At 36.6% G+C, this 70,840-nt stretch overlaps 6 protein-coding genes across 9 annotated transcripts; 1 reads left to right on the top strand and 5 right to left on the bottom strand.

The window, feature by feature from the left end:
* The first annotated feature begins 11,069 nt into the window (after positions 1–11,069).
* Positions 11,070–13,012, top strand: LOC122046552 (transcription initiation factor TFIID subunit 8-like). Its single transcript, XM_042607303.1, has one exon. The coding sequence runs from the start codon at positions 11,522–11,524 to the stop codon at positions 12,674–12,676; it is 1,155 nt and encodes a 384-aa protein (XP_042463237.1). The 5' UTR covers positions 11,070–11,521; the 3' UTR covers positions 12,677–13,012.
* A 2,263-nt stretch (positions 13,013–15,275) lies between these two features.
* Positions 15,276–24,182, bottom strand: LOC122046550 (titin homolog). Of its 3 annotated transcripts, none has more exons than XM_042607299.1 (12): positions 24,025–24,182; positions 22,496–23,698; positions 22,382–22,415; positions 21,306–21,382; positions 18,459–18,518; positions 18,256–18,384; positions 18,085–18,141; positions 17,803–17,892; positions 17,196–17,631; positions 16,235–16,341; positions 15,758–15,788; positions 15,276–15,674 (listed from the first exon to the last, which is right to left on the bottom strand). In XM_042607299.1, exons 2-12 carry the CDS (start codon positions 23,600–23,602, stop codon positions 15,511–15,513), a joined length of 2,292 nt encoding a protein of 763 aa, XP_042463233.1. In that variant the 5' UTR covers positions 23,603–23,698; positions 24,025–24,182; the 3' UTR covers positions 15,276–15,510. The 3 variants fall into 3 exon arrangements, with proteins under 3 accessions (XP_042463233.1, XP_042463234.1, XP_042463235.1); XM_042607300.1 differs by having other exon boundaries at positions 17,196–17,625; XM_042607301.1 differs by having other exon boundaries at positions 18,256–18,366.
* A 16,173-nt stretch (positions 24,183–40,355) lies between these two features.
* On the bottom strand, positions 40,356–47,931 carry LOC122046549 (mitochondrial import inner membrane translocase subunit TIM50-like). Its single transcript, XM_042607298.1, has 10 exons — positions 47,567–47,931; positions 45,581–45,672; positions 44,320–44,356; positions 43,268–43,329; positions 43,070–43,183; positions 41,887–41,991; positions 41,713–41,811; positions 41,196–41,352; positions 40,973–41,075; positions 40,356–40,678 (listed from the first exon to the last, which is right to left on the bottom strand). The coding sequence occupies exons 1-10, from the start codon at positions 47,928–47,930 to the stop codon at positions 40,633–40,635; spliced, it is 1,179 nt and encodes a 392-aa protein (XP_042463232.1). The 5' UTR covers position 47,931; the 3' UTR covers positions 40,356–40,632.
* A 1,122-nt stretch (positions 47,932–49,053) lies between these two features.
* Positions 49,054–52,194, bottom strand: LOC122046547 (probable monogalactosyldiacylglycerol synthase 3, chloroplastic). Its single transcript, XM_042607297.1, has 8 exons — positions 51,548–52,194; positions 51,002–51,174; positions 50,572–50,733; positions 50,327–50,468; positions 50,028–50,252; positions 49,886–49,948; positions 49,706–49,780; positions 49,054–49,576 (listed from the first exon to the last, which is right to left on the bottom strand). Exons 1-8 carry the CDS (start codon positions 51,890–51,892, stop codon positions 49,289–49,291), a joined length of 1,473 nt encoding a protein of 490 aa, XP_042463231.1. The 5' UTR covers positions 51,893–52,194; the 3' UTR covers positions 49,054–49,288.
* Positions 52,195–53,068: 874 nt separating this feature from the next.
* On the bottom strand, positions 53,069–57,772 carry LOC122046546 (protein NUCLEAR FUSION DEFECTIVE 4-like). 2 transcript variants are annotated; one of them, XM_042607296.1, is made up of 3 exons: positions 57,344–57,772; positions 53,772–54,667; positions 53,069–53,695 (listed from the first exon to the last, which is right to left on the bottom strand). In XM_042607296.1, exons 1-3 carry the CDS (start codon positions 57,656–57,658, stop codon positions 53,224–53,226), a joined length of 1,683 nt encoding a protein of 560 aa, XP_042463230.1. In that variant the 5' UTR covers positions 57,659–57,772; the 3' UTR covers positions 53,069–53,223. The 2 variants fall into 2 exon arrangements, with proteins under 2 accessions (XP_042463230.1, XP_042463229.1); XM_042607295.1 differs by lacking the exon at positions 57,344–57,772 and adding an exon at positions 56,460–56,904.
* Positions 57,773–58,422: 650 nt separating this feature from the next.
* On the bottom strand, positions 58,423–66,789 carry LOC122046545 (uncharacterized ATP-dependent helicase C29A10.10c-like). The gene is made up of 8 exons (XM_042607294.1): positions 66,683–66,789; positions 64,071–65,539; positions 63,522–63,710; positions 62,099–62,194; positions 61,761–61,929; positions 61,448–61,577; positions 59,612–61,378; positions 58,423–59,530 (listed from the first exon to the last, which is right to left on the bottom strand). Exons 2-8 carry the CDS (start codon positions 65,413–65,415, stop codon positions 59,333–59,335), a joined length of 3,894 nt encoding a protein of 1,297 aa, XP_042463228.1. The 5' UTR covers positions 65,416–65,539; positions 66,683–66,789; the 3' UTR covers positions 58,423–59,332.
* Positions 66,790–70,840: the final 4,051 nt, after the last annotated feature.

Below are 70,840 nucleotides of genomic sequence, written 5' to 3'. Positions count from 1 at the left end.
ACATGGTAAGAAAAATGTTCACTAGACACAAGAGAAACTTCTCCAAGCATGACATGAAGAAGATGTCCAAGCCCACATCCAACAACCTAAAGGCGAACGCCACGTGCTACGGTTGCAACAAAAAGGGGCACATCAAACACGAATGCTTGAATGAAGACAAGACAAAGAAGACAAAGAAGACAAAGAAGAAGAAAGCACTTTAAGCGACATGGGATGAGTCCTCCTCGGATGAATCGAAAGTCGGCGAACCAAAGCAAGCAAGTTACCTCACGCTGATGGTAACGGGAGGCGAATTGGATCAAGAAGACAAGTCTGAATATGAGTCAAACAATGGATACACATCCGGTTTAGACAAACCAAATGGGATAAATTTTAATTATACTGTAAAGCTTTTTAAAATAATTTCATACTTGAATAAAAAATTAACAAAACTGAGGAACACGCTAAACTCCTCCTTAAGTAAAATAACACCCTTAAGGAATAACCGAACTTAACCTCTTTAACTGATCAAGTTCATGATAAAAATTCAACTCAAGTTACAAGACTTAAGAAACTATTTTGAAAAGTCAAGTCAAAGAACTAAAAGATCAGTTGAAAAAGTTAACCTTGAGAACCAAGTATCTAAACATGATATTTGGATTCCAAAGAACCGTGTACAATAAATATAGACTCGAATACAAGTTTAACTTTACCCTTAAATCATTTTTAATCCTAACTCAAAATAAAAAAAAACTAACTAAAGCTTGAGTTCCTAAAACTTATTTAACTAACAATGTAGGGAAAAATTAATATTATGTACCTAAATATAAAATTTATATTATTAAAAATAAAACCCAAAATAATTTAAATCAATCAAGAAAATTTACAAAATCAAAACATAATCCAACCAAAATTACAAACCCCACAAACAAGACTATAATCAGGCTTACTATAATTATAAACCTAAATAAAAACTTAAAAGGAAAATCTATGATTCAGGAGAAGACTCCAAATTAGTTGGCACCTCCAAAACATAAACCTTATCTATTAAGGGTAATTAGGACTAGAATAATTGAGGATAAAATTTTGTAGAATTGTTGCGCTAGAGGAGGTGAATAGTATTCATGATTTTCATGTTCATTTTAAAACTCGAGAATAATAGCAGTGGAAATAAAGACAGAAAGAAAGAACAAGACAATGCTAACACACCAAGAGTTACTTGGTTCAGAGCATGTGACGACTCCTACTCCAAGGTCGCACGTGAGAGTGCTTTCGATGGGTAATCACTAATCAAACTGAAGATTACAAGTACAATTTTAACTAAAGTACATGCAATTTGAAATGTAAATAACACCAACGACTTGGAGAATAAAATCTTTAGCACAATAGTCGTCGGAGCAGCTTTCGAGCTTCGTAAAGGCTTTATTGGAGTAGCGTGCAGAAGCAGAAGATGCTTAGAATGTTGTTATTAAAATGCTGGTCGAATCCTCCTTTTATAGCCCACTCCAAGCGCCTGGAACCTCCCCCGCGTGCTCTCATCGAAACTCAATTCGACAAAACTTATCCACCTCTGAGCGCCCGGACCATCCTCGAGCGTCTAGACAGTGACGTAGCTTTGCCAGTTAGTGTGCTCCAACTCAGCATACCGATCATCTTTTGGTCATTTGGGCTCTGGAGTAACTTCGAGCGCTTGGACCGCGAGGGAACCTGGCTAGGCGCCCGCATAGGCTACTACTTCAGCGAAGGCTTCCCGAGAGCCCGAAGCAACTCTCGGAGCCCGGACTCCCTTCTGGCGCTCGGACCACCATTTTGCCAACTTCTTCTTCCTGCAAAATAAGGTTAGTCTAGGCAATAATATGTAAAGAATGATAAGTTTTGACAGCCTTCAGACTGTCCAGTCTAGACTTTGAGTTTCACTGAAACTCTAAGTCAAACTAATGCCTATTGTTCCCTTTTCAGGGAACGCATCCTCACATACTCCTCTCAGGAGAGTTTACCTTTTACCAGATCGGTCCTCCAGATCGTTTGGACTTTTGCTCAGCGTCCGAGACATCAAGACTTCATGTTGGACATCCGCTCCATGACTCGTCCATTCCACCTAGTGTCAGCAATCCCTAGGGTTTTCATCCAGTGCCCTCGACTTTAGGATTTCGCCTAATGTCCTCGACCTGTCATGACTTTACCCGATCCGTCGGACCAGAACTTCATTGCCTAACCGCAGTTAGGACTTTCTTCTTGCCTAGCCTCAACTAGAACTTTCCTACACACTTAGTCACACTTGTTAGATTACAATATAACTTAACTTTTAACCCCTTTGCCATTATCAAAACACAGGTTCGATGGTCTGGTGCTCCTTGCACCAACAAATTTGACTTGACAAATAGTACTGGAGAAATTTGAGATTGATAGTAGATTATGAAATCTCTGTTTATGCATGTCTAGGATGATATACCTTAAATATAGTGCATTTAGTTTAGTGAAACTAACTGAAGCTATCCCTTACTAATCCTAGATGGTCAGACCAAAGTTTTGTACTAAGTTTCGTGGGCAAGACTATTTGAAAATTTTTGAAGCACACGGTTATTACTCTAATGATGTCTAAGTGGCTCACCACAGCCTAGGCATTTATCTAAAAAAATGCTTGCTTGTTAGACCCAAAGCTAAACTTGAATCTAATACAAGTTAAACTAAATCCTAAAATTCAACTTAACTCATCTCACAAAGCCATAGGATCTCCTTATCTGAAAACTTAGACTAGGTGATCTGATTAGGACAATTTAAATTCAAAATCAACCAAAATCTAACTTAACTCAAATTTAAATCAAATTCAACTTAATCCAAATTTAAGCTACATTTTTTTGATTACTTTAAAAAAAAAATATTCACCATAAATAGTGGATAAAACTCAAACTTAACTAAAAACTAAAACCTATTTATCTCTAATAACCACTCCTACTTTTGTAGGAATTCAAATGGATATTGGACAGTGGTTGCTCTAGACACATGACTGGCACTACAAGAAAATTGGGATTCTACAACACTTAAACGACAATGCTTTTTTTAAAAAGTGTTATCTATTTTTTTTTAACAACACTTTTAGTGAAAAGCGTTGTCTATTTCATTATTTTCTTATTAATAGACAACGTTTTTCTAAAAACTGTTGTCTATTAGTGATTTTTATGGGTCAAAGACAACGCTTCGTAAAAAGCGTTGTCTATTAGCCTTTTTTTTAGTGTCTACGACAACGATTTTTAAAAAGCGTTGTCTACTACCAAGTTATCATCTCAATTTTAAGTGATCTAGACCGCTTATCTCAAGATCTGACGGCTGGATCTTCATCCATCTTCATCACAATATGGACGGCCCAGATTAAAGGAGGAGAAAACTTCGTTTCCTTTTACCCATGCGATGACACAGTGCTGGTGATTCCTTTCTGTTCACGACATCTCCTCTCGCGCGGCTAGGGCACGCGACCTCCCACCGCCGACCGTCTCTTCTTCCTCACCACCGGCGGGCAGCTCTTTCTTCTCTTCACTGCCGCCGGCCGGACCTCCATAACCCACCCTTCTTCTTGATTCCAACGGCGATAGCAGCAAGCACCGACGACGACTCCGAGCATCCACCTCACCTGTACGCCATGCACCACCCAAAGCTGCGAAGAATGACGCCCTCCGCCGCTTTTAACTTCTTCAGGAGGTTACCTAGTAAAGAGGATATGCTTTTGTAAGTTCTACTGTAAAACTCATCGTTGAAATATTTGCTTTTCCCTCGTCCCTCCCCCGGTCAAACACTCGTAACACTCGTTTTTGTGGTTGTGGGTCAATCCTCGCATGTGGTTGCGATCCGATCGCGCTATTGTCACTTTGTCATCTATCTTTATTTTAATTTATATTTCCTGTTTCCATGATTCTGCCAATGTGTTCTCGGTTCCTCTCTCGTCTCTCTTTCAAGTAAGCGAACACGGAAAGAGCAGAGAAGGACGAAGAAGAGAACAGAGGAGTTGGATTTTTGGTTAATATGATGCGAGCCTCGGTGTTGACGAATCCCTCACCTTTCATGGAAGCCGCATGCTCTTCTATTGCCGCCTCTTTTGTACCGCTCCGTCCTCTCTGCCTCAAGGTTGGTTTTTTCCTGTGTTTTGTTGTTTTGCTTAGAAGATATTCTACACCTACCATAATTCCATGAATTCATGTTAAATATCTTAAGGTTCACCCATTGATCATATTTTCCAAAATGAAAGGATGTTTGTTCTTTCTCTGATTTAGTTGATTTCTGTGATAAAGCTGACAGTCTTTGTTGCCAATGTTTGTTGCAGTGGTTAAATCAGTTGCTACACCAAATCGATTAGTAGAGTTTCCCCTAACTGTTGAAAATGTTGAGTTAGTATTGGATGAAGTAAGACCATATCTTATTTCTGATGGAGGGAATGTAGTACTTCATGAGATAGATGGAAATGTCGTAAGTTAAATTACTCAGATATGTGGTCATATCACTCAAATATGTGTTTTTTTCCCAAATTATTTTGTATGTTTTGGGCAGTTCTCAACTATTCTAGAAAAAGAGATTTTGTTAAGGTGATTGTAAGCTAAGCTAGAAGCTAGGTTGTTGCTTCCTCGTCCATTTTCCTGTCATCCTTGGCTAATTCTATAAGACTATACAGGTTAGAGTTTGGAATATCATGAATGAAAAGTTAGTAATATCAAGTAGAATGATTAGAAAAGATAAAATAAAGAAACACTACTATCTGGCATCAATTAGGTGTAGCTTCAATAAACAAGGAATATGAGAGATACTAGTTCATGTTCAAGGAAGACCATTGATTTTGTAGTTAGACAAACTAAATCAATGAAAATTAGAAGGTGTCAGGTAGAGGAAGAACTATATATGATAGCATATGACTCATCTTATGATGTTATAGCTATCCGAGGTCTGGTTGAAGATTACTTGTGTCTTAATTTGAAACCTTTTGTCTAACAGCTGCCATGATATTCATCCATTTCTTTCCTAGATGTCTGACTCAATTATTTTTCTGAGTGAGAAATAAACATAAACCTGTTGTGAATTCTTAACATCTGTCAAGCTCTTTCCATCAAACCACGCAATAGTCTATCAGGGGTAAGGATAGCTGAAAAGTGAAATGCTATCGTTCATAGGAAAACCCTTTGGATGCTGATAGGTTAGCTGATTGAGTCTTTGTTATTTTAGAGCTTCATGTAGATTTCATTTTATGCTTTAGGTTTCGTTCTATGTTTTTCTTCATGTTGTCTTTCATATTGAGTAATGTTTTATGTGAATGTTAAGTGTTTGTATTAATTTGACCTCCTATGTTTCAATTTGCACACATTATGATTTCATTGACTCATGCCCATCAAGTGTTTGATTAAATGTTTCTTCCATTATATAGATTTTAGTTGATACATTTTCTTTAGTTTAATTCCATGTAATGCTTGTTAGTTTAGTGATTTATGTTCCTATGATGTTTGATTAAAATTTCTTTGTATGCAAGTAATTATATTTGTTATAGAAGTGTAAGGATGATAATTTCTATATTGATCTTAGTTGTTTATTTAATAATATGTTGTTGATTGAAATATATTTATTTTCATTTATCTTTTATTTGTCTTTGGTATTAAAAGACAATAGTTTAAACTTCTTATCTTCTACTAAGAAAACAACACTTTTTTATGCATTGTGAGACCTTACCATATGTTTAGAACAATTTGTATTGATGGATGCCTGGTGAGCATGGCTGGTGAATGTACTAAAATGTGTTTTATGCTATATGATTTGCCAAACAAAGAATGATATGCAATGAATGACAAATAATATAGTCTGTAGATGTATCTTACTGTTGCTTTTTCAATAGACGAGGACTACTTATTATCTTGTCAAACATTTGACAATGAGAAGGAATTTCAGTAATGCGAGAAGAATATATCTATGTAATTTATAGCATTAATATGCCTGTTAAAGAAATGTAGCCAGTAAAATATAAAACCAATCCAAGATATCATTCTAGGTTCTATGTATAGAATCATGTGTGGCTTTGGTTGCCTTTTTTCTTGTGCACTAATTTACCTGCCAAAGATCCATTTCTTTCTTCTGTCTTTCTCAATCCAAATTTTCTCATTGTTGTATGGTGTGAACTGTGACCTTTGTTTTCAACTTTAAGAGTGAAAATTTCTTTTGCATAATACTGATGGTATTGTTTTTTGTGGCAGATACACAGTGGTAGGTGTTTTGTCCCAATCTCAAGCCGACAATCCTTTTTGATCAGTATATCTAGTAGAAGTAAGCATGCAGATCGTTGTCTTCGAGGTCGACTAGCTATTTTGTGCTTTTTTTTGTTTTAAATTCGAATGCTACTATCTATTTTGAAACAGAACTATTTAGTCTTTGTGTATAGTTGAATTCTCCTGTAAATACTAATACTTTGTAATTGAATTCTATTATTTTGATACGAGTTTGAAATCATTAGCTGAGCTAATTAATGTTATTTTATATGTCAAATTCAAATCTAGACATGGTAAAAGAAAATTAATAGTTTTGCAAATATAAAAAAAATGATTTTGTAAATAGTTTTTTTTTTATTTTTATTTTAAAAAGACAACGCTTTTAAAGCGTTGCATAAGTGTTGTCTTTGCCAAAAACAACAACGCTTTTAAAACATTGCAAAGATGATGTTTTTTGCAAAAAATACACAACGCTTTTAAAGCGTTGTCTTCGCTACAAATGACAATGCTTTAAAAGCATTGTCGTTGAGCAAACTTTTAACAACAGTGTCTTTAACAACGCTTTTTCAGGCACAAAGACAACGCTTTAAAAGCGTTGTCTATTAGCTTTTTTCTTGTAGTGTGGGAATCCAACCAAGTTCAGCAAACTAACATTTAAAAGCATAGGAACAATTGCGTAGGGAAATAATGACAAACTTAAAGTAATTGGAATGAGTAATATAGAACTTGAATATGATTTCATTATTCGTAAAGTTTTATTTATTGAAAATTTTAAATTCAATCTACATAGTATAAGTCAATTGTGTGACACTAGTTAAAAGGTTAGGTTTTTATCAATTGAATATTTAATTAAACACACAGAAAACACTAATATAAGACTTAAAGGATTTAGAAACAATAATATGATCTATACAGTTAACCTTACTAGCTCCTCACTCAAGTATCACTTGACACAAAAAGAGGAAACACGGCTTGGCATAGAAGACTATCCCACACTCACCTCAAAAATCTCACCAAATTAAATGATTTAGTTAAAAGATAACCAAAATTACCTTAGATTCAACAATCTGTAATGCTTAGCTTGCTAACAAGGAAAATAAACTAAATCCACTCATAAACCAACCAATCAAAATCAAACCAAATCTATACTTGAACTAATACACTTAGATTTATTTGACTTACATGGGATAAAATCAATTAATGAAAACCTATACTGCCTAGTAATAATTAATGACTATTCAAAATTCACTTGGATAATATTCTTAAAAAATAAAGATGATACATTTGAAATTTTTAATGATTTCTATAAACAAATAGAAAATGAAATAGACAAAAAAAAATCAAAATAATAAGAAGTGATTGTAGGGATCTAGTGCGCTAAACACGCGAAAAGCGCAGCAGACATTTTTACTAGATCCTCTCTAGAAGATCCATGTGAAGGAAAAACTATCATATACTAAGTTTGATTAGAGAGTTATACCTTTGGTGCGTGCACTCGATCTCCCGATAGCTAGGATCTCAGTATAATCACGTGTTCGTGCCTCTACGGTATCCACACGAACAAGCCTTTATTTGTCTCACAAACTCACAAAGTGGAATGGAAAACCACCTAAGGTTGTGCTAGCAACCCAGAGAGGTGCTTCGACCAAGATAAGGAAGAAGAAGAAGAAGAAGAATCTCAATGGATACAACAAGTTTTCATCTTATGAAAATTCCATTCATAAATCATATTTATATCCATCTAATGAATACCAAAGGGTTTTGCCCTTTGGTCTTCCTCTTTTCAATCTAATGGTTCAAAATTGACCATTCAATCCAATAGTTCAAAATTGACTATTCATCTTTCTTGATAAATTCAAGTTCACCCAATGAGTCTAACTCATTGAACCTTATCAATCCAATTGACTCTATAAACATCAATCCAAATTGATTCCATGAATCTAATTCGAATTAGACTCAATCCAATAATTAGATCGAATTGAGTCTAACTCAATTGGATTCAATTATTGGACACTTTGTGTGAACGCCCTAGTAAGTAAAGCTAGGCAATGTAAAAGCCCTGATGAGTGAAACTAGACAAATGGGAAACTTGGTGAGTGAAGCCAAGTGAAAGACCTAGTGAGTGAAACTAGGCAGATGGAAATCCTGGTGAGTGAAGACAGGTGAAAGACCTAGTGAGTGAAGCTAGGCAGATGAAAATCCTAGGAAGTGAAGCCAGGCGTGTGAAAATCCAGGGGGATCCAAGGTGACCAGGCACCGGGTGTTTGGAAGTCTAAGTGCGTCGTAGAGGACCAGATACTTGACACGAGATGAGGAGAAAAGTCCTGATGGGTCAATGTTGAATGGACACTTTGCACAGGGAGAAAAGTCCAAGTGGGTCAAAGGATTGACCAGACACTTGGTGATGAAGTCCAAGCAGGTCAAGGTTGACCAAATGCTAGGCATGAGCGAGTCCCAACAGGTCACGGTTGACCGGATGTTGGATTTAGGATCCTAGACTTGAGTTAATCAAGTTAGGGTTGGTCAATCGATCAGTCAATCAATTGAACCAGAGTCCAATCGATCAGCCGATCGATTAGGGCCATGTCAATCGATCAACTGATCGATTGGAGGCTGCTCGCGCGAAGAGCATAGAGTGCTCCCCAATTGATCAGTCGATCGATTGGGATACTCCAATCGATCGATAGATTGGGGTCTATTTCCTTGCGAGATTACGAAGAGCACAGAGGTGCTCTAAATCGATCAGTCGATCAATTGAAGCCTCCCAATCAATTGGTCAATCGATTGGGATATGACTGTTGTGCAGGATGCAGGATTTTGACAACTAGGATCGTTGTGATATGACATGGCAATCGATTGGGAACCCTAGAAACGTAGATATAAAGGTGACAGTGAGTTCAAATGAGATAGTTCTTCACTTTGATTATCTCCGGCTCTTCACACTCATCACCGCCAGATCTTGAAGCGCTCTTGGGACAAGTGTTGTTGCACTTCCAAGAGTCAAGAGGCATCTTCAAGCTACACAAGATCAAGCAAGAAGAGATTTTCTTTTGTATTTATGTATTTACTTCTTGCTTCGAGTTGTATCTTGTTGTGTGAGTGTTGTACAAGACTCCACCTTCGGTTGTTCCAAGAAGTAGTTATTTTCTTAGTGGAGGGTGTGCTCGGTGTGTGGATCTATGGATTAGTCGTCTGTTCTTGAGGTGGATACCAAGTAAATCTACGTGTTAGCATTGGAGAGCTTCACTTTGATTCTATCCGCTACAAACCAACATCTACGAAGCAAGCGAATGAGCGAGACGAGCTATTCACCCCCCACCCCACCCCACCCCGCCCCGCCCCGCCCCGCTGTTAGCTCCGAAGTGACCCAACACATGAGATGCTATTTAACAAATGCAAAAAGAGCAATTGATATGTTATAATGTCCGGCAAAATTGAATGATTTATTCCAAATACTTACACTGCCTATAAGATTTTATTAACCATCGATAGAAAGAAATTTCTCGAACTTGAACTTAATCAAGAATTATCTTTGCTCAACAATGTCATAGGATAAGCTAAATGGGCAAGCATTATTGTCGATTGAGAAAGAAATAGTCTGATAATTGGAGTATACAGGTTTGATAAATATTTTTTTTCTAAAACAACTAAATGAGCAGTGTTTATATAATTATTTCAAATATTTGTTAACTTTTTATTGATGTGATATATTATTTTTTATTTATTTATGTATTTAGTATATTTGTTATCTGTAAATTGAATTTTATAGTTATTTACCATAACAAAAATATCACTTTTTATTATTCACTTCAAGCCTCATTGAACACAGGTACGACTCTACAACAATGTACACACTTAAAGTTACAAAATTCTTAAAAGGCACATCTATCCTTTAGATTTTTCAAATAGGACACTTATTTTCTAATTTACCTCTCTCGTCAGTCACTGTAGTACTACATTCAAAGAATAACATCATTGTGATATTGTTTTTTAAAAATCAATATCATTTTAGTACTGTATAAATCTTAAAACCAGCACCACTGTAGTACTGCATTTTAAAAATTAACATGTGTATTTTGGTGTTGCTATAATTGCATGACAGTTCAATTATAGCAACTACGATTTTGTAGCTGCTACATAACTATAGCAACTACAGTTTCATAACTGTTACAACGTGAATGTCAAATATTAAATTTTGAGAGACTATAACTTTTAACTCTAATTGAACCACAGGACGCATAATATATCAAATCAAATCTTGTTCAGATGTCTACAATTAACTATGGGGTGGAATCTATAATGACATGATTTCATGCAAAAAAAAATTTGTTTAAATTTGTTTATCCATATTGTAACTATAACTATAATAACTATAGTAATAATGAAATCGTAACTGTTATAATTATAATAATTACAAAGTATAGTTACAATTGATACGAACTTATATAGTAGATATAATGGCATAGCTATTTGTTACAACGCAAATCTGAATTAATTAAGATTTAAATAGGAGAATATTTATGTCATTTTAGAAGGTGATTTATATAGGGAGGTCGAACGTTTTTTTTTTTTAAATGAAAAATCATTTCGGGCAAAGTGAGAGTGTAAGTGTAAGCTGGATACTGTCAACTGCAACAAAAATTGAGGAGGCTCAAGTAAACAAACCCAAGCCTGTTCCCTGTATTGGCCGTGATATTTACGCCACCGCCTCACACTCGATCCGCTGCTCCGCGGAGCGGCATAAAGCCTCGTTACCGACGTTCTCCAGCAGCTATTTGACCGCCACGTGTCCCGTCCTGGAGCACGTCCCTTACCTCGCACCCAGATCTCACTCCCTACGCCTCTGCAAATAAACCACACGGCCCTCGTCCTCTCTCTCCCTCTCCCTCCCGATCTCTCTCTCTCTCTCTCTGCCCGCTTTCGAATTTATTTTTAGGGTTAATCGCGCGGGATTTCTTGCTGTTGCTTCTCGTTCTCTTGATCGGAGCTTCCGGAAGCTCTGCCTTCCACCGTGCTTCTTGCTTTGTCCTCGTCGATTCTTCTCGTTTTGAAACCCTAGATCTTGCCTTGTTCCGTTGGATTCCTTCTTTTTTTTTCCTGGGCTGATGCGGCCGGGGTCTTTGAAGAAAGCTATTTCGAATCGCAGTGACCGTCTTCGAGCGCGCCTGCCGCTGCGGCAATTCTCAGTGGCTCCACTCGGCGTGTGTTGGTTCAAATGCTACTGAAATCTAGGGTTTTCGACAGCGTCATCCTTCGGAATCCATTTCTGAAGCCATTGGTTCTGGACTTGATAATATGATTGATTGAACATGAGCGATGGTGGCAAGGAGAGTGAAAGGGATCATGAGAGCAGGTCAAAGAAGGATCAGCCACCAGCGGGATGTGACGAGTTTGGTCGCGCTGTCGCCAAGGTTGCCGTAGCACAGATTTGTGAGTCGGTTGGTCTCGAAGGATGTAATCTCTCAGCTATTGATGCTTTCTCTGAGGTTGTCGTCCGGTACATCTATGATTTGGGGAAAAGTGCGAGGTCTTATGCTAATTTAGCTGGGAGAGCAGACTGCAATGTATTCGACGTCATTCAGAGCTTAGAGGATTTGAGTGCACCGTTGGGTTTTTCTGGGGCATCAGATATTCATCATTGCCTTGTTGGTTCCAGTGTTGCTCGAGAGATCACCCAGTACGTCAACACAGTGGATGAAGTTCCATTTGCTAAGCCCATTCCCAAATTTCCTATTTCGCGGTTACCAAAGTCTTCACCTAGCTTTGCTCAGGCCGGGTTAGAGCCAGCGGGAAAGCACATACCAGATTGGCTTCCAAGGTTCCCTGATCCTCATACGTATGTCCATACGCCAGTTTGGAACAAAAGGGCCACTGATGCAAAAGCAGACAAGATTGAACAAGCAAGGCAGCGGAGGAAGGCCGAGAGGTCATTGTTAGGGTTACAGCAACGACTTGCTTCCAATGCTGCAGCTGGGTTTCAACCTATCAATGATGATGATACCGGGAAGGGGAAACAGGTGGTTGCTAGCACTAGCAATCCTTTTCTGGCTCCACCTTTGACATTCACTGAGAAGGAAGTATCTGAAGTTGTTATTCCATGCGAAATGGATGAAGGCAAGAAGTTGTTGGATGAAGGCAAGAAGTTGTCTGATGAAGGCAAGAAGTTGTCAGATGAAGACAAGAAGTTGACGGCCGTTGAGACTTTTGCTCCCATCATTGAGGCAGTGAAGTCCGGCTCTCTTGACTTGGATTTGAGTGAGAAGAAACCATTACTTACAAGCAGACCTACTGTGCATTTTAAGATTGGAGTTGACAAGAAGTCTATAGCATCGTCATTAATTGCTATGAATCCTAGAAAGGATGTGTGGCCTTTCAGGGATGAAGAAAAGGATGACAAAAAGAAGAGAGCAGAAATGATACTTAGAGAAGCTATGGAGAAGCCACATGACCTTGCTCAGCTTTAAAGTACATTTAGACAAGGCTTGTGGTGCAGAAATGTAAACAGAATTTCTTGGCAATTCAAATTCGGTGGAAATTTGAACATTTTTTTTTTGTTCGAGTGGGTCAAATTGGTTCAGAAATCTTAGGTATGTAGACTGTAGGTTCTTTTCATTCACTCTATCACATTTTTGTTTCTCCTTCTGGGAGTTGAGAGAAAAAGGTTTACTACGATGTGAAATGACTTCAGTCATTTTCTGTTTGGTTCAATCTAATTGATGTCTGATTTGACTATCAAAGCATATATGACCCAGTTGGTTTAAAGAAAATCAAGCTTTATAGTTTAATACTTTTAGTCTTAACTGCTAGGCTCCTTACGAACCTGTTTAATGGCTACAATAATGTTATATGTGAGGACCCATCGTTTACATAATGCGAAGACTTTATTTTTATCACTGTCTATTCTCTAATTTATAATCTATTTCTTCTTGCAGCAAGGTAGCACAATGGTCCTTGCTCTCATATCCTACTTTTAGTTCTTGTAAAATTCATCAGGATCCTAGATGAGTTAATGCATAATATGCGATTCAGATCTTATAATTGTGATGATCATGCATGCACAGGAAGCTAGTCCCTTGTTTTTTTCTTTGCGAAACTCAGTTGTTAGCAATACTGAGGTGACAAATCTGCCACTGGAATGGGGTGATGGAATTTCATTGTTGTGGCAGTGAACAATTCTTCTATGCTTAATAAATTCTAATGAAATGGTTGAAGCTTCATGTGAAGCTTTTTTTTTTTTTTTTTTTTTTGCATTCTCTTGGCTTGAAGTGCAATAAGTATGGTTGTCAATCGAGGCATGAATCAGTTTGAGTACTTTTTTGAAACATGAACTGTGGGGGTACATTCAAAATGATAAAATAGGTTCAAATTTCCCAATTACTTGAATATGCTTTACTTTAAAAAGCTTATCATCAATGTTATATGGTATTGATAGCATAATATGATCAGTGGAGAATATTGATCATGATTGTAGGTTAATATCTCAATGTGTCTTTAACTGAAGAACATTGTTTTTGTTTTTCATTTTATTTATAAATCTTGGTGCACTCTTGTTATCAACTTTGAGTCTCATGGTCACTACTCAGTAGCATCATAAAGAGGTAAGACTACAGCATTATGTAAACAAAGGAAGATGTAAATGACTTTGATGTGAGATGATTTCTTTTCTGCTTAGTTATTGTTGACTTCATCTTCATTGTCACCTTAGACTCTTGAGTATCTACATGATTGGTTTTCTTATTTTACATTGTTGTCCATTCCTGGATTACATCCTCCCAGTCTCTCCAGTTCTACATTTAATAAAAAAAAAAGTCATGTCTTTTTTTTTATATCGCTTAGCTTAATTTTATTGAGTCAGATTTAATTCTTGTGATGATAATATTATTTGTTCCACAATGATATAAAATATGATTTATATTAAACTTGTTTTGAATTGAATCATATTGTTATGATTTTTTTGTATTCGATTCATCTGAATCTTGAATTGTAGGTAGGAATCATTCATCCAGATCTTGAATTGTAGGTAGGAATCATAAATCTTGTGATCAAGTGGTCACAACAACAATATTCACAATCTTCAGTACAATCATGTTGTATGCCAGATTGGTCTCCTCGGGGTGGTACCGGTACGGTAGTTGAGGTATGGGGTGTTGTCACATGAGGTCTTGGGATCGAAATTTGGTGTGTCACATGCCCTCCCCCATGTTGTATGCCAGGTTGTTTGATGTTATCCTCCCCTAAGGCCTAATGTTCTTCCATGCTTGTGCAAGATAATTGTGATGCCAAGACTGGTAGTTGTTTTAGATAGTACTTTTACAGTTTTCTGGTTGTGGCATTGCTGTTGGGCCATCAATACGGCAGTGCTACGAGATTTTTTTTGACCAGGCACAATGCAGTAATATGCATTTTTTTAAAAAAAAAAAATAAATGTAGAAACAAAATGTGTGATTATTGATTAAAAATTCAATAATCAAAGTTTGCCCAATTTCCGGTTTACTGCTGCATGGTGAATACCTCTTAGTGATATTCCTTATATGTGCATTCTCTCATGTTGATGTATGTCTTAAAAGTAATCAAGGTTCATAACTTTTTTTTTTGCCCCCTGTGGCACGGTACCGCAGAAAGTTCACAGAGGCGCAAACCGGAGCATCAGGGGGTATGAAGCTCCACCCAAAATGTCCGATGTTCTCAGCTCAATGCGAGTGTTGTTTGAATTTATTTTGATGGTTGATGAAATAAAGATGGATGGTTTATTTGATGGTTGATGAAATAAAATTGGATGGTTGATGAAATAAAGATTTTTATAAAATCAGATCCGTCATCTTCAGAATTAATCGATCGTCAATTCATGATTTTGCAACAGCTAGCTACATCTTAAAAGAGTAACTATGTTGTATGATTTTACTCGCCTTGGTTTGTGTTTAGTCAGTTTCTTGTTGAATTGTGTTCGAGTATGCTTAAACTGTGTCGAAAATGAACAACCAGCACTTTAATACTAGTAGCATTCAGGTTATACCCGAAAGAGCAAGGATAGACGCATGTTGACAACCAAATTGAGATAGCATGGGCAGGCAACAAATTACATAAACTTAGTAGTCGATACATTTACTAGTTTACAACCAGTAAGCATTGACCGTTGCCCAATAACGATAACCAGGTAGTAACAACCGAGTCACAGTTATCAGAAACAGAACTACACCTACGAATAAATACAGCCTCTACAGAGGTAGACTACATGGTTAACGACATCAATGAAAGCCTAAAATACATGGTTAACTGACAGGTACGACAGTATGGCTTGTCAAGTAACCGTCTGCCTCTTTGCACGCTTGTTCTTAGCTTTTGGTTGTTCTTCTTCATCGACATCTTCATCTTCTTCAGCTTCTGCCAGTTTGGTCAGCTCCTCCTGGATCATGAGCTTTATCGATGCCTTCCGCGGAGTCAGATCAGTTTTGTAATGACCAGCTAATCAGGAGAATTGCGGCAATTGTGTTACATTGGATTGATGTTAAATGCAATAAAGACAACAAAAATCAAAAAGTAAATACCTAGCCGCTTCAGAATGTCAGTAAAAGTTGCCTGAAACAAACAGTAGGGCAGTGTCATGAACTGATGAAACCAAACTAAGACCGATAGTATGAGAAATTTGGCATGCAAAATGTTGTATTGTTAAACAAACATCAACGACGGTTGGGTAAAATCCTGTCTGTGTAGGCAATTACTGAACAGATTTCTAAGAAAAAAATTAGAGTAGGAATGAAGGACCACCAATATCAACATCTCTTGCAGACTGACTAGAACAACCTAGGAAAAAACTGCCTATCTCAAATATATTCTATCGACCAAGAGTTCCTAAAAGACAAACATACTACATAGCTCTATGTTTAACCTAATCACTGTGGGACAGTGGTGGAGGCTGTGGCCCATTGTCAGGTGAGTTTTGATCCCAAAACTGCACTATTTGTGCAAGAAACTGTAACTTTTGGCCTATTTTCATAATGAAAAATAAAGAAAAAAATACTAACTGTGTTGAAGTCAACTTCTTTCAAAATTTCGCATATTTTCTTTCTCAGTTCCTCTTTGCTTGGCTGTTGAGTCTCTGATTTTGCTTTATCTTTACCGACCTTTTTACCTTCATGAAAAACAAAAACATTTCAGATCAAATTCACCCATAAGTAATTGCAGTGACATCCAGGAGAAATTCATCCAACTCAAAGGTCTAATAGTGAAGGAAAGATAATCAATTGAAAGATTCTGGAAAAGAAGAAAAAAGCCATTAGATAAACAACCTCAAGATTTCCTTAAGGAAATATTTTTTATTTTCTTGCAAAATCTATAAATAAAAACAAAAGATATAAATTGAACAGATAAACTGTAATGAATAAATAACCATTGCCAAGCCAAGGAACAAGGCTACGGAAAATTCCTCCAAGATCAAGTAACCAAAATTACCATTGAATTTAACCTATGCAAATGTTTCTAAGGTATATATGGCTACTTCAGAGCAATTATGGAGGGAATTGTTTTTTTGACAAAATACCAAACATCCTTGTCATGCTTGTCACAGATTGACCATAATCAGCGCATGTCACACTTGGCTCGGCTATGTTTGCGGGCCTGTGCCAGGTGCAGGTTTTTCAGCCCACTGGGTTCAGACAGGGCATAGTCATGGATCTGATACTGCACTGTCGCAGACCGTGCATGCAGAGCCTGATTGAAACCGGGCTATCCAGGCTGAACATAGCCCATTGGCACCTCTTCTTGCACCTCTTCTTCCACTAACCCAGATGTTGGTAAAAATCTTTCTAATTCCATGTTTGCCTAATTGACCAACACAGAATAGTAGGGAAGAACAAGTTTAAAAAAGTAGTACAAGTAACAGAAAAGGTTACTACAGAGAAAAGCATGCAACCACTAGTCAGATAATTGTACTGCTCATATATCACTGCATTTTCAATGATATAGAACTCATGGCTGACAGCTTACCAGTATCCTTCTCTTTCTTTGTTGATCTAATGGTCCTTTTCTTCGGTGCATCAGTTATTTTCTTCCTGGAGGAGACCTTTGCAGGTACATCACCATCATCATCATCATCTGATTTTGAATGTTTGGAAGATAATGCTTTAGGACTCTTGGTAGTTGCAGGAGCTGGCTCTCGCTTAGATTCAATCCCCGCCCTTTCCTTACCAAGGGAATCCTTTTGTTTAGAAACTTTCTTCTTGTATTTATTTCCTGTTCCTATATCCTCTTTTTCAGATTCATCTTCTTCAGAGACTTCATGAGATGCATCTTTCTCGTCCTCACTCTCCAAATGGTCAACTGCCTTGTCTTTATGAGGACTACTATCATTAATACCATCCTCATCATCCGTTTCTGATGCACTTTTATCTTCGCTCAGAGAGGCCTCATCTCTGATCTGCTTCTTCATATTAAACCCAAAAAATCATCATATCAAAATAACTTTAGCAATCATCACAACCAGAGTAAATGAATAATCCAATAAGAAACTAAACAGAATAAAGTAAATATAAACTATTGCAGGAAACACAATAAGATAAAGACTATTGCAGAATTTGTAGCCTCTTGTACAGACCTTCCTATGCCGCTTTGAATATTTATCTTCAATTCCCTTTGATAAACTTCCCTTGGCCACTCTCTTACGTTTTCTCGATTTTGTTGATTGCTACAAAGAAAGAAGAAGGAACAACGGAGACAAAATTAACATGAACTGTTTCAGAGGCAAATGGATAGCCATTTGATGAATTCAAGAGACGTCAATCAATGCACAATCCTAATAATAAATAAAAGAACTTGTCCACCAACATTAAGATAATAGATAAATAAACTATATGGAAATTGTGATATTCAGAATTACTTCAATGTTAGGGTGAGGAGCAACCAAGAAGTCCAATAATTTTTCCACAAGTTCTTCCTGCAACATGTCAACCAGATAATAAACATGATGATCAGAGAATATTTCAAGAGAAGCCAACCTAAAATCACTATCATCATAGATTGCACAATTAGAAGCAGAAGGCAGGCCAACCTTTCTAGAATTTGCTTTAGAAGCAGGTAGATCAAACAGATCACATAGATCCAACAGTGTATCTTTTACATATTTGTCAAGTTTCTCCTTCATTTTAGCCCTTTGCTTTTCCTGGAGGTATAAGTTTAGCTTGCAAGGAAAATCAGAAAATCACCACAAGAATAATCATTATATAAATTATTGTGAAGAATTAAAATACTTACATCACTTTCATGCCATACAAAACCAGAAAACTCGAGAATATGATTTTTAAAATTCACTGCCTGCAATAAAAAAAAAATTACAAAAAATATTCAGAATTGCATCAGCAGATTCATATACCTAACTGCAGCAAAATAGCATCTAGCTGGAACTGGTAGCACTTGTATGAACAATCATTTGGTAGTGGCAGTAGGCAAGAATTATTTTCTGATACTCATTAGTGGGAGCAATTGAAAACCTTTGATTTCTATCAAGAACAAACCTCAATAACCTAATCATATAAAGAAGTAGAAGTAACACAGATTCATTTACTACTCTGTGTGAATATTGCACAAACATTGATAGAAATCAGGATAGCATCTTTAATTTGTTCAGTTCAGAAAGAAATGAACATCAAAACATTCTTGTACTTTTGCTTAGTTCAGGCTCATGTTTTTTTGTTTCAGCCTCCTGAATAGTTTGTGTGATCAAGAAGGAAGAGGAAACCATGTGTGTGTGTGTTCTATGGGCCTGTAATATCTTACTAGTTTGAAAAATAATCCAAAGCCAAGGCAAAGGAAACATGACTTAGTTTAAGAAGAGCTTCATTGGAGTTTATGGGTGGTCATGTCATATCTTAAGTTTAATTATTGGTTCAAACAAATAAGAATTGGAGTGTGTTTATGAAAGTTATGCTGCTCACTTAAATTGTTGTTGCTTTTAAGGTTAATATGTAGTTGGGCAATAAAACAAGAAGCTTTTGGCAATTAAATTTGAAGCCCAAATCATGTCTTCAACAAAACAAATCATAAGAGGACCTCATGATTGACAGTCAAAATCACCTAATTGTGGGGAAGAATAGAGAACAGATGGAAAAGGGCTCTCAAAATATTGATAGGAAGAAAACATACGATAATTATATTCTAGATTGAGTTACAGTCTAACCAAAATCAAATCAACTCAATTTGATCTCTTTACTTTGTTGATTGGTTCTATATGATCTATGAATATTGGTACAATTTTTTTATTACTTCATTAAATTGTTGATGTAGAGAATTTTTTTTTTGTTTTGCAAACAACAGTTAACAAGGACATGTGTTATTCTCAACTATTTTGAGATAGTTGAATGGCTATATCATCAATAATATACAATATTTTTAAATCACTTTTTAATTGTGTTTAATAGTCTTCAATGGTCCGCAACAACACCTCACATTTTCAACTTTCATTGATTTGATTTGTCTAACTATAAAATTATTGAGCGCAAGACAATCTTATATTTCTTGATTTTCCATTTATAGAGTTACATTTAATTGCTCTCAAATTATCTCACATTTATAGAGTTACTTTATTATCTTCCATTTATAGAGCCCCGCGGTTGTGGGCGGCGCGTAACAAGAAGTAAATTAGTTTTTAATTAAATAAAATTTAAGTTAATAATTTCAATCAACTCCTAGCTATAGTAGGGATAATTTAAATAGGCTTAATTAAACTAATAAAATTATCCCATTATATATATATATATATATATATTATTTTTTATATTTAAAATATTTAGATTAAATTTAATGTTTAATTAATATATTTTATATTTATGTGTATAACATATTTATTTGAATTATGTGAATGACACATTTATTTGTTAGTGGATTTTATATTGACATTATTGTTTAATATTTTATGGACTATAATTTTGTTAATGAAATATTTTGACAAAAATTTCTTTTATATATATATATATATATATATATATATATATATATATATATATATATATATATTTGAATTGTAAAAATTTATACTCAAAGCGTCTTGCTTCGATAAGGCGTGTGACTCACCTTACGCCTAGTGCCATAGACCCCCCAGCACCTATGCACTTTTGGGAGCCTCACGCCTTAAATAACTATGATTCATTCTGATTTCATTTATGATAATTTTATGTAGGTTTTGTTTCAAATTGCCAAAGCTGGCATATATAATGTGATTTGGTACCACTGTCTAATAAACTTGATTTTTTGCCTCAAGGGGTAAAAAGGATCCAAAAAGATTCAAATCTACTCTCTATTTCATCTGTTCAATCTTATTAAAAATATCAAGGATAAATTTTCTTTTAATTAATTGCAGATCCAACATAACTAAAATCCCTTGCATAAATATCTTATTTGTTCAGCTTAACAAATCTCTACTTCCTTCTTATAGTTGAAACTTCATTTCCAATTTTAGTTTTATTTAAACAAAAATAGTTTGCTCCCAAATTTCAAAGTTCAAATTCATTATATTTACTCTCAAGCCTCATCACTGAGCAGTATCTTCCTTGTACATATATTTTAGCACAGACAATTTATAGATATTCTTTTATAGTAGAAAGTTCTGACTTGTGACCTTATTGCAAAGATGATATTACAAGATAATTCCAACATAGTAAGGAACGAATCTCTCATTTTATATCCATCAATGTTCAATTTTTATAAGTCTTTGATGAAATTCTCCCTATATCAATTTGTTTTTGTTTATTCATTCCTTTTGTTTCGTTTAAAGATAAAATGCAATTTCATTTCTCTTTCTTTGGCCTAGGGGCCACTAGTATACAATATAACAAGCTCTTCGTAGCAACAATTTTAAGTCGAGCTGTGGAGCACTCAAGCAACACTAAATGATTAGAGAGGAAATTTGACTACAATCAATGCATAAAACAATTAGCAAAAATGAAACTTATTCTGACAGCAACTTAAACTATTACTTGAGCCCCCCAAAGTGTGTAATGCCTAAAGAAACGGTAGCAGCATCCAGATCCCAGAAGGAATAGCAACATAATATTTAGAGGTGCAGTAAAAAGTATAACAATTAAATATCATGAAAGGAAAAGTTACCTTTCCCCTCCTTCCAAAAAGTGTCTGATGAATTAATTTAATATCTGCAGGTTTCTTCCTTGCTAATTTGTGGGCCACTGTAAAAAGGAGGCATATGTGTTGAATATCAAAGTCAGAACATACTTGGATATTCAGGGAGAAAAGGTAAAGTCCATGGATGACCAATCCACTATTGATGATTAAATTGAAGTTAAATCTTATCCAGAAGATGTGCAAATCAAGTGCTAATCAGAGAGTTTATGATGTTTCTTATTTAAGATTTTTAAATTAAAGCAAAGCCACTCAAATGATTATAAAACAATTAGCATATACAAAGGAGTGAGAACTGGATTTGAAGCATCTAATCAAGTAATAATGAATCTTACAACTGAGAAGCAACTCCTACATCCTTTATTTCACGTAGCTGCTGATATGACCTGATAAATCTAATGTACCAAGGGGTAAACTAATGAACAGACTTCTAAGGGACCAATGAAAAGATTCAATGAAAATGTCACATTTCTATAATAGGGCAAACCGAATCACACTCGATAAACTCAGTTAGCCTTATTGACTGTCGACCCAGCCCCACGGAATTTTTCCACTAGCCACCAGGGTAAATCGGGAAGCGCGTGCGGCGGCAGCCCAAAAGCCCAGCATCCTTTGGTTGCACACCCCATTCGGAGGAAAATTTTTTGCAAATACGCCATAGCTGGGGATCGAACCGGATGTGTCTGGATGTCCTACCGCAGCACCAAAACCCCGGGGACGGACAAACCGAATCACATATTGTATAAGCAGGGGACAATAATTCAATAAACTCCTAAGAGAGTCATTATGATCTGTAGAAAAGATTTTTATAAGTTCAAGAATTATGATGAGCATGCTAGTTACTAAACAAAGTCATATTGAGATCGAACATATTTGGCAACTCATCAGTCCATCCCATAAACAGTCGTCCAAATAAGAGAAATATTTGTGATATAGAAAAAGGGAAGATTAAAAAAGAAAGAAGAATAAAACTAAAGACTGTGATTTAATGAAAATACCAAACTTCTGGGTATGAAATTATAACCAAAATAAATAGAAAACCATACCACTTGGTATATCCTTTAATGGAGTCCCCCGACCCTGTAACCAGAGACGCCATCATTCATGTAAAATATCAATCTCAAAAATCAAAATAAGAAACCAAATTGTTAGTAGAGCACCTTTTCAACTTGAAATTCCCTTGATCTCTCTTTTTCAATAACTTCTACCAACCTCTCTACAGTTTTTCTCTCACGTACAGGGCGTTCCACAGATGAAGTGATTGGACTACTAAGTAACTCCTTGGCTTTTGTCGTATTATCACTTCCTTTGCTCTTTGTCTTTCTCACCTGTGATCTTTTCCTCTTAAACCCTACAACTTCCTTACCCTCATCCTTCATTTCAGTATTTCCATTCTTTCCTCCATCAGTGCCATTTTCTCCTTTTGGTTCTTGTTCTACTCGTTCCTCTTCTATACCTTCCTCACTTTTGCCAACATGTGATTCTACCATTTTCACATCCTCAATTGGCATCACTTCATCACCTTCCACATCAGCTACTTTCACATCCTCAGAATTGGTAGTACCAGCAACATCAGTCTTCTTGTCTTCTTCCAACTCCTCTACATCATTTGGTTTAACTGTGACAGTGGACTCAGCTTCCATTGCTTCATTGCCTCCTTCATCAGCCATTTTCACATCCTCAATAGAAATATTTGTGGCCTTGGTCTCTTTGTCTTCTTTTGTTTCTCCTGTATCATTTTCTTCTGACACAATAATTGTTTCCTCAATCTTGGTCTCTTCATTTGATTCTTCTATTTTATTTTCCTTTTCCATAGTATTTGATGCCTCAATCTTTTTTACTTCTTTTGATTCTTCAATATCAGTCTCTTTTGCTGTGGTATTTTCTTCAGTGTGTTTCTTCTCAACAACAACCTCCTTTTCAACACTTTCATCTTCATTTCCCTTATCTCCAGAATCTGGAACAACTTCTTTTGAATCTTCATGACCCATCACTTTTGCTACAACATTTTCTTCAGCGTGATTCTTCTCTTCACCCTCCTCCTTTTCGTTACTTTTATCTTCCTGTCCCTTGTCTCCAGAATCTGACACCACATTCTCATGCTCCAGTGGAACAGATCCTTTCAATATTGTGGTTTCTTCACTTATATCTGTAGTTTCCTTGTTTTGTGAATCAAAGGCTCCACAAGTTTTATCTTCAGGCAGCAGGGTAGAACCATTTTCCATCACAGTTTCCGCTCCATCGGAGGATGGTTTACATTCTTCCATGCCAAATGGTACAAATTCAAGAACCGTAGCTCACAGCCAGTCCAAAGAACCCAGCAAGATTGAAACTTTAATATCAAAGGACTAATGTTAAACCATCTGCGAAATAAAAACGCACACAGGAGGAAAAATAAAAATTGAGTTCGCGGAATGAATGGCAAATGAAACTCAAAAATACCAACTTCCCGCAAACAGTGACCTAATGTCGAAGTTCAAAACCCTATCTTCCCGCACAATGTTCCAGCCACTCGAAATGCGAGGCCAAAACACGATAAACAGAAGGAGAATACTTGTTCCGAGCTAAAGTTTTGGAAAACCCTAGCTGGACCCAACGACCCACCCTCGTTCGAAATAACAGCTAATTGCACCAAGAAGGACGAAGAGCATCATCAAGTACGAGGGGATAAAATCGAGCAAAGAGGCACCTGAGGAAGATCTTGGAGCATGGAGCGATAAAAATCTGGGAAATTCAGAGGCGGCAAGAGTTCATGGTCGTCGCCGACGTCTTCCCCCCCTCTCCCTGGAACGAGATCGCTGCTTGCCCGCAGCGAAGAAGAGACGTCTTTTTCTTTTAATAGGAATTAATTCTGGCTTCGTGTCCGGACTCCGGACTTTAAATCAATTTCCTCTCCAGTTCCATTTTCTTTTCGGATTGTCTGCGGCAGGGGATACAGGGTACAGCTTTAGTTTGTGCGAAAGAGGATGCCACATACACGGAATCTTCGTGTGTCGGCGGCGCGGGTATCGCTTTTGCGGTATCTTTTGTTTCTACTTTTCGTGGAGGATGAGAGAAAAGGAGGTGGGCAGATTTATCAATTCAATGGAGATATAATTATTACAATTCAATTCAGATAGTCAGATTCGAACAGGTGTCGAAGTCATTTCAATACGAGTTGGAAATCAATTTAAGTACTGTTTTCAACTCAAATGTTCCGTACTAATGGATTTCAAAACATGGCACGAGCTAGTTTCGTGTATATGTGAGTTAACATACGAGATATTATTATATAAGGCCTTAGAGCATGAGGATAGATCCTCTGTCTCAAAATTATCTGTTCCGATATCTCATTTATTAAATGTATTTTATTCTTTTAAATTCATCCTGTGTTTTTACTATGTTGTACCCTAAAAAATCTTCAGCGTTGGTGACTCCTAGTAGCCATCTCTGCATCGACGTCGGCGACTCCCAACAGTCATCTCCGTCATCTCCAACGTGGTCTTCCATCATCTCCGTCCACTCCAACATCTTCGACGTGGTTCGTCGCTGACTGAATCACCGCAGCTCCGTCCCCTCCCTTCGTCGACTCCAGCAGGTCCGACTTCCCCTCCCTTCGTCAACTCCAACAGGTCCGTATCTCCATCGTGATCCTCCACCGTTGTATGGATCAATTATATAGTTTTATAGAATTTAGGTATTTCATGCAAATTGTTCTTGCTTTAAGTGAAGTTTGTCAAATTTTTTATAAAAATGTGTGATTTTTCATTATTTTTGCATACTGCTATTGTTTAGCTTAATTTTATTGAATCTTATTTTTTTTTTTAGTATTAGGTTGCTATTGAATGACATCATCAAGTAACAGTAACATTGACCATACCAAATTTGAAATTGTACGATGCAGGGACTATGGACTAAAAGCATTGGTGCTAGTCTCTAGATCAATCAAGAACCCAGGAAGACTATATTATAGATGCAAGCAGCATTGATGATTAAAGTGGGTGAGGTCTGATACTGGACTAAATGAAGACACCGGTGATATACATTGTAGGATATTGCCAAGAGTGGAGTCAAGGGTAGGAAGTGAATACATTGATTATCCTGGACATAATATGGGAAATTGGAATGTACCGCATATGGTCTGAATATTAGTGATAGTAAACTTAATTCTTTTGACTGTATATTTATTTTGTTTGTTAGTTGGTCTGGTTAAGTAGTGCTAGTGTTGTAATGTGATAAAGAAATATAATTATGAATGATGTCGACATTTGATTTTATTTTGTTTATGGATGAATATTAATTATGTATTATTATTTCAGTTAGCTTTGTATATCAGCAAATGATGTCAACATTTTTCAATGATGAGATTTATTTTGTATATGCATTTGTAACGATCTCTATTACTTGTTTTTAGAAAATGTTGGATCTTAGATAAATCAAGAATAATTGAGATTAATTTTTAGTCATGTTGTTCCTTTAATATTATTTTTACATGAATTATTCACACTTAATTCATCAACATTAGCAAACTACAGTCTTTGCCATTTGATCTTATTTATTTAATATAAATTTAATTATCAAATAAACATAAATAAATTATGTCTAAATTATATGTAGTTCACGACCAAGCTATTTATTTACAACACAAAATAGAGAGGTTAAAAAGTAAACTAATAGAATTCAAAACTACAGTTTCCACCAAGCTATTTGTTACTGTAATATCTGATTGCCATTACATGATTAGAAATATATGATAGGAATAGCTACCATACAAAATATGGAGCTTGTACAAGTTTCATAGAAGCTGCATAAAAAAATATGCAGCATAAAATATGGTAACCACAAAAGTTCACATAAAAATAATTAGACGAAACAAAAGCTACATAAAAAATAAGCAACACAAAATATGGTAATCACAAAAGTTCTCAAAGTAAGCAACACAGTTCTTGGCTTAGTCGTAAATGAAGTATGCATATTTGAGTTTTGAGGAGCTTGCTTCATTACATATTTGTCTGCATTTCATTGTAACTTGATGCCAACGACACCTATATTGACTAACATTAATCACTCTTAGTGGTGTCCTTTAGTTGATGTGCATTCTATTGTAGCAACATCCACCTAATTGATGTACTTGGAGAAAAAACAAAACAAGATAAGGAAACCCATGTAAGTCTACTAAAAATGACAGATGCTACTAAAAATGATAAATGCTCCAATATATCTATGCAGTCAGAGCAGAATAACATATTAACTAAAAATTAAAAACATTGTTTATCCAATATATTTTAATGCTCCAATATATCTATGATCGTTTCTCCTGCCAAAACTTAGCTATCAAGAACATCACAAAATAAAAGCCAGAACATCACTTATTTGTCTTAATTTAGTCCATACACACACATGAAATTTGAACATTACCATAACATAACTTTTCTCAATAAAATTTGTAATCTTTAACATATTTTGCTTATGCATAAAAATCATGGTCAATGAGAGAATGTGTACTATTCCAGTCCAAAGCAATCTACATAATTCCAATTGCTATACTACACGAGGAAAAAACATCATGTGTTTGTCTTGTCACATTAGACATTGGACCTCTTTCCTAAGCTACCATAAGACCAAAAAAGAGTTTTCAATGAACTAATTAAATATTAGTAAATCCTGAACAATAGTTGAAACACATGTCTGCCAAGTTTATGATCACCTTCTACATGAAGGAGACACAAGCCATGCCTGCGTAGACATATTTGTCTCCATTTGAACAAGTAGTTCATTGATCTTAAAAATAAACTGTGCTCTCATATTGCATGCTCATAACTTTTGTTTAAGCCTACTAAAATAAAGTTTTCTTTATTGAACATTCGATCATTAATTCTGTTTGCCAGAATATTCTTGACTCTGTTGGTTCCATGGCAATAGAAAGTATGAGTAACTAAGTTATTAATCAGAAGAAATATAGGATCACCATGAAGTTTGTGAATATAAAAATACTTTCAAGGTGTTAACAAGTATACTGATACAACAAATCTAATCTTATGAGAAATGGTTAAAAAGACAACAAAGGTGTAAACCTGGTTAATTTCTTACCATCCTTCCCCAATTACTTGTATGAAAATAATCATTATCAGAGTAAACCTGAGATAGTTGTGTTGACAAAAGTGGTGGAAATTGAGTTTCGGTAATACTCAAACCTTTAACATAGCTATAATTTGTAGGCTAAAATAATAAAATATAGTATTAGATAGTGATAACATAATTATTTTAGTTTAACATACTAAAACAATCCTTAACTTGATTGATCATCCGTTGACATTATATATTGGGCATGCTGGATATACTTTCATAACACCCTTCTACATCCTGCTATACAAAAAAAATAGAATGATTTAATTCTATATAATTTCTCAAATGTAACGACAAGAAATAAACAACACTTTAGTAATAATGGAGAGAAACCTTAACAATTGTTGAAGTTTAGTTGGTTTTTCTTACTATTTTCCTTTTCTTTGAAATCTTATCTAAGCCACCTTTCAACCTTTTACTTGAAACCATTTTTTTCTTTGTTTTAATTCCTTTGACTCCAAGAAAATTTCCTTCACCAATTTCGAACTCTCCTTCAATTGAGTGTTGGACAGTTGGTTCATTAACTTGTAACCTCTCATCCACCATCTTAAACATACTAAACAAACCATATCTTTATCAACCTTGTAAGTGTTTTCCCTCTCCGCTGCCTTGGTAACCAATTGAACATACAACCCACTTAATTTTTTATATCGCAAATTGGTGTAAACTTTTGGATCCAAACTACCTTTGTTCGCAATTAAATCAATAACTCCAAAGTATCCATCTTTCGCTTTTCGTGTCCACCTTTTCAATATATACTCATTTGGGATCTTCATGATAGTTTTCATTGTAAATATTTTCAAAATATGAGAACACAAAATCCCACCAAAATCAAATTTTCTACAGCTACACTCAATTTTTTGACCCGATGAATCAAGTGTAACTATATGATGGTAACTCTTTTTGTGAGAAGTAATCTTGTATTTTGTATGTGATACAACATCCTCACAAATTTCTATACTAGAATCATGAGATTTGTACCACTCTTGTGTTGGTTGCTACTCGGAATATTGTACCGGTTCCCCTGTACAAAAATTTTGTACAAGTCCTGAACCTTTCCTAACAACCTATTGTGTTCTTTAGAAATTAAATTTAGAATCGCAAACAGAACTTAACATTATTGATTTCAAATTCAACTTATCTGTTCTTAGTGGTTTAGACTTGGATCGCAAACGATGCTTAACATTATTGATCCAAATTCACCCATGTTATAAATTCAATTAAATATTAATTTTAGAGATCGACTTCCAGGTTAAACATGGCTAGGCACTAGACCTTTTTGGGTATGGGAGCATCCACCACTTCCTAGACAAAGCCTTTCAATGAAATTTAATATTTAATTTCCTTATAGTAACCCTAGGTTTAACCAAAAAGAACAATCAAATCACAAGTTCGAAAAACAAAAGAAACACAATATCGAAAACATAAATTTGATTACCTAAATTCATTAGCCTCTTGTGTTTGGTATTTCAAGATCTAAATAAAAGGATGAACTAGTTATGATGCAGAAACTAATAACTAGTTATACCTTTTATAGCTTATAGACCTCACGATCTTTTGTCGTATTCCTCTTCTTATCTCGGACGTCGTGTGGGTAATGATCTACCGAGACGAGAATCCACCCAAGCCTCCTTCTTCTCCTTGCAAGTTTTGGCCACCAACAATCTCCTAGAGATGAAGAACTTCGACCACCAACCAAGCTCCAAGGGATGCTAGGGAACAATGTCTCCTATCTCTTCTTCTTCTCCAAGCAAAATCCAGCCACCAAGATCTCTCCAAGAAGATGATACCGCCGGCCACTTAAGAAGAAGAATAGAGGAAGAGGAAGAAGAGAGGGTCGGCCACCACCAAGAAAGAGAGGAATACTAGAGGATATCTTGTTGTGAGGTGAGGCACCTCTACCCTCGCTTTTATATTCCTTGGTCTTGACAAACAAGGAAAGTTTTAATAAAAACTTCCTTATTTTCCTTGCCATTGAAAGGAAAATTTAATTAAAAAAAAATTCCTTTTCTCTATCAATGTGGTTGTCCATATCAAATCCTCCAAGGAAGAAAAGTTTTAAACACAAAATTAAAACTTTCTAATTGTTTCCGGAAATTTTTAAAATAAAAATTTCTCTTTAAAAATTTCCTTCATGGTTGGTTATAAAAGTAACTTCTATAAATTAAAATCTCTATATTAAAACATGTGGATGATTACAAAAAGGAAAGTTTTCTCCAAAATTAAAATCTTCCTTTTAACTACAAATAAGGAAAGATATCAAATCTTTCTCTTAATATTTTGTAGAAACTATAAAAGGAAAGATTTAATTTTAAAACTCTCTTTTAAATCATGAGAATGGTTACAAAAAGAAAAGTTTTATCAAAAATTAAAATCTTCCTTTTAACTACAAATGAGGAAAGATATCAAACCTTTCTCTTAATCTTTTATAGAAAGCTATAAAAGGAAAGATTTAAATTTTAAAACCATGAGGATGGTTTAAAAAAGGAAAGTTTTATCAAAAATTAAAATCCTCCTTTTAACTACAAATAAGGAAAGATATCAAACATTTCTCTTAATCTTTTGTAGCAAGCTATAAAAGAAAAGATTTAAATTTTACACTCTCTTTTAAAACTATGGCTTTCACATAAGGAAAGATTTTAAATAAACTCCTTTTATTTAATTGTGACCGGGCACCTACTTGACCCATCCAACCTTGGTTTGGCCGACCCTAGTTTGGGCTCCAAGCTAAGCTTGGCCGACCATCTTAAGGTGGGTAAGAAGATGGGTATGAGTGAGTATAAGACTTTATAAATAAAAGGCTACGACAGGGACCAAGAGGAGGAATTGGTTTTGGTCTCCCGATGAACTTGAGTTTCCCGTGTTCGCCTCGAACACCCAACTCGAGTTCATCAATAATATCTCATTCCACTAAAGAGTTATTATTGAACTACCGCACCAATCCCATATTACTATATGGGCTCCTTCTTATCATCAGTATGTTAATCTCTCTGTGTTTAAAATATAGAATGTCTACTAATTAAATGAGTCACTGACAACTCACTTAATTAATATCTAGCTCCAAGAGTAGTACCACTCAACCTCATCGTCATGTCGGACTAAGTTCACCTGCAGGGTTTACATGACAATCATTATGAGCTCCTCTTGGAGACATCATCAACCTAGATTACTAGGACACAGTTTCATTCTATAATCAACAACACACCATATAAATAATACAATTTTCCAACTTATCAGACTTATTGATTTATCGAACTAAATCACACCCTTTGATAAATTAAAGAAATGAATATTGAGTATATGTGTTTGTTATTATATCACGATTAAGAGTACACACTTCCATAATAACAAAGGTCTTTTTCTTTTATGCAGTCAGTATAAAAAGAATCTACCTTAAATGGTCCTGCTCAATATACTCAGAGTGTACTAGTATAATTTTATAGTCAAGATAAACTAATACCAAATTACACTGCGACTATTCCAATGGTTTGTTCCTTTCCATCTTAGCCGTGAGCTTCTGTTTATAATTTATAAGGAATTGATAACATAATCTTCTTATTGTGACACCACGCACCATGTTATCTACAATATAAATTAATTGAACAACTACACTTAGCATATAAATGTAGACATTTGACCAATGTGATTCTTTATTTCAAAAATAAATGTTTACAAAAAGCTAGGTTTTTAGTATACACTCTAACATCTTGTTCAAAACACTTGTATGCCTCAGGAGTATAAATACAACTTGCATGCTTTAAAATTTCAATTGGATACACTAAACATGGAACACTTGTATTTGATCTAAAATATGCTTTTAACTCCTCATATCGACGATCATCAAGCAGTCTTTGGGAGTGATTGAAAAAGTCTAAAAACTTGTGTTAATAAGTGGCATACCTCTTCAAAAAACTATTCATGTTCTCACTTCTTTGGATTGTAATCATATCTGCACAAAATATTTATCGTCCATATACTAAAGCTCATTTTTCCTTTATGTAAAACAGACGTCTCAACCAATCATTGTCTTCAAGTGCATACTTGGTCAACATCATTTTCCAAGCTGAAATAAAATCTTTCTCTTCATCAAAATCATATATACATGAAGAAAAATCTTTAGTAAACTCTTTGAAATCAGAAAAAACTCCACTCAAATGTATTGCGATATTTTGGTAAATGTGTCAAATACACTAATGATGATGTGCTTTAGGCCATCTGGAAGCTAAAACTTTTACCATTGCTGCATTTTGATCTGTAAGAATAGTTATTGGTTTTTTCTCACACATAACTTTGGTAAATGTATCAAACAACCACTCAAACGTCAAAGATGTTTCATCATATAATAAAGCTGCACCAAAACTTATAGATTGCTTATGATGATTAACACCTACAAATAATGCAATTGGACGACCTTCATTATTCTTCCTGTAGGTTATGTCAAAGCAAACAACATCTCCAAAATTTTCATAATCAACTCTCATCTTAGCATCACACCAAAAAATATTAGTTATCAAATCATCTTCATCAACTTGAATAGCATAAAAAAAGTTGGGATCATCAAACTGCATTTTCTATAAAAATTCTAATACATCTCCTGTATCACCAACTCTCATATTTCTTGTTCTTTTAGATCGCAAGTAGTTTTTGTAATCTTCAGGAATAAAACCTAAATTCTCTCGCCCGCCTACTTGTCTCACCATAAGATTATGAGATGCTTTTGGGGGGGGGGGGGATTCCCACATCACTTGCCATCTCAATCTGTATCGCCGCAGAAGAAGATATATTTCTATAACATCTATAGACATGAGTTTTGTTTGGACTTGAAAAATAATGATTATGCTCTTTAACAAATTGCTCCACAGTCAAGTTGCCATTTTTTCGACAACTAATCTTCATTTTAGCCTCACAACCAAACCTTGTTTCAAGACTACTTGATTTCACATAAACATCTTATTTGTCTTTTCCCCTTTTACCTTACGCACTACAACAAAAAATTCTGTCAACTAATTTACCCGATTTATCATTGTGGCTTTTGCTCCTTATGTCAAATCCAACTTGTTTAGCATATTTCAAATAAAATTCATAAGTTTCCTCTTCTGTCTTAAATTCCATACCCATTTTTTGTATCAATTCTTTTGTGATAGATGGGTTAGAACTCATCAATAACATGGTAGAGTTCATACCCTCATTAATAACATCAAACTCATCATCCTGATAGTCTTTGTTTGCATCAAAAGTCAACCTACGACACAACTCGTAGATTCAACCAACGATAATTCCATGATAATTACAATTAGGCCTGAAAAAAAACAACAAAGAAATATATATTCATAATATAGGCGCAAAAAGAACTTATGCTTTATCAAGAAAATGAATTGGAGCAACCACTAAAGCAAGGAGTTCTCAAAGTAAGAACATATAATAGACTCGAATTTCTCTCATTAACTATAGATGTCTGAGTTAAAAAAAGCATGCTTTAGATCATTGAGGATGTTGACAAGTGGCTCATATTTGGATGAAGGGATGTCATGGAAGAAAAATCTGTTAAGATTTTTCGTAATAAAATTCTGTTAAGATTTTATATAACAGAATTTTGTTATGTTTTTCATAACAAATTCTGTTACGTTTTTACCGGGTCTGGGGGGTTTAGCAGTATTTATAGGGATCATTGTAAACCCATTGTAGATTAGAAAACACAAGAATCATTAGATGTGATTCTCTTGTGTAGAAGAGAATTCTAATAAAGCTTCGGCCGTTTTGTGGAGTAGGCAAGACGCCGAACCACGGTAACTCTTTTCTTTCTCTTCTTCTTCTCCTTCCTGGTGTTTGCTCTCTTTTGTGCGTCTTTGTCTTGTTGTTCCGTGCGATCTCTTTTCTCTCTTCCTCTTCTTCCGCGGTTCAGAAAGGTTGAGAGGTATTGCCCCCTCTTTGCACAACAATTGGTATCAGAGCTCCCGGTTTTTGGCAGATTTCTTCAACATGTCGGGGACGACTTCTGCGAAGTTTGATATGGTGAAGTTTGATGGAACCGGAAACTTTGGATTATGGCAGAGAAGGGTCAAGGACTTGTTGGTGCAACAAGGCATGGCGAAGGCGCTAGGAGAAAGAAAACCGGAAAGCATGGAGAAATCAGATTGGGAAGAACTTCAGGCGAAGGCAGTAGCAACAATCAGGCTTTATCTTACGGATGACGTGATGTACCATGTCATGGACGAAGAGTCACCGGTGACAGTTTGGCAAAAGCTGGAAAGCCGGTACATGTCAAAATCATTGACAAACAAGCTGTATCTCAAGCAGAAATTATTCGGGCTGAAGATGACAGAAGGAACCGATCTGAGCCAGCACATCAACGTATTCAACCAGATTGTAAGTGATCTGAAGCGGATTGATGTGAAGATCGAAGACGAAGACAAGGCGCTGATGTTGTTGAATTCTCTACCTTCATCTCCTACGTACGAGAATTTGGTTACTACTTTGATGTGGGGTAAGGAAACTCTCAAATTGGAGGAGATCACAAGTGCATTGCTAGGTTTTCACCAAAGGAAGAAAACAAGCGATGAAATTTCTGAAGGAGAAGGACTTGTGGTAAATAGCAACCAAGAGCGTAGTAGGAGCAAATCTCGACATGGATATGACAACAACAACAAGACTCATTCTAAGTCGAGAAGGAAGAAGGTGATCATGTGCTACAAATGTGGAGGTAAAGGTCATATCAAGAGAAATTGTCCAGAGATAAAGAAATATGTTGCAGAGAACAAAAGTAGTTCGGCAAAGTCTGCAAACATAGTTGAAGAAGAAAATTCAGAAAGCGGTGATGGAGATATGCTATCAGTTATGTTAAGTTCGGAGCAGCTGACGGATGCATGGATTTTAGACTCTGCATGTTCATATCACATGACTCCAAACAAGGATTGGTTTGACACCTATAGGGCAGTGGATTCTGGTTCAGTGTTGATGGGAAACGATGCATCATGCAAGGTTATCGGCATAGGGAATGTCAGAATCAAGATGTTTGATGGTGTGATCAGAACTTTATGTGATGTCAGATATATACCAGAGCTAAGGAAGAACTTGATCTCACTAGGCACACTGGATGGTATTGGTTGTAATTACAAATCAGTGAGCGGGGTGATGAAAGTCAGCAAGGGAGCTCTGACGGTAATGAAAGGACAAAAGGTAGCAGGAAACATCTACAAGTTGATAGGGACTACAGTTGTAGGTGGAGTCGCCTCGGTGGAGTCTGAATCAGATAGTACTGTCTTGTGGCATATGCGCCTAGGGCATATGGGTGAACGTGGGATGCTAGAACTTCACAAGAGAGATTTGTTGAAGGGTGTCAAAACGTGCAAGCTTGAATTCTGCAAATTTTGTGTTCTTGGGAAACAGAGCAAAGTGCAATTTAAGACGGCAACAAACAAGACGGAGGGGATTCTGGACTACGTACATACGGATCTCTGGGACCGGCCAGTGTAGCATCACGTGGAGGGCACTTGTATTTTGTGAGTTTTACTGATGATTTCTCACGAAAGGTATGGGTATACTTTATGCGTCACAAGTCAGAAACTTTTGCAAAGTTTAAATTGTGGAAAACTGAAGTAGAGAACCAGACCGGAAGGAAGATCAAATGCCTTAGGTCAGATAATGGGACTGAGTACACAGATTCAAAGTTTCAGAAATTCTGCAGCATGGGATAATGAGGCACTTCTCGGTTCGTAGGACACCTCAGCAGAATGGGGTAGCGAAAAGGTTGAACAGGACAATCATTGAGAAGGCAAGATGTCTCAGTGCAGGGCTTGCAAAGAATTTCTGGGCGAAGCGATTAACATGGCATGTTATCTCATTAATAGATCACCAAGGGCAGCACTAGAAGGCAAAGTATCAGAGGAAGTATGGACAGGGAATCAAGTAGATTACTCTCATCTTCGAGTTTTTGGATGTCCAGCCTATATGCATATATCTAGTGAGGAAAGATCAAAGCTGGATGCAAAGTCAAAGCAATGCATTTTTCTGGGCTATCAGAAAGGAGTTAAAGGCTTCAAGCTTTGGGATCCTAAGGCAAACAAGGTGGTGATCAGCAGAGATGTGGTGTTTGACGAGAAAGCTATGTTACAACGTACTCAGGAAGAAGGAAAGGAAACACCACAAAGCAACAAAGAGAAAGATATTGTGCAAGTGGAGCTAGAGACTCATGACTTCGATGATTCTAGCTCAGAGCACATGGAGCATCGCACTATAGCTAGTGGTAGAACGAGACGAGTCGTAAAATCACCCACTAGATACGGATTCGAAGACTTGGTATCTTATGCACTTACCACTAGTAGCGGAGACCCTACATCTTTTCAGGAGGCAATACATAGCTCTGAGAAGGACAGGTGGACGGGTGCTATGGCAGAGGAGATGGAGTCGTTGCATAAAAATCAAACGTGGGATCTAGTGGAACTTCCTGAAGGAGAGAAAGCTATAGGGTGCAAGTGGATATTCAAGAAGAAAGAAGCAATGTCAGAGGGAGAAGAAGTGAAGTTTAAGGCTCGGTTGGTAGCAAAGGGGTATTCACAAAGAAAGGGGATTGACTATGAAGAAATTTTCTCTCCAGTGGTAAGACATACGTCAATTAGAGCGGTATTAGCTTTGGTGGCACATCACGATTTGTATTTGGAGCAAATGGATGTGAAGACGGCATTTCTTCATGGAAATTTGGAGGAGCAGATTTTTATGTCACAACCTGAGGGATTTAGTCAGTCCGGACAAGAGCAGTTGGTTTGTAAGTTGAAGAAATCGCTCTATGGACTGAAACAATCTCCTAGGCAATGGTACAAACGTTTTGATTCATACATGATTCAAAACGGATATAGGAGATGCGAGTATGACTGCTGCATATATGTGAAGGGCCTTAAAGATGAATCACTGATTTTCTTACTACTATACGTAGATGACATGCTCATTGTTGCGAAGAAGATGAGAGAGGTTGACAAATTGAAGAGGCTACTGAGCAAGGAATTTGGCATGAAAGATTTGGGAGAGACCAAGAAGATTCTTGGGATGGAGATTCACAGGAATAGAGTTGCAGGGAGATTATGGTTGTCTCAACGTAGCTATGTGGAGAAGGTGTTGGATAGGTTCAACATGAAGAATGCAAAGTCGGTGAGCACACCCCTGGCGCATCACTTCAAGTTATCCAGTACACAGTGTCCAAAGACGGATGACGAGATCCAAGAGATGTCAAAGGTTCCTTATGCCAGTGCAGTTGGTTGTCTGATGTATGCCATGGTTTGCACGAGACCAGATTTGGCGCAAGTAGTTAGTATGGTAAGCAAGTTTCTCTCAAATCCTGGTCGACCACATTGGGATGCAGTGAAATGGATTTTCAGATACTTGAGAAATACAACTAATTATGGCATCATGTTCAGTAGACAACCGGAAGATCCTTTAGTTGCTGGGTACGTAGATGCAGACTATGCAGGAGATTTAGATAACAGGAGGTCTACTACAGGATACGTATTCACTGTGGCAGGAGGACCTATTTGTTGGAAATCTATGATACAATCTATTGTTGCATTGTCTACTACGGAATCCGAGTACATGGCAGCAGCTGAAGCAGCGAAGGAAGCTTTGTGGCTTACAGGGTTGGTCAGAGAACTGGGTGTTCAACAAGGTGGAGTCAAGTTGTTATGCGATAGTCAGAGTGCTATCTATTTGGCGAAGAATCAGGTGTATCATGCGAGAACCAAACACATTGATGTGAGGTTTCACAAGATCAGAGAGTTGATTGCTTCCGGGGAAATTCAACTTGAGAAGGTTCACACTGCAGACAATGCTGCAGATATGCTGACAAAGCCAGTGACCACAGAGAAGTTTAAGCATTGCTTGAACTTGATCCATATCTCTAGATGCTAGAGGAAGGAAGCCCAGACCCAGAGATCCAGATGGAGTTTTGTCCAGATATTCGTATTCTTCGAAGGGGTGAATATTCGCCAAGGTGGAGATTGTTGACGAGTGGCTCATATTTGGATGAAGGGATGTCATGGAAGAAAAATCTGTTAAGATTTTTCGTAATAAAATTCTGTTAAGATTTTATATAACAGAATTTTGTTATGTTTTTCATAACAAATTCTGTTACGTTTTTACCGGGTCTAGGGGGTTTAGCAGTATTTATAGGGATCATTGTAAACCCATTGTAGATTAGAAAACACAAGAATCATTAGATGTGATTCTCTTGTGTAGAAGAGAATTCTAATAAAGCTTCGGCCGTTTTGTGGAGTAGGCAAGTCGCCGAACCACGGTAACTCTTTTCTTTCTCTTCTTCTTCTCCTTCCTGGTGTTTGCTCTCTTTTGTGCGTCTTTGTCTTGTTGTTCCGCGCGATCTCTTTTCTCTCTTCCTCTTCTTCCGCGGTTCAGAAAGGTTGAGAGGTATTGCCCCCTCTTTGCACAACAGAGGAGTTCATTAACTATAGATCTTAAAGTAAGCTCTAAAAGTCTACCTCAAAATAATCTCATACCTACTGGTTGTTGAAGAAAGAAATTAGGGCACAATCACAACCTAGACAAGTATTTTAATTACCTATTGTAATAAATTAAATCCTATCTCCACTTATATAGGGTCAACATTTCATGCATATGCATTCAGGTAAAATACAATTTCACTTGAAAGGAGGGTATAAACTATAAATTTGAACCGAAGGTAAAGAGGAAAATAGAAGGACAATCAACACCAAATGTCTTGTTTGAAACACGGTGGAGCTACGACAACGGTGGAGGAACACGATGGAGATACGGAGCTGCTGGAGTCGACGAAGGGAGGGGACGGAGCTGTAGTGATTCAGTCAGTGGCGGACCACGTTGAAGATGTTGGAGTGGACGGAGATGATGGAGGACCACGTTGGAGATGGCGGAGATGGCTGCTGGGAGTCGCCGACGTCGATGCGGAGATGGCTGCTGGGAGTCACAGACACCGAAGGTATTTTAGGGCACAACACAGTAAAAGAACGGGGTGGATTTTGGGAGGATAAAGTAGAGTAACGCTTTTGACATTGTTTAAGTTTTTGGCGTTTAGTAAGTGGGACACCGGAACAGACAATTCTTGGGATAGAGGATTCGCCCTCTTAGAGCATCTATATCACATACTTTATTAAAAAAATTTATCATAAATTTTAAATAGGGTAATTAAAATTTTTTTACATTAATTATTCTATCTATTTCTTAAATTATGTATTTATGAACAGTACTTCTCTAAATATAGGAAATGAATTACATTCCCTAAATATTATAGAGAAGAGAGAAGAAATAGAGAAGTTGATATATGGTGTATTGAAAAATAGATATTTAAATTTAATAAAAAAAATTATCCTAAATTATGTATTTTGGATAGGAAAGCTGGTGTGGATGCTCTAACAAGTGACCCATCTAGTCCCACCAAATTTTTATTTTGTACAAGATCGGGAAATGTACATAATGGTCATTCTAGAATCTCAGCATCCTTTAGTTGTGCACCCCTTTTGGAAAAAAAAATTCCTACAAAATGTGCCATAGTTGGGAATCGAACCGTGGGTACCTGAGTAATAATCTGAATGTCATACCGCAGCACCATAACTCCGGGGCTAGGGTGCCATGTTCGGATTTGGATTGAATTTTTTTCTCCAAAAGGGGTGCACAACCAAAGAATGCTGGACTTCTAGGCTGTTCATCGTGCTCGCTTCCTGATTTATCCTGGTGGTTAGTCGAAAAATTCTGTGAAATCAAGTTGATCATCCTAGGAAGAAAAAAGGGAAACTAACTGGATTTATCAATAGTAGTCATTCATGATTTATCTAATCTGTGTTAGTCTAGAAATAAATTGACAACGAGTAAATCATCTTTTACCATATTAAGAGAGGTGTCAATTTGAATGGATTTGTATCAAGTTGAAGATTAATTATTATAAAAAAATCAATCCAAATTTAAATCCATACTTAAAATTTTTTAAATCTGAATCTAAATAACCCTATCAATCTGAATAACTTGTCCTACTAAAAGATAATTTTTTTTTATCATTTTCATATAATTTTTTATATTTATCTTAATATTTTATTTTGCTATATTTACATTAAAACATCTTTAATTTTTTTAAATAAAATTTAATTTAATCTATAAAAAAAACTCTCAAATTTTAATTTCCGATCAATCCGAATCAATCCAATTCACCCGAATCCGAAAACCCAATCAGGTCAATTCAGGTCAAATTGACCGGCGGAGTCCAAATTTCGCCCCCTTACTTTCGCCTCTTTAACCATCCTCTTTCATTTATTATTAAAAAACAACACTACGTCCCACGTCAATATATATCTATTTCCAAAACTTTTTTTTTAATACCAACTATGATCTATAATTATTATAATATTATCTAACGATCAATATTAATTAGAAATGAAATACTAGTTATATAATAGTTATATGATATTGGTGGGAGTTAGAATACTGTTATAATATAATATTAATAAAACACTTATGTTATAATAGTTACGAGTTATAACTGTTAAAATACAATATTTTTAGTATTGATCAAATTAAAATGATTATATTTTAACAACTATAAAATTATAACTATTATAATTATACATCTTGCTAAGCATAAAAAATAAAATAGTTTAAAAAAATATGTTGATGCAGAATGCACTGTTCTAATAATAAATGGAAGAGGAGTGATATTCTGATGACTCCAATAAAAAAGGTTCTTAACATGCCAAAAAGTTATACTTAGCAAAATGTTCCATACTAATGGATTTCAATTTTAATGTACAAGATCTTGCAATCCTTGTCAATGAAGCTCTAATAATTAGCATTATACAAGAAAAAGTTAATTATAGAAACTAATACAATCTAATTCGCGCTTCATGCACAATCTTGGAATTTGAGAAACATGGATCCCTTTTTTTTAATCCCTTCTCAGTAGCAGCAGCTAACAGAGTAGGTGGTGGTGATGACAGCAAGCGGTGCTAGAAAATCAGTTCTATGATAAAATAAAGCCCAGAGGCTGACATTTTTCATCAGTGCACAAAACTCTCAAAATGAGGAAAATTGACAGAGTTAAATTAATTCCATATTGGAGCATGCTGCTGGAACTTCAATCCAGGCGTTGCCGTGAAAATTTAAGGGAAATGCAAAATGAGAATATGCATATTTGGTGACGTAGAGACTACGTTCCAGTTGTTTTGCATCTTCAACGCTTCCAGAAACGACCATGCTGTTTCTGTTCTTGCATTTTCCTGCAAGAGCTCACAAATGTTTAGAAGAGATCTTGAGATGCTACTTCAATTAATGTAATTAATATACCAATAGGGGTTGATGCCAAACCTTGTCCCAACTAAAAAAAATCATTCACGTACATGTAACTTTCACCCTATTTAGATCTTTACCAATTAAATGCCTAAATAAAATCTTCGAATTCGTGACAATTATGTAAGGATGCTCACGTAATAAGACTAATTATAGTGAGCTGCCTAAAGACTGAATATAGATAAGATTTATTATATTTAATGCAAATGAAATGTAATGCTTGCCTTTGATATTCCTTTGAGCGTTCAATAAATTCAGTGGGTATATCATGACCTTGAAACGATGCCAGTACTTGTCTTATATCGGCTGGTCTGTGGAGAGCTACATCTGAAGGGGAAAAAAAAGAGAGTTCAGTTGCAAGAATCAATTAAATCAATCTCACAGCATCGTTGTTGGAGGGAATAGAAAGTTAATCAGAATTGCCTCGTACAATTAACGAGAACTTACATTCAAGAAAAGGAATAAGGTCTAGAAGTGCAGTGTCATCATTTTCTAGTTTCCAGGGTTTGATAGGCACACTATTTTCAGGCTGGAGGCAAGATTCAAGAGCATGACCACTGATATAAATTATACGTGATGGATCTCTGTTCAGCTTCGATAGATCCTGAAAGAATTCCAGTCTATCTTTAAGTAAAATGGAAGGAAGGGACTAAGCATGAACGGATCATAGAAGGAAAAATCAAATAATGATCACTTTAATAGCTAAAAAAAATATTTTGCTGACTATATTTCAACTTGATAGGAACTCTTAGATGCAAAATGCAACCTAACAATATAAAACCAGATGATAACATCCAAAGAAAATGATCTTTGATCCCATGCCTAGGCAAGATGAAATTATTAGACAGCAATTAAAAAAATCCACTTTAAAGTAATAGAGAATATGATTGAACTGATAACAGTTCAAAACAACGAAATATAATAATATCAGACAAAACAATAATAGAGCCAGTAAGGAAGATACCCGATAATGTTTTCCATTCACATATTTTGTTGCAGCTCTAGATAGCTTATGACGAATATATCCTTTCTGATCCAACCTTTCTATGACGGGATCTACATACTGGAAGAATATAATCAACCACGCATTATATAGGCACTACTGGACTGGAGCTACCAAGAAAGGAATTCAACTTACCATATTCAATTGATCGGAGTACACAACAATTTCATAAAGTTTTCCAAGATGTTCCAAGAAAGCATCAATACCGGGCCTTTTAAATGTTCTCCAGCCTCTGTCACGCTATCAGTAAGAAGCATAATCATTTATAAGATAGTTGCATACAGTGTCAATTAGTTGCTAATTATGTACCAGAGATTATTTTCATTTGTTATTTAGTTACAGAAGCTCTTCAAGAAGATTGATGTTAAAAAATATATACATATGGTGCATGCTCTGCAAATTGCAGCCTCGGTATTTTCAGTGATTCAGGTCATAGATTTCAATTGATCACATCGACTACAACAATAACAGTGATTAGTTGATAATGAATGGGAAAAAGAGTATTTACCTTAAAAAGAAATAGCATATTAATGTACATGGTTTTTAAAACACTGTTTTAAATCTGTTCACTCACTCAAAACTAGAAATTAAGTAGACAACAGAAAAGGAGTACACGGAAAGATGAAATGAACCATCAGACAAAACCCATAGACCACTGGTTCTATCAGGTTTTGTCTCCCTTCCTCTTTAACAATCAATCAGCATCAGATCTAATTATCCACCCTCACTATTTCCTCATGTGGCCCTACTTTCATTTATAGACTGCATGTCTGTTTTTATTTCGAGTCCAATTCAATTTTACCACTGTTGGTCATTTTCAAGTAGGCTAGTGATCAAATGCTGGTGGCAAATCAGGGCAACAATATATTTCACAAATGCTAGCCTTCCCTAGTCATTCCTTTTCACCTTCCTCTTCCCCATTGGTAGGGAAAATGAGGAAAGAGGACCTATGGAGCAACAACCTAACTATGATTATGTACTTCTAAACATGAACCTTACAACTGTGCTACTAACAAGCAGTACATACCAATCAGATTGGACTGCATGCTAGTAATAACCAGAAATATGAGTGATAGTCCAGGAAAACATTGAACACGGGATGATTAAGGATACTGTTAACCAAAGCACAAATCAGCTATCTCATACAGTTCTAGATAACATGGAAATGCTGCATATCTTTTCCAAATTCCTGATTGGTACTTGATAAACAAGCAGAAACTTTTGGGTAAACAGATCCAACACAGCTGTTGATAGTATATTCACGCCCAACCATTATCTAGAATGATATAAATAGACACATATGGGATAGAGATACCACCTTCCAGTCAGAGTACACGAGAGTCTCATTAAGATCTAGAACAAGAGTGAAAGCATGTTGTTCTTGAGGATGCAAATCAGGAAGCAACTTCTCTGATGAAGGTTCAGTAAATCCCTAAAACAAAAACATACAATTACAACAGAATGAAGCAACTATAATAACAAGAAAGTACTAACAATAAAAAAAATATCTACAAACCCGAACATGTTCTTCAGTTGCCCTCCTAAGATCCAGATAGAGATCCAAAGCTTTAACAGGAACTATAGATGGAAAAAATTATGAAGCAAAACAAGATTTTCCACATTTATCAAAACTTCATATAATAATATATGTATAGGAAAAAAAATCTAGCTATAAAAGAAAACAAAAATATTATGTTTCCAGCTACAATACAGGTGCTAGCAATTGCACATGGCCAGACGCTTTTAACTTTATAAGCTGATACACATGTTCACCAATCATTGAAGCACTATGACAGACTAAAGTTATACAAATACAAGAGAAAGAGAACCGTGAATAATGTAGTAATATTGTGTTGTTTATCCTTAAAATAACAAGCTCTAGTTGTTCCAAACAAAATATTTCTTACTTGATCCAGCTAAGAACATGTTCATCTTAAAATTCTAGGATAGTGAAGCTTGTTCTTTATGTTGTATTTTAGCTATCTAAAGCTAGCAATTTTCCTAATACTAAGAACCAGAACATAATAGATCAACACTTCTAATACATCTCTCTACCTTAACCAACCCACTTTATTTTCATAATCAAGCTTACCTTCTTGATAAAGGACATAGATGAGATTAGAACTTTTATTTTCATCCATCTACTAACTCTTGATAATGCAAAAAAATGTTACTGATGCGCTCAGTCTGCTGGTACGTGAATTAATAAAATCATCATGAAACCACATGCACTAGGAAGTGTTTTGCCTTCAATATAAAATAATTTTTAACCAAAATTTTAATAGCAACTGCTATTCAATTGTTAAATATAGGCTTAGCAAAAGCTTAAGATATTAACAAATAGTTCAATTTAAGGATTTACAGTTTAACATCCACCCCTCAAGATCAAAATGGATTTAGTTTGAGTGAACTGAATTAAAAGAGAATATGGGTCAAAGATGCATTGCCAAGTTTCACAAAATTCCTAGGAATTAAATAAGTAAAAAAAGCTAACATACAACTGACAGGTAGTATATTTCACTTAGCCAAAGAAAATTAAAGATTTAGCAAGGAAGATCAAAAGTCTACCTTTCATGGCTGTGGAATAGAGCAAATTGTTAAATTTCTGCAAGAGAGTAGGAAAGACAATAGAAAACTTATGTTAAATCAATAGAACCATTCATTTAGTCTGAAGACGACAAATTTTTTGATAGATTAATAGAAATTTTAGTTTGAAATGTTAGTGCATCTTTAAGATGACCTTTAAAATTTATTAAGAATCATGAAATATCAATTAATTATAACAAACCAGAAGATGATAAAAAGCAGAAATCCAAAGATTTTCCTTTTCTTTCATTTTTTACTTGAGAAAATAAAAGAAATTTATCTTTCCTAATTAAAACCTAAATATCAACCCCATAGCTTCACATGGCATACCAAAGGCAATGTGAATAAAGTCTATCTACAAAATTTTAACCTACATATCAATAAATTTTAGTGGTTCTCCAGGATTGTGACAACTTCTGTATACTGCATAAATCTATGATTGAGTATCAAAATCCCTACTGCTGAGCCCAAAAGCTAGGCACTGCTAACAATATGCATGAAAGATCCTAAATATCAAAAGAAAGGAAAACAATGATACATAGCTCAAACTGGACAGAAAAAGTATAAATATTTTCTAGAAGATAATAGCTTAGAATTAGAAAGACTTTCAAGAACATAGCTCAGGCATTAGAGCAAACCCAGTAAAGAATAGCCCAACCAAATTGGCCGACTCAGACCTCGTAGACTAAAGCAAGGAATCTATCTTGAGGCCACATCAAAGTTATCTTCTTGGTTTAGCTTGATGATATTTTAAATTACAAACGAAATTTTATAAATCCCATATATTCAAACTTTGATGTATCAAATAGCTAAAAGGGGACCCTTGGCGCAACAGTAAAGTTGTTGCTTTGTGATCAAAAGGTCATGAGTTCGAATCCTGAAAATAGTCTCTTGCAAAAAGTAGGGTAAGGCTACGTACAATAGATCCTTTCCCGAGATCCTACATGGCAGGAGCTTCGTGCACCGGGCTGCCTTTTTTTTTTATGTATCAAATAGCTAAGATCATTTGCATATAAATCTTAGTTCTAGAATCCATCATTTACAACACAAAGTATCCTGAGGTTATGTAGCATTTTGATGTATCTAGAAGTTATATTTTATACATAAAAAAGAATCTTGCAAAACTTAAGCAAGCTACATGGAACTACTTTGGTTTGTAAAGTATCATTTCGACAAAACCATAAAGATTAGCATAAAATGGCACAAAGAAAATCTAATCCAGTTCCTTGAATAATTCACTCACTTGGAGAGTGGATTCATCATCTTCTCCTCTTGAACCTTTTGCCGTCTCTCGCAATGTATTTGCCTTGTGTTCCAATTCTTCTAAAGAATATGCTGTAATCAAAAGATACAATCAACACAGCATAACTTAATTGAAGGAATGAGAACTATAGGTCTTTCTCAGAAAGTAAGGTTAGAGAATATAATGAATTTTTGTACAAGATAGTGTTCAACTTTTGCAAATGAAAAAGTCTTTAATAAAATGATATAAAATATTAGAATTGGCTAATTCAAACAATGAAGCATACCAATCCAAAAAAATTAACATTTTCTAGAGTATTGATTCCAGAATAACAATAGGAGAGATGATAGCTGCACGAAGGAAAAGCACAAGAAAAAAAAAACCTAAGGAAGAGAAGAAGACAAGGAAGATAAAAGGAATATAAAGGGGGAACATGTGGAGAGAAAATATAGAGAAAAGCAAGAGAGATTTGGGAGAGAAAGCACAGTAATCTTTTTCCTGATATGTAGCTTCAACAGTAATTTTAGAGGAGAGCCCAGATTTGATCTAGTCAGACAAGTGACTGCAGAAAGTGAGAATTTAGAATCTAGATTCTACAGTTTCGTGATATTTGAATATCTTTCAATGTAATTGAGACATAGAATTGGCCCTTCATGAAATACTTACTATCGACCTTTGATCCACATTAAGCGAGTAACATTATGATGTAGCCCAACAGAAATAAACAAATTGTGCATGGTTAAAGTTCTACAGTTAAAAATAGTTAAATTTTCGCTGGCATCATAAATTGTATTTTGACAAACTTAGCCATAAGCTTAATGAAGTGCTCCTATAGGAAAAAGCTGCCTAAGATGATGAAGTGGTCATTAAGCCTCAAATACAATAGACTAGAAATCATTCTAAGTTAAGTAAGACTGACTAGGAAGTGAGTCAAGCCTTAACTGGGGATTCTGATACTCCACTCTAATATGAGAACGGAAATTATGAGCTAATGTGAGTTTAAAGATTGAGATGAGTAAAAAAAAAAAGGGCAGCCCAATGCACGAAGCTCCCGCCATGGGGGGTCCCGGGGAAGAATCCATTGTACACAGTTTGCAAAAGGTTGTTTCCAGGATACGAACTCGTGACCTTTTGGTCACAAAGCAACAACTTTACCGTTACGCCAAGGCTACCCTTCAAAAAAGATTGAGATGAGTCTTGTCTCAAAATGCAACTTTAAACATATTAGACCAATGCCCAAGCTTCTAACAGTTTTTCCAAGCAGTGATGGCCCATGACAAAGTAAATATTTGAGAAATAATTTTGACTATGATCTTGTAACGCATTAAATATGCCTGTCAGACCACACTACAGTTATTTATATTTCTAATTCAACAAGTTATATCCTGCATCTTGACTTGAGCATGAGGTTAACTTAGCATTCCGCTATTCATGCCCTCTGAGCCTCCCTGCACTTTGCAATTAGTATGCGGTAATATGTGGTGTATCCACACTAATGTCATTGAAATTTGTTATGCAGAGTTATATGTAAATCCATCTGTGGTTGTAATATAATCAAATTAGCACATAAATTATGCTGATGAAGCAGTTAAGTCAATGGGTATCTTGCATATATTTTATGTGGTCGTACATTTCAGTTTTAGATTCAGATCCTAGCTTAACATACCTATCCAACAATTTAGTTGCTGTAGAGCTATTTCTAAAATTTATTTGGGTAAAAAGCTTAATGTGTATGTTCAAATGTATCGCCTTGCATCATCAGATAATTTGATTTTCTAGGTACACAGCATCTTTTTCTTGATGCTCCAATTTTGAAGCACGACAACTTCTTCGACGCTGAATGAGATTTTCCCTCGGAAATGAGTAGTATTTCTAAATTTAATAGAATTTCTTCAATATATATAATCATAAATTTTCATGAAACATAAAAGATAAAATCTCCCATAGAATCGATTCCGACTCGGAAAAAGGAATAAAGTTGCGCACCATAAGTGACGTAGGCGGTGGTTCCGACGGCGGCAGTGAGAGCTGCAACTGATCCATACTTGAGGAGACCCCATGACCGGCGTGCAGCCCCGGAAGAGGGAGGCGGCGGCGACGGTGGCTGAATAGGGGAAGATAACGAGGAGGGTTGGTCGCTGAAGAGAGCGTCGGAGGAGGAGAGGGGCTCCTTAGGAGGGGCGGCGGAGACATTTAGGGTCCTGTGCTCTATCCGAAACTTCGCGAGAAGAGAGAGTGAGCGGGATCGAGCGAAGCGAAAAGCCATGGCGAAAGAAACGAGCTCCGAGATCGACTCGAAAGGGTTTTTGAACGGGTTAGAACTCTCATTGCTTTGCTTTTTAACTGTCATGTGGAAGAAATTTATATATTCCATATTAGAGAAAAAAATATTTACGTTCATTTATTCATATAACAATTTTCTAATTAAAAAATTAGAATTATTTTTTTTTTTAAAAAATATCTATTTAAAAGATATAAGTATTCAAAATTTGTTTTGCCCTATCAAATTGGTTTAGTTAAATTTTAAGTTCGACATGAATCAATCACATTAATAGGACCTAGATAAATTAAATGTTTATAAATAAATTTGTTGTTAAATTTGATAAGAATTTATTTATATTTATTTAATATATATATATAAATTGATAAATGAGTTTATTGTTCAACTTGATAAGAATATATATATATATATATAAAAGTCTGAATAAGTATTAAATTAAATGAATAAGTTTAAACTGATAAATGAGTTTATTGTTCAACTTGATAAGAATTTATTTATATTTATTTAATATATATATAAAAGTTTGAATAAGTATTGAATTAAATGAACAAGTTTAAATATAAATATATTTAAATAGCTAATGATGGACAAAAATTATGAATTATTCTTAAACATTAATCATAAATATGATTCATGAATAAAATTTGTAAATCATATTTATCAATAAATTTAATAATTAATCAAATACAATCAAATAAATTTGAATTAATATTTCGATATCTAAATGAAAACAAATCAAACTCAAGCTAACCTTGAACTAAGCTAAGCTTAAATAATCATTTCAAGAACTTAATTTATTTTAGATTTGGCTGAAAGCATATGCACTCGGAGATTTATAACATGCGATTTATGATATAAATTTTTCAATATAAACTTCTTCTTCATTATATATGTGGGTTTTATAATTTTTTTTATAAATCTGTATCAAAATCTTATAACCAAATTTATAAAAAAATAATGAAGAGAAGATGGAGAGAGGATTTTAAAAGAAATTAGGTTTTTAAGATAGATTTTACGACAATGGAGAGAGGTTTTTAAAAAGAATAAAGTTTTTAATTTTTGAGGTGACGGAATATAAACCTTTTCAAGAGGTTTACGGATGCCCTAAGCTAGATTACCTTATCAAATAACTTTCAACACGAGCTTGGCTAGTTTGCAATCCTACACATTACAAAATGTAAAGGGCAATATATAAGTCATCCAAAAATTGGGAATTACATATATCAAAATAATCGAGTTCTGATACAAAGAAGAAGTGAACCGCACGAGGGCGAATTAGAACAAGCCTCTGCTAAATTAAACACTAGAAGGGTATTCCAAATACCAAGCGTTCGATTTACACAGACATGGGATGGGATAAACGGGGAATTACAAGGCCAATGAATATCAACAATAGTTTTACAGAAACATGGAATATAAGGCACGGATTAGCTTGTAGAACTTATGAATGAATTGTTCCTTGATTGGAAGAACGATGAAGTCAAGCAATGGGTCATTTGGGATAAAGGACCTCTCTGTTCAGCAAGCTCGTGAATATCCCTGACGATGTCAAAAACAGCATCAGGTTGTGCCAGTTTCAGCGCATTTTCAGACATTTTCTTCAACACATCTGATTCAGGGCCAAACCAGCTAGCAACAAGGCTGGCGGTTTGCTTTGAACTCTTTGAGAATACGCCGGCGCCATTGTCGACCACATAAGGGACATTTCCAACCTCCTACAATCAAGATAATAGTAGTTTCAGCAGAGATTTGTTGCATGTGACAATTCATTTTGTTCAAGAACCATAAATTGTTATATATATTATTTGAATGCGCTAAATTCAAATGCTTATGTGCAAACAAACCTGTCCAGGAATGAAGTCGTTTAAGATTATAGGGAGTCCCCTTATCAAAGCCTCGGCGATTGTGCCAGGTCCAGCCTGACATGAGAAACATGGATCAAAATAGAAATAATTAGCACCACAGACAAGATTAATTCAAATGAATTCATGGATGAAATGCATAAATCTAAGAGTAGCCCAAACCTTTGTTATAATGCAATCACAAGCTCCCATATATTTCTCCATTTGGGTTACAAACCCCATTATCTATCATAATCAAATAAAACAAATTGAAAGGAGAGAAAAAACACATTATGGAATTGTTTTGGATATTTAACACTCGTACCTTCACAGGGATTTTCCATGGAATCTCCGAGAGTGTTGCACTTAGAGTTTTGTTTCGGCCACAAATGACGACAAGTTGCCCAATTGGTTTTCCATTCTCCTTGTCGAATAGTGATTCGCCAAGAGCCTTTGCAGTCTTTTTGACTGGTCCCATTCCTTCACCTCCTCCCATCAGTAAGACAGCAGGGAGATCAGCATCCATCTCAAGTTCTTTTCTCAATTCATCCTATTAGGAAACAAAAGGGACTTAAATTTTCAAAGCAGGAGACAAAGCATGCGTGGTAATCCCTCATGACAAACCTTGACAAGAATGGCACGACAAAAGGAAGGTCTGATGGGCAAACCAGATACATGGATCTGAGAAGGCTGTAGGCCAACCAATGCAGCCCTCTTTGCTACTTCCTCAGACGGGCAGTAGCATCTGTTGACATCAGAGTGGAACCTGATCCAACCGATAGAACTTCAGCCAAATTCATTCACAGGGCATGCTTATTCAAAGGTCAAATTAAGATGCAAGATAAATGTAGTAGTTAAGCTACACACACCACGTAGGATGACAAGTGTTGAGGTCGGTGATGATGGTAACAAAAACAACTCTCTTTTGAAGGTTCTGCCATTGTAGCACCCACAAAGGAATGTGCTGCATAAGTGGATGGACACTGATTATAATATCTGGCTTGTACTTCTTCAGACCGGCCTCCACTTTCCTTCAGTCATTAAACAGCAACTAATAACTGAATGCAAAGGAACTTCTCTATGCAAATTGTTTAGTGCTTTGGAATTATTGGGTAAGAGAACAAAGAGTTGTGTTTGCAAAATTGAATCTTAAATTTATAAATTAAGAGTATGAGCAAGATTATGATACAAAATGGGTACTAGAAAACCAGTAACATGAGGGCATGAAATTTCCATACGTATGTGGATCTATGTCAGCAGTAGAATCGCTGTGGATAAGGATAAAGAAACAATCCATACTTGGTGTGTAATGATGCAATAGCAGCAAGATAGATGTTATGGATCCAACGAGGTGAGGTCCCGTGAAAGGCCATCCTCCATAGCTGCACATGCTTCACCATGAATTTGTAGGACCTCTCCATGTCATTCAACGGCCAACCTGCGTGTTCTGTGAACAAATCCTTCACGAACACCTGCACATTAAGAATTAAGATAAGAATAACAAATTGCAAATCTAGCTCCTGTTTTATCGGTTCTCTTGATGTGTTTAGAGTATGCCACAGACAAGCATAGGTAGAAAGATATCTACAAACCCATTGATACAATGAGACGAAACCAGAGGGAAATTTTGATCATTTTTGGAGAGTGAATTGGAAAGAAAATAATGAAATGCCTAGATCATCAATTCTAGATGCAGAAGACTAATCAGCCAAGAATAAATTTGCAGAGGAAAAACTTAAAATTGAAATCGTAATAAAAAAGGACGACAAAATGAAGGAGCCATCTTTATTCTTTAATCGACTGGGAAATCCACAATGCATGAAGAAGATCGGCGCAATACCGAACCTTGTACTCGTCGCCGAACTCAATACGGAAGGCGTCGCGGATTGCCTCAGCAGAAGCGCGATGGCCACCGCCGGTGTCGCTCATGAGGATGAGCACGTTCTTGGTGCGATCTGCCCCGATCTGGGCCATCTCCACGGTGCCCTCCTCCTCCTCCCAGAACATCGTCTCGTCATCGTCGCCTAAGACAACCGCCCTGGAGACGAGACGATCGTCGTCGCACGAGAAACTCTTGGTCCTCTTCCGCTTCAGCTGCTTCCTCTCGAACGACTGGGCGCGGTGAGCCCGCATTTTCTCCATCACGATCTCCTTAATCGACTTCCGGGGTGTCACCGCCGTAGACTCCATGGTTTCAGTCACTTACTCCGACTCCCGGCGGTGGAAGAAGGATAGGGCCACGAGCGGGCGGCGACACCACCGAGAGATAGACACAAATGAGGGACTGATGATGAAGGCGAATGGACGAGGAGAAGCATGACACGATGTGGTGTTTTATAGGCATCATGGAGGACTCGACGGGGGAGAATGGAAGAGCGAAGGATGGCGTAGCTGGCACAGCGAAGGCTGGTAGCTATTTTCGGCCATTGGAAGGAGGGGAGAGCAGAAGGCGGAGGAGCTCGTGGCTGTAGCGAAGCTTCTGCCTAAAAATATCGAAGGGTGTAATTCTCAAATATCTCTTTTAACGTGGCCAATATGTGAATCTCGTAACCAAAGCTAGATTAACTCGAGTCTAAACTTCACAAGTTGCTCATTTAACCTTTAACTTAGGGCAAATGTCAAAAGACATCCCACGGCGAGGCGTTTTACCCATGCGGCGGGGCTGGAATATAGAATCAGTATAAATTGAATACTTGTATAAAAAAAATCAAAAAGACATTTCCTCTTTCATATTATTAGAACAGCATCTCATCTCATATCGATATTTTTGTTTTTTCGAAACTACTCTTGCTTTTGAAGTTGGTATAGCGGCTACGAGGTGCTACTCAATTATATCCGAGAGCTACTATATAATTTTATAGAACATTAATAATCACCTTATAATTTAGTAGCTATAGTTCTGATTAACATTATAATATAGCACTTATCTCTAGTCAATATTATATTATAATAATATTTTAACTTTATAGATACTAATAACATTGTTATTATAATATCAACACTTCATCTCTAATCAAACATTAATAACATTAGTTACCATTAATAAACATTATGTTATAGTAATTATAAATTATGATTGATACTTTATTTTTAATCAATACCAATCAACATTATATTATAGTAGATACTGTCTATATGACCTTTTGCCGCATATAATTATACACTTATAGTAATTATGATTCTCTAACTGCTATAACTATACCATTATAGTAATTATAAAATTATAACTACTATAATTATGTAATAAGTACAAAATCATTACTGCTACAACTACTAAGATGAGATGGAACCTTCTTTTGATAATAAATTAAAAAAAAAACACCCTTTCACTTTTGCCCTATTAATTATTAATCACAAGAACTGGAGTTAGATTGAACGCCACACCTCTTTTTCTCAGAACCATTCTGTAATCCAAAATCCAAGAACACTATAGTTAACGGCTTCATAACAACATAGATTTGCAGCTAGCAGCAACGGTCCTGCACTAATACACAACAAAATAATTCCAAAACAGAGTACAATCAATGCAGTGAACTTCGAGGCAGCCTGAAGGATCCACTGGCATAGAGCATCTGGTACACTGGCCTTGTTCTCACTGATAGAATTATACTCAACAAGGTTCCCAAACAGCATATCCCAGCAAGAAACCAGAATGTTAACCTGAAGCAGTTGGGCCCCAAGCAAGTGCTTGAACTCGGGTCTTGCTTGGCGGCTTCGCTGTCGTATACATATCCGGCGAGAAGACCGGAGAAGAAGAAGGCCCCCAGTGGATTTCCTAGTAGCATGAAGTTGTAGAGTAGTCCGAATTGCTTCAAGCCGAAGAGCTCGGAGACAGTTGGCACCATCACAGAAAACTGAACGCCATAACAGATACCGAGCAAGGCAGTCGAAGCATAAAGAGTGCCGCTGATGGCTGTAGCATAGAGAAGGTAGGCTACAGCCATGACCACTTGGGTACATGCCATCCAGATTGGTCTAGGAAGCATTCTTGATCTGCGAAATATTTAAACTTATGTCATGATATACAGTGGAATGATACTTCCACCACGTAAATGAGGGACCTTGTTACCTGACAAAATGCTCAGATAATGAACCAGCGCCGATGCGACCAACAAAGTTACAAAAGCTGAAGAGGCATAGCAATATGGTTGTATCTTCAAGACCAAAAGCAATTCCAATTTGAGCCAGATTATTGAGCACTGTAACACCTGAGCCAACCCCAAGGAAGTATGCTAAAAATAGAAGCCAAAAATCAGCTTTAACCAATGCTTCATGAAACTCAAAATCATCCCCCCTCTTGGGTCTTCTCTTCTTTTTAATTGCACCTTCTCCTTCAGCTAAAAGCATGTCAACATCTGAAGCATCATCATTCTCCTGCGCATTCCCCAAATTGTTTGACGATGATGTCGCTAGCAATGGTTCTTCATCACCAGCCCCCGTAGTTACTTGATGCGAAGTGCTACCTGTGTCACTAGCAACATTTGTCTTGCGATTCCTTGGAAAGATTGTCATCTTTATTGGGATGGCAAGGGGGGCCAGGAGAAAGAGCACCATTACACCGAACAAAATATAGATAACACCATCAGTTAATGGGAGAACATCATCCAAGATTGTGTAGGCGAGTAGATAGAGACCCAAAAATATGCTTGAGATCTGGGTAAACATAAAATGGCTTTGCTCCAATGAGTCTTCTTCCAAGGATGGTGTGCAAGGCCTAACAAAATACATCATTGCAAGGCTTATGATAGGCAATCCAAGAGTAAGAAACAGCAATAACTTTGTCGACGAGCTGTGAAGTACACCAGTGTACAATCCAGTGTAAACTGCAGCGCTGAGCCCAACATAACCCTTGAGAATGCCAGCAACAGTCCCTCTGCTGAGAGGGAAGTTTCGCATGTTGGTGACTAGGACAGCTGTCCCAAACCAGGCACTACTATTGGTAGCAATGCACAGTGCTATCCATAACTGAAAGGTAAAATGAAGTATTAGTTCTATAAAGAATGTTATACATTGACTTGCACAAAGATATTTATTTGAACAAAATGAGACTACTTGGAAAAATAACAAGCTAAATTAGAGTTGGTTACTTGGTAGTCTATTTATTTTTTCTTGAGGAGAAAATAACTCCATACTACTATAAGTTGTTCCAAATTAGATAAATATTAATTGTTGATTGTATTCTGTTTCTGGTGTTGTATAGAGACAAATCAAATCATAAAGACATAACTAATGTGTACCTGAAAATACAGCATATACATCTATCTTCATATACTACAAATCACATATTATCAAATAGAAATGTTTAAAAATGTAAGTTGCATAACCTACAAATCCTTCCAAAAGGACATTGGCCACCCAAAGGAAAAGTTTGAATCATCAAAAGACATAAAAGAAGCCACCGACTTGTATCCCATGCAGTTAAGCACTTGGATAAAACCCCTCTGTTAAAGGATAAATCCTCAACAGTTGGGAAAGACACTTGCATCTGCATTTATAACTTAGTATGTTTTCCAAAACATTGCAGTATATTGCATTAGAATTGGTGATGGATCTCCCACTTACTGGACAACACACAAAACCCTTTTCCTTGCCCAACAACTTGCCCCTTAATAACCAAAACTCAAAATTAACTTAGACTATCATTTTAGTAATGCATCTATCAAGTTAAGAAAAGTTCCCTTTATTTCTCAGGATCTAACCAATGGTTTGGAGTAGCACTAGTCCTATGATTGTCGACAATCCAATCAAAAAGTACATCAGTGAAGGTGGATTTTTTGTGGGACTTCAAATGCTGGGCGGTAAGATGACTTTGTTCCATCAGTAAGTCTTGCATGGACATTTGTTGTAAGTTGCAAGATTGTAGCACCCAACTTTAGTCTCATAGCTACACTTGCGGACTGCTTTTGTGTTGGTTTAAGGCTTGTATTAGTCTACTGTCTTTGATATGGACTTCATTTTGGAGTCATGTCAGTCAGCCCATGTAATACCAACTAGATCAGAATCAATTAGTACCTTCTGCATGATAAAGAGCCAGCAGGGTAAGCTAATTCATACATTAGAACTTCAGCTATATAAATTGCCTAATTGCACAGCTGTGTTGTAAAAAAGAAAAAAAAAATGCAAGCATAAGCACTCAGGTTCCAAACCTTCTCTTTTACGATCTAGTTCTGATCTGAATTTGAATAAATGTTCCCTGCAACTTCTACAAACAGTTCTGCATATTTAAATATGAGAAGAAGTGAAGAAAATATTATTAAGATTGATTTGGCGATTCCACCTTTTCCCCAAATCGAGATCCAGATTTGCGGGGGGCATATTAAAATATAGTCAGAACAGAATTACACATTTTAAAATTTAGGTTTGATGGCCTTCCCGTGTTTTGTCCTACAAAGCAAGCGGTATATTTTTCTCCTTTTTTTTTTTTTGCAGATCTGGCTAAGAGATAATCATCGTCATATTTTCATTATAGGAGAAGAGCGGCGATGAACATTCACCGATCTAGAGAGTTTTTTTTTTTGTTATGATCAATAATTTTCGTTCGCTTCCAACTCAAATAAGCATCGATTTAACCTGCATAATAACGACGTTATCCAAAACTTAAGCTAGATTGAAGCCGATGATGAAATCGTTCATTGATTGCATCGAACTAAAGAGGACCATCGATCCGCCTCTAATCATTCAAAATCGAGCATTTCCCAGATATGTTTCGACCGAGGAAAACAAATGACAAAGGATACTAAAAGGGGCGGCGACGAACCAGCCAGTAGGGGAGGCCGGTGACGGTAAGGCTGACGGCGGACCACAGAGTGCCGAAACCGAGAAAGCAGCAGGCAGCGCCGACGAGGAGGACAAACCAGGGAGGGAGGCGGTTGCAGAGGACGCCGGCGATGAGGCCGAAGTTCTCGCCGGAGTCGTTGGCAACGCCAAGAAACGTGAGCTGCTGCTGGTTGTAGCCCATCACCTTCTTGAGGGCGTGCGAGTAGAGGGGGAAGGTATAGCCCGCCCCCGCCGCCACCTGCACCCAAACCGCAGCCGCCAGCCCCACCCAAGGCGGCCGGCTCCCGACCTTCACCACTCCGGCCATCGCAGCTCCCCCTCCTCAACCGATCTCTCTCTCTCTCTCTCGCTCTCGCTCGCTCGCTAGCGGCAGGCAGAAGCAGGGCAGTGATCTGTGTGTTGTGGGCGGATGCGCGACGACACGTAGGAAGCGAAGAGGCCAACGGCAAGAAATAAGTCGTGGTGTTCGTACTGTACCCATATTTGCGATCGCAAATTCCTTTGAATAGGAAATTTTAATCGTATACGTCCGTTAAAGTAATTTCCTCAAAAGTACTAGTCATTCTTAAGCAAATGAGATCTTAAATTAAATATTTAATATGTAAAAACAAAAAGATTTACATCATAAAAAATAGTAAATGTGTTTCATTAAAATGTCCAAAATGTAATTTTAAGGCATAAATCTAGATTCCATCATTTTGAAGGGAAAAATCTTAATTAATGAGTGAATAATAAGTCGGCAACAAACATGTGCCTTTGAAATTAAAAAAAAAATTATTGGGAAATGTACATGAAGAAGAAAGAAACCATTTGTGAGTTCATGCATCACGCGATTCATGGCAGGCTTAGCGAAGAAGAGCGTACCAGCCAAAACGGCAATCCGACGACGGTCCGCGTGACGGCGAGCCAGAGAAGGCCAAAGCCGGAGAAGCAACAGGCGCTGCCGAGGAGCAGCAGTTTCCAGGGCGGCAAGAGGTTGCCGGCGACGCCGGCGATCAGCCCGAAGTTCTCCCCGACGTCGTTGGCCACCCCCAGCACCGTCAGCCGCTGCTGGCTCAACCCCAGCATCGATTTCAGCGCCGGCGAGTACAGAGGAAAGGTGTAGGCGGCGCCGCCCGCCACCTGCACCCACTGCGCCGCCGCCAGCCCCAACCACTGCGCCCGCCGCCCCGCCTTCATTCGACCCCACCTCTCTAAGTAATTAACAGGCTATCATCTATAAAACAGAGAAACGAGAAGCTTCTCATCAAGCTTCTACTGCAGGAATTGGGTTCCAATTCTCGGGCAATGGCACATCTGTCTGATGATGCCTCCTCGATTAAAGGAAGGATTGGGTTTCGATGCTTAATATGAGTGGAGAATCTTAGGAAAGCATTGTGGTTCGCGAGTAATATACTTCAGTGATGCTAAGATTATGCATTTATATAGCGCCGGCGAGTTGTGCAGGAGTGCGGTCCTTGCAGGCTACATGTTTGACAAATTGCCGCAGGACAATGAGTTCAGCAAGGCAATCAATGGTAGTTTGCTCGTGCCATGTCGATAGGACTAGATGGGGTCTTATGAGGTGTAGACAAGCATGATTCCGACCAGAAAGGTTGTAGATCAAAGGCGATGGGGGCAAGAACAGTATGGGGGCAAGAACAGTATTGTGTTTATTCCGCTTATGTTTCATCTGGAACAACAACAGCTAGATTGTGTTTAAAAACTTGATCTCAACTTTTCCAAAGAAACAAAGGGAATATGAGAAAGCATATGGCATGCAGGAGCATTTGGAAGGTGATGGTGATTCCTAGTTCATTGCCGGGCTTTTGGGCTACAAATTAAGTTGGAGAGAGGTGCAGGCTTTTCATTGCATAAACAAAAGAATGTGGATAGGTATAGAAATTGTTATCCTCTGTCAGTTGTGTTCATGTTGACTCTGGAAAGGGATTTTGTGAATGAGATCGATCTGTCAAACTGCATGCTTAACAGGAAATTTGACGAATGTAATAAAGCACTTCTCAAACACTATGACGGCAAGAATTGATTCTCTATTCAACTTAATACAACTTATAAAGAGGCTTATGAAAGAAATGAGACTTCCCTGCAGACACCGTTTGTCCAGTTTGCACAGAAAGGAACTCAACCTAAAGCATTATACTGAACATAAATATATTCTGACTGCAGCGTGTTTAATCACTGCCGTTATTTACCTGATGATCACTTAGACCAATAAGATATAACTGCACCAGCCGTGTAATCCCTGCCATTATTCACATCAACGCCTTGGTCAGCTGGTAGTAGCAACAAGGTCTGCTGTTAGCACAAGATTCCTTCCAAAATACTTTTGGCTGCGCAAAACTTACAGGGAGATCAATCTGCTCAAGTGGCGGTGCTTGGCCTCCAGGCTTTGTGCAGCATGCCACATTCCACATCGGCACAAAAGAAGGATAGCCATTGTCATCTGCCCCATGTAGCCAGGTCTTGATGATCATTCTTCAAATGATATATCACATGTTTAAGCACCCCCAAATAATTGGCAAGCAATGACCAAAAGTGTTTTCCCTGTGAGACCAAAATTCCCTGGCTTGCCTGGCAATTTGAAATTTTCAGCCCGATAACGGAAGAAATTCCTGCAGAGTCAAGGACTCTTATGTCTATCTCATTCAAAAGCTCCAGAAGCATTTTACCTCCTGATCATGCCATACTGAAATGCATTTTTAGACTTTTCAATTGAATGCCCGATATCATCTAAAGAAACCTCTCATTCATATTTAAATTTCTATAGCTTCCGTTTCTCAATGGGAAGTAGTCGGATTTATCTTCATCTTCAGATTGTGTTCCAGACTTCGATTCTGGTAGCGCATCCAAATGCTATTTTCTTTGACCATTACTTCGTGAACTCCTCGTGCTATTCAATGTCAGCTTTGCAGGAGCCATAGAAAACCCTTTGAGCAGCAAGAATTCCTTTGGGATGCTTACCGTGTCAATGAAACATTTTCTTGATTTAGCATCAGCAATCAAAGCAGCCCAGTCTTCAGACTGCATGAGAGCATTAGCATTGCCAATCACCTATAACAAAAAAGAAGAAAAAAAATCAACAATGAACTTCAGGAACTCAAGATATATTAAGTACAAGTAAAATGAGCTTACCCATAAGCCCCTCCTAGCCCGAGTAAGGGCAACATTCATGCGCCGGATATCAGCAACAAATCCCACTCCATGATTTGACGCACGCACACATGACATTATAATTACATCGCGCTCCTGACCCTGAAATGCATCAACCGTGTTGATGTATATGTCCCTGCCTTCTTCAGACTTTAGAACATCATCAAATTCACGTTGGAGACATTTCAACTGTAGTTTATAAGGTGTAATTATGCCAACAGATAACTTTTTCCCACCATTTGATTTGACAAACTTCTGTAGATGTTCATACAGTCTCAAAGAAAATTGGGCTTCATGAACATTCTGGTAAGAGACAGATCCGCCCCTATGAGACTCTCTTCCATGTGTAATATCAAAGAATGCATAGGGGTGTAACAGAGGATCTCTGTAGTAAACTTCGTCATCTAAATTGGCAATACTCTCACTATCAGTCAGACGCCCTTGATAGAAATATCTTGATGGGAAATCACGGATTTGAGGATGCATCCTATACTGCACTGATAACAACAGAGTTGGGCATCCTGCTTGCTGAAATCTCTCAAAAAGACTTCTGCTATAAAGTAGAGTTCCAGCAGCTTTACTAATAACAGTCGCAGGAAGTTGCTGTGGATCACCTACCAAAACACATCTTGCAGCACCAAGTGATAGCGGTGGGAGGACTGCAACTTCACTTGCCTGAGCAGCCTCATCAATGACCACCATATCAAATCCATGGGCCAGACGAGAGAATATCTTCCGGCCACTGCTTGACACGGTTGTAAAAACAATCTCAGCTTCATTAGCAAAGCTTGCTTCAAGATTGGCTCGAGCATCTTCCATATTAAAAGTAGTCCCAGAATGGAACTTGCTTTCCAGTATAGCGAATCGTGACATCTCAACAAGAACCTTGTCCCTGCTCTCTAAAGCAGCAGCGAGATGCTGGAGTAATATATCACGGTTTTGATCTCTGGCAGCAAGAACATCAGGATCAACACCTACAGATCCTTGTGACATACCAGCAGCAGCTGCAATAATGAGGTCTCTCTGCAGGCGAGATATTTGCTGTGACAATTCAGCTTCACGGCGTTTCAAGTCATGCAACCATTTAATTACTTCATTGCAACCCTTCTGCAGTAGTTGTTCAGTTCTTCGCTCGACCGAAACGGCTTGGGAAGCTCGGGTCTGTGAATCTACTCCAACACGAGCTACATCAGGTCGATAAACTTTCATCTCACCATCAATGAAACCACGATCAAGAACCCGTGCTAACAATTCATCTGTAGCAGCATTTGAAGGAGCGCACACTAGCATTCTTGGCTTTGGACAAAGTTTTGGAAGAGTTCTTAAAAGACTTTGGTCAATATTCTGCAAGACTTCATCAATTGATCCACTACTGGCATTCACCAAGTTAACCTCAGTTGTTTGCTTATAACTTTCTGGGGCAAGTTTCTTGAGAAGTGCAGTGTAGTAATGTTGGTACTGAACAAGATGAATTACATTAAGCATCCCCCAAACCGTATGTGTTTTCCCAGTCCCTGGTGGACCTTGAACAAGTGTAAAAGGCCAAGGGTCTTGTCTCTTAGCCCCTCTATTATTGGTACCAGAAGCAGTGTGCATAGCAGCCCACTGAATTGCAGCCAACTGTGGAGGATTGAACGTCCTATGCAGATAATCTACAAAATATTGAGTAAAACAGTCGGACATAGCAGGTGGCAGGTCTTCATATTTAGGAAAATGTTCGGGACTAGGCTTCAATATTGCAGATTGCATCTGTATAACTTGGTTACATTAGCAACACACTCAGAAAAAAAAACCTTCTATGTGAGGAGGATATGCCACCTGGCCATTAAGACGGCGAAAAGCATGCAGTGCTATGTATTCACGCTGAGTAGTGGCAAGGGAACCAAGGGTTGTCAAGTACCAAGTACTCTTTGGTTCAAGTTTCCTAAGGATATGATCATTGGACTTGCTGCAACATCAAAATATTGCAGTTAGCATATTTCAAGCCAGTTCAAGGAAGAATTTCTAAAGAGGAACAAACATATATAATTGTACATCAATTTCAAACTAAAAACAAGTAAAAAATGGATAGTCTACATGTGTATGTATATATAGTGAAGATAAACTTGAAATATCTAAAGATGGTTATTACCTACAAGAACCATACAAGTCACCAGCATAGAAATGAAAAATGGCTCCAGCCAGATAACGTGTGTCAATATGAATATGTCGCCTTACCGTACCAACAACATGACTGGTAGCCTCATGTTCAGTATCATCGTCATTTGTATCATAATTGTTTCTCCTGCCAGACTTGCCTGCTTTCCAAGACCAAAAGAAACTATGGTAAGAATTATTATAAACCACCATATTCGACATAATGAGTGTTTCCCATTTCGAAATTCAAAATTCAAAATTAACGAGTAGATCACTCATCCATGCATGTCAATCTACTGCTAAAAGAGAAACAGGATAAAGATTAAATCAAACCTCCACCAGGTCGTGGATATGCCAAAACTGCAATGTCACCTTCCTTAAAGTTCCACTTGCATTCATGAACTGGAAGAACAATGGCATCATACCACCCTGAATTGAACATAAAAAATAGCATTATTGGAGAAAATTTGCATGATAGAACAGCAACCTTATCATGTTGATACTGTATGATCAAGATGTGGATGACTCAACAGATAAACTATAATTTCATATAACTCTTTTATTGTATTAAGCTATTGCCCCTGAAGATGTCCATATCATCTTAATCTCCTCTTATTTTATCCTGAATTTGGGTTATAGACAAGTTTTATCATGTATTGGGGCTGTACGAAATTACATGCAAGCAATATTTTTGTTGCCTACCAGAAAATAGAAATCCCACAAGAGGCAGCTTTTCATCTCTATCTGCAATGCTATTTTTAGGATGCATTACGTCTTAACTTGCCAACACTCTAAACGAGGAGAAAATGCAATGAAATGAACAGACATCTCATCCAATACCAGAGAATGGAAAACAAAGCTATTGACTATTTTTGAGTTATTACTTGTACCAGTCAACATTCTCTGGACCGAAGAACAATTACTCAGCCAGACACTGTAGTAGCAAGTATTGTTCCTTGGTAGAACATATACTTCAAGGTTACAGACTAGCTTGACCTGCATAAACAGGCACATTATCTTCCAGGCAAGTTCTGTACCCAGAGATAGTCGATCCAATTCTGTCATCCAGGTAACAGAGCCAACCATGATCAATTTGGGTCTATAGCAAGAATCACCATAAAATTCTTGTAAGCATCCATGAGAAAGTACAGTAATCACACAATTAAGCAATACTGAGAAAAAGCAGTCAAGTGCTACTTTCAATCAGACAACCAGAGAAAATGTGACATTGGATTTTTGCAAAACCAGAATGTTCTGATTAACTTTGATGTATATATGTAACACAAGGGAACTTGACATTCCACTTCAATCTTTGATTAAGAAATGACCTTCTAGGTCAAATGTAAATATAGTTTAGCTAGAATCAACACAAGTAGGATTCACAGCTCTCCACAGTTGAGGTCAAATTTCAAAGACAAGAAAAACCACTACTAGTATGACACTAGATCAACAATTATGCTTCTTGTGGCTCCTAGGAACACCATGTTTATTTTGCATGCTATGTTGTCACCAACTTAGTCTAGCCTAACAAAGATTTTGCATGCTATGGATCACCTTGGCAGATGCAGTCATGTATGAAGTCAGGATATGATTAAAAATTTATTTAAGTAGTCGTGCAAAAGATGTATCTTTGAAGCAGCATCTCTAAAATTAATTATAGTCATTTGATCACTGAATTGCTTGGACCAACATTGACATATACAGAGAGAAACTAAACAAACATGGCCATCTCTAGAATAAATTGCAATGTGTTTACCTCTCTCTCGTCTATCGACATTCTTTATGTGAACCATGATATGTGCATCCTTTGTTATCTTCTCCTGAAGCTCCTCATAGGTGCTGTTTAGCTGTGCTCGGCATTCCTCAAAAAGCAAAGGCTCAAAAACTCTAATATACTCTTCATCAGACTCAAATTGACCAGGGACACGCCGCAAATCTGTCTCTTCTGTGAAGGGATAATATTTGGATAGTAAATTAAAGGAAAATTTCAAGTACAAAATAAGATTGAATATTATTAAGATAAAAAATGCATGCAGTAATAGAATGCATACTGTGCATAATTCAACAGTGGAGTTCACAGTACTTGGATAGAACCCTATCTACTAACTGAGTTACATCTAAAATTAAGATAGCAAACATAATGCTGATATGCCACATTAGAATAATGATCAAATTAATAGTTCACATGAAATTGGAACTGGACACAGTAGCATAAAACAACTCAAAACACTCCCTGTGGTAAAATTAAGGAACGAGTAAACCAAGAGAAAGGTCAGGGCTAAGAATCAGCTAAACGTGTGCAAACCTGGATGATGCCAAAACTTCTCACTTGTCACCTCCCTGAGTAGACGTTCTACAGATGTATCTTGGCATTGAGGGTTCATTGCATTTGGCCTCTTGGAATAAGGATTCTTTTTGGACCCCAATTTGTGATCAGTATTGCCTAGTCCAGGAACAGGAGGCTTCCTAGATGAAACAGAAGAGTTTTTGGATTGTCTGGTGTCCACAGATTGCTTGGAAGGGCCCTGCCCTAGAATTGGAGGATATGTTTCTGAAAACTCCTCGTTGTGGTTCAGCTTCTTTGGGTGAATTATACCTCCTAAAATTACATCCCCATTTGGTTCAGTTTTCAGGTTAACTGATTCCATAGTTGAACAGCATTCAGTGCTCATGATGTCAGAGTGATTTTGATTTTTAGTATTTGGTCTTTCAGCACCCCCAGGAGTGCTAGTACAAGATGAATCCTTAACAGTTCGGGTAACAATTGGTGCTGGAAAAGAAGTCTGCCTCTTAGGTGTTGGTTTCATTGAGCTAACCTGCTTAACATCCTCCACATTGATGAAGACAGTTTGTCTGGCTCTCTTTTTACCCAACATTGCCTCCTTTTGCTCGTCAATTTTAGGCCTCTTAACAGGATTATTTACAAATCTCAGAGCATGACTTGCTTCAACTCCTTTTACTTCTCTCAGTTTTACAATTGAGGACTCCCCAAATCCATCATCAGAGGCATCCACTCTAGAATTGCAACTTCCATAGCTATCTAAAAAAGGGCGATTCTCATTCAGGTCTCTTATTGATTCACAAACTTCATTAGTGGTAATTCCCAAAAAACTAGACTTGTTATGGCTGCTCTCATCAGTTTTAACAAGAGACTCACTTTCTTCATTCATTATCTGCTTATCAGCAGACTCACCATCAAGATCCTCTTCCTTATTGCTTGAAATGCTTTTGATATCTTCCCCATGGACTTCCATGTCAGACCACTCCCCTTCTTCTCTTTCAGCTTCCAGGCCACCCTGACTACCTGACAGCAGTCTGCTAATTTTGTTAACATCTTTAAAGCTTGAGTCCACAGATGTTAAGGCTTGGTCTGTATTTGACTCAGCTCCTGATTTTTCAAATTCTTTTAGTTTCTTTGACACTTCTTTTCTGGAAAAAGGTTGAAAACCAGAACCAGTTGGCGCATGTGTAAAAGTTTGGTTATTCTGTATTCTTTGACATCCTTCAGATGATGGAAGAAGAGTTGAACTGTTCAAATTGGCAACCGGAAGAGATTTTTGGGGCTGATAATCAATAGGACAATCATCCACATTTACCTCTTCTTCTGGCAGTTCATTAAGATCAAATAGTGGCCTTCCAGAAACACCCATTTCATACGTATGCAGATAAAAGCTATTAAATTACACTATCTATACAGTCATGCACAAATCTTCACTTAGATTATCCTTGCACTTTTGCAGGTTTATTCGTTTGAACTAGCTTCTTAAAAACTCTCTGCAAATACATAATAATACCAGTTAAGAAAAAAATTAAATAATTGTCACATTTAAATGAGCATGTGAATGAAAGGATATAGCTATCTTAGTCATTTTTCTGAGCTATCACTCTGCATGAAAGTAATAAATATTCTAGTCTTATGTAAGTGTTGAGCCAGAGTAAAGATACTTCTTTAAACTACACAATTGTGCATATCTTGAGCAGAAGATGTTAAAGATGCAAATCCCACATATCCTATGAAAGAGAAAAAGAGGAATATGCTGTGAACAAAATTCTTAATGATCCTTAATATCTATTGGTTTAAAAAAACATAGAAGGTCCTAGATCTAACCAATTCAGAATCTTTGATAACATTTATAGGTTAAGTTACAAATTCCAATTCTATCAGAAACTTATTCCATCTATGAACAACTACTGAAGTCAGTTCCAGGAATTCAGTTCCTGCTAAAAAACACGCCATAGAGCTCCACAACCCAGCAATTGGAAATATCCTCTCAGTTGCATGTCAAAACTACAACATTGAGAGGTAAACCGTTCCACCCTACTTGTGAAGCCATGAAACAGGGGCTTGAAGATCCAATTGCAGAGAAAAGTTCTCCAGCCACCAATCCGTCACAAACTAATAAGTCATCATGCGCTCATGATCATAAAACAAAAGCAACGTGAAAGCAGTCCTACGCCGGGTTAGACTTAGGGTTTGAAATAAAAACGAACATTGAGAAGCCCAAGGGCTTGTCTCAAAAGATCAATTGCGTGTTTACCAATTCCGACCCTAACAGAAACTAATTCCAGCCCCGAACAACTACTCGGTTATGCATTCCAATGAGGGGAGTTCGTTGGAATCATTTCATGCTAAAAAAACATCGTTGGATACAACTAGCTACAAATCGGAGACATCCTCTCGGTTGCATGCCAGAAACACAGCCCATTTAGAGAATCATGAATCAAAGGCTTGAAGAGCCAATCGCAGAGATAGCCAAACGCGATCTCCTCTCACCAATCTAATGCACAATGACAATTCGAAACAATACAACACTGGGCAAGGCTTAGGTCTTCAAATCCAAACGAACAGCTAGGAGCATTAGGGCTTAATGCGCAAATCTAGAAGGCGAAGAAGGAATCAGGGCGACGATATCTCACCAAAATCAACCCAGCGAGGGAGAAGGCAGGGATAGCGCTTCCGCTGGTGAGTGCCCGAGGACAGAGATCGTGGAAGGGGGGATCGCGAGAGGGAGATCGCTCAGAATGGGGGACTTGTGACGCATCGGCCGTTACTTATAGACTCGTGGGGCACGAGCTCTTCACGTGCGCACGCGCGAGTGGCTGGGATTCAGATGCCCTCGATTTCGACGGCCTGTTATAACTGACTGCTTCTGTCGAAATCATGCGGTTATTTTTGGAAATTTTAAATTCTTACGACAGATTCCAACGTACTGGTTGGATCAGATCAAATAGGGCTGAAACTGATTAAACGTTTTTTTTTTTTAAAAAAAAAAGAGAATAGAGTCGATTGACCTTTTTTTTAAAAAAAAAACTACATAAAAAATTTATATAAAACACAAAAAATCTAAACCTGACCAAATTATAATATATAAATATAGAAAAATTAAAAATATATATATCTCTAATTACCCAGACAACAAAATACCTTTCTTTTAAATATTATTAAAATAATGTCTCATTCATAATTTAATATATAAACTAATCTTTTATAGGTTATTCTGAAGTAATTTTGATTAAAATTACAACAAAGTTATATTACTCTTGTGTGATTTTGATTAAAAATATTTCGATATATAGTCTTTTTTGATCAAAATTGTTTTAAAGGCAGCATAAAGATATTTTTAATTAAGAACTAGATTCATCGTGTACACGCGTTATGTGTAATATAATGTATAAAAAAAATATTTAATAGAAATTAGGTTATTAATCATACCTCACGTTATATATCGAGAATGTCATATATCATCCGAAAATTGATTAGATACAAAGATGGATATATATGACTGTGAGTTTCTCAAATAATCGATAAGATACAAATGGATTGATACGATTGTATCAATATATAGAAGAGCAGGTGGATTGATGTGTTGTGATATAAAAAAAGATAAAGAGAAAGTTGATGCAAAAAATGGAGAGAGAAGGGATGATAGAACTGTTGGTTAGTCCTAGGAAAACGTATCGGTTCCACTGTATAAAAATTTTTGTACAAGTGTCGAATCTTTCCTTAAATAACCTATTGTGTTCTTTAGAAGTTAAATTAGGAATCGCAAACGGAAATTAACATCATTGATTCCAAATTTAACTTATCTGTTCTTAATGGTTTAGATTTGAATCGCAAGCGGAACTTAACACTATTAATTCAAATCTACCTAAATTATTAATTCCATAAATATTAATTTCCAAAATTGGCTTCTAGGACTGCATGACGAGGCACATGACCTTCTTGGATATGAGAGCAACCACCATCGCCTAGGCAAATCCTTTTAAGGAAAGCTAATATTTATTTTCTTAAATAACTCTAGGTTAACCAAAAAGAACAATCGAATCACAAAATCGAAAAAGAAGAAAACACAAAATCGAAAAATAAATTCGATAAACTAGATCTAATTGCCTCTTGTATTTAGAATTCTTACAAAGAAAATAACTAGTATGATGCGGAAGAAAACTACTAGTTATACCTTCTCTTTGTAAGCTAATGACCTCGAGATCTTCTGCCGTATTCCTCGCCTCGCCTTGGACGTCATGTGGGCGACGATCCTCCAAGATGAACACCACCCAAAAGAGTCCTTCCTCTTCCTCTAGAATTCGGCCACCACCACCACCAAGGAGAAGAGAGCAAAGGGAAAGGGAGAAGGGAGAGGGCCGACCACCAAGAGGTCTCCAACCAAGAGAATAAGAGTTGTCTCCAATGAAGCCCCCTCACCCCTTCTTTTATATTACTTGCCCAAGGCAAATAAGGAAAAACCTTTTACAAAAAATAAAATCATCCAAGAATTTTTCCTTTTTCTTTTTTTTTCCCCTTTTCTTTCCTCTTGATTAAATCAATCACCAATCAATGGTTGTGATCAATCCTATTTGATTTAGGATTAAGCTTGGCCGGCCCCTTGCTTGGGCACCAAGCAAGGTGGCCGGCCACCATATTTAGGAAAGGAATAATAATTTTTTTATAAAATTTTACAAGAGAAAAAACTCTTATAAAATTTTATAAGCTCTCTTTTCTAGAGTTAAAAAAAGAAAATTTTTAAAAATTAAAACCAAAACTCTCTATTAAAACATGTGACCTAATTCAAATAAGGAAAGTTTTAAAAATTAAAATATCTCTTTTAAAACTTATAGTTTTCTACAAAGAGAATATTTTAAAAATTCAAAAAACCCCTCCTATTTAAATTAATCTTGGTCGGCCCCTACAAGCTTGGTCACCAAGCAATGGGGCCGGCCCCTATAAGAGGATGTGGCCGGCCATTGCTTGGTCACCAAACAATGGTCCGACCCCCTTCTTGGACACCAAGAAGAGCCTTACATTTAGATAGACTTGAGGCTATAATGAGGCTATGACAGAGACCTAGAGGAGAAATTGGTTTTGGCCTTCCGATGAGCTTGAGTATCCCATTCTCGCCCCGAACACACAACTCAAGTTCATCGATAACAACTCATTCCACTAGAGAGTTATTACCGCACTACCGCACCAATCCCAAATTACATTATGAGCTCCTTCTTATCATGAGTGTGTTAGTCTTCTTGTGTTTAAGATTACGAATGTCCACTAATTAAGTAAGTTACTGACAACTCACTTAATTAATATCTAGCTCCAAGAGTAGTACCACTCAACTTTATTGTCATGTCGGACTAGATCCACCTGCATGGTTTAACATGGCAATCCTTATGAGTTCCTCTTGGGGATATTCTCAACCTAGATAATTAGGACACAGATTCCTTCTATAATCAACAACACACACTATAGGTAATATCATTTCCCAACTTATCGGGCATATTGATTTATCGAGCTAAACCTCACCCTTTGATAAATCAAAGAAATAAATATTAAATATATGTGCTTGTTATTATATTAGGATTAAGAGCACACACTTTCATAATAACTAAGGTCTAGTTCTTTTACTAAGTCAGTACAAAAAGAACTTACCTAAATGATCCTACTCAATACACTTAAAGTGTATCAGTGTAATTTATTAGTCAAGATAAACTAATACTTAATTACACTACGACTATTCTGATGGTTTGTTCCTTTCCATCTTAGTCATGAGTAACTTGTTTATAATTTATAGAGAATCGACAATATGATCTTCTGAGTGTGACACCACACTTCATGTTATATACTATATAAATTAATTGAACAATTATATTTAACAAATAAATGTAGATATTGACCAATGTGATTCTTTTATTTCAACAAATAAATGTTTACAAAAGCTAGGTTTTTTAGTATACACTCTAACAAGAACGATGAGTCGATGAAGAATCGATGAGTATTGAAGCAGTCAGAATAAATCATGCAAATAGTAAAAATTAGGTTATGTATATGTGATTTAAGAAGGATAAAAAATTAAAATTATTAATAAGTTTTAAAATTATTTTTATGTAAAAAAAAAGATATTAACATAACTTAATTTTAGACTTCACCAATCAAATAAAAGTTGGCTATCAAAGAGACCAGATTTTTAATTAAATAGTAAGATAAGACATTATTTTAATTACGAGTATTCTAATGTATAACACTAACAAAAAATGGAATTTGAAAATGTTTAAAAAATATGTATTGATATTGGAAATTAAAAATAGTATATATATTAATAGAGTTGTCAATAGTATATTCTAGGGTGCAAATGAATCGACTCCTGAGCTTTTTATGAATAATATTCTATTTATATTTGAAATTATCTAATTCGAGTCGGATTCGAACGTGTTTAATAATTTTTCAAGTCGAATAAAATATATTCGACTACGTGAGTTTTGTTTAATTTTATTATATATTTATTATTTTCTAAAAGGTTAATATGTTAGTAAATGTTTTAATGGGTTTGAAATTTTGAATCCATGAACTCATAATTAATGCATTAATAGATTTACTGGGTGAATGAGTTAATGAGTAATAGATAATATTTTATTATATAACTCTACTTTTTTGAACTAATCCTAACTCTTAATCGTTCCACAAACCCTCCTGGAGTGCGAAGAGTTTGGATGATGGAAGAAGTTAGGGTTCCAGATTAAAGAATGAAGACGATAGGGTGAAGGGTGTGATTGCGCTTTAAGTGGTTAGAATTAGACGGTAGAGTT

The sequence above is a fragment of the Zingiber officinale genome, chromosome 2B, assembly GCF_018446385.1.
Source record: "Zingiber officinale cultivar Zhangliang chromosome 2B, Zo_v1.1, whole genome shotgun sequence".
Taxonomy (NCBI): Eukaryota; Viridiplantae; Streptophyta; class Magnoliopsida; order Zingiberales; family Zingiberaceae; genus Zingiber; species Zingiber officinale.
The sequence above is the reverse complement of the archived record's forward strand: the minus strand, read 5'-3'. Positions and strand labels throughout refer to the sequence as shown.

What these genes read in the sequence shown, in the direction of transcription:
- LOC122046552 (XM_042607303.1), top strand. Translation starts at nt 11,522, where the DNA reads ATGAGCGATGGTGGCAAGGAGAGTGAAAGGGATCATGAGAGCAGGTCA.
- LOC122046550 (XM_042607299.1), bottom strand. Translation starts at nt 23,602, where the DNA reads ATGGAAGAATGTAAACCATCCTCCGATGGAGCGGAAACTGTGATGGAA. An exon ending in ATTCAAAGCGGCATAGGAAG is followed by an intron (nt 17,632 to 17,802) that starts GTCTGTACAAGA and finishes TTTAATATGAAG; the next exon opens with AAGCAGATCAGAGATGAGGC. An exon ending in AAAGAAAGAGAAGGATACTG is followed by an intron (nt 16,342 to 17,195) that starts GTAAGCTGTCAG and finishes TTTTTCATGAAG; the next exon opens with GTAAAAAGGTCGGTAAAGAT.
- LOC122046549 (XM_042607298.1), bottom strand. Translation starts at nt 47,930, where the DNA reads ATGACAGTTAAAAAGCAAAGCAATGAGAGTTCTAACCCGTTCAAAAAC. An exon ending in CACCGCCTACGTCACTTATG is followed by an intron (nt 45,673 to 47,566) that starts GTGCGCAACTTT and finishes TTTTGATTACAG; the next exon opens with CATATTCTTTAGAAGAATTG. An exon ending in CAACTGAAGAACATGTTCGG is followed by an intron (nt 43,184 to 43,267) that starts GTTTGTAGATAT and finishes TTTTTGTTTTAG; the next exon opens with GGATTTACTGAACCTTCATC.
- LOC122046547 (XM_042607297.1), bottom strand. Translation starts at nt 51,892, where the DNA reads ATGGAGTCTACGGCGGTGACACCCCGGAAGTCGATTAAGGAGATCGTG. An exon ending in AGTTCGGCGACGAGTACAAG is followed by an intron (nt 51,175 to 51,547) that starts GTTCGGTATTGC and finishes CTTAATGTGCAG; the next exon opens with GTGTTCGTGAAGGATTTGTT. An exon ending in ACGACTTCATTCCTGGACAG is followed by an intron (nt 49,577 to 49,705) that starts GTTTGTTTGCAC and finishes TCTTGATTGTAG; the next exon opens with GAGGTTGGAAATGTCCCTTA.
- LOC122046546 (XM_042607295.1), bottom strand. Translation starts at nt 56,786, where the DNA reads ATGGCCGGAGTGGTGAAGGTCGGGAGCCGGCCGCCTTGGGTGGGGCTG. An exon ending in CCGGCCTCCCCTACTGGCTG is followed by an intron (nt 54,668 to 56,459) that starts GTTCGTCGCCGC and finishes TTTACCTTTCAG; the next exon opens with TTATGGATAGCACTGTGCAT. An exon ending in TTATCTGAGCATTTTGTCAG is followed by an intron (nt 53,696 to 53,771) that starts GTAACAAGGTCC and finishes AATATTTCGCAG; the next exon opens with ATCAAGAATGCTTCCTAGAC.
- LOC122046545 (XM_042607294.1), bottom strand. Translation starts at nt 65,415, where the DNA reads ATGGGTGTTTCTGGAAGGCCACTATTTGATCTTAATGAACTGCCAGAA. An exon ending in TGTCGATAGACGAGAGAGAG is followed by an intron (nt 62,195 to 63,521) that starts GTAAACACATTG and finishes TGTTCAATTCAG; the next exon opens with GGTGGTATGATGCCATTGTT. An exon ending in GGGCTAGGAGGGGCTTATGG is followed by an intron (nt 59,531 to 59,611) that starts GTAAGCTCATTT and finishes TTTTTGTTATAG; the next exon opens with GTGATTGGCAATGCTAATGC.